Below are 63,269 nucleotides of genomic sequence, written 5' to 3' on the forward strand. Positions count from 1 at the left end.
TAAAGACAAGAATACTTAAAGTTTCAATTAAGAGATAAAGATGGTCAGACCATAAAAATCCCCAGCTCTGTTGCTTTTGACACAGTTTAATTATAAAGACATTATAGATCAAAGCTAAAAGGATGGGCTAAGACTATGATGAAATCATAATCAAAAAGTATTGGTAGAGTCCCTTGAGGGTCCAAAGGGGGGGGGAAAAAATATATATATATATATATATATGAATCTATTAAGCTTTCCCATCTAGGAAATACCAGGTACCCTCTCAGCCATCAGGCCTATTAGAAAATAGGCCAAACCCTTGATTTTAAGGCTTTCCCTTATGAAACTTATTTCTATAGTGGAGAAGCTAAGGCTACCTATAATGACGCCAAAGAGTTGCTTCCGGGAAACCTCTTCTGTTGCTCAGATGTGGCCTCTCTCTCTCTCTAAGCCCAACCTGCAAGGAAAATCATTACCCTCCTTACATGGGATGTGACATTTGGAGTAAAACTCTTCCTGATGGTATGGGGCATGACTCCCTGGAATGAGCTTGGCCCTGGCACCATGGGATCTGGGATTGACAACACCTTCCTGACCAAAATGGAGAAAAGAAGTGTAATAAACTAAGGCATCAGTGGCCAAGAGAAACCAAATGGAGTCAAGAGACTATTCTGGAGGCTACTCGTTTGCAAGCTTCAGTTAGACAGTGCTAATTGCCATGGTTTGCCAACCCCCAACCGACATCACTCTAGTTGACTCTTAAGAACACTTAGGCTCAAACTGAAACTCTGTAAAGGTTTTATCCACTAGGTTTGCCTTCCTGGAACGTGTAATTCCCACAGGGCGCCTAGGTCGGACAAATCCTGGATCCCAGAAGGACCAGCCTCTCCAGGATTATCAATGAATTACATTCCCCTCTCCTTTAGTGTGGACACCCCTCCTCAACATGAAAAGTCACAACAGGCATTCCCCAAAGATCCCCATAGATTGGGAGAAGGATCAAAGGAGAAGGAAGAGATATAACAGAGAAAATAAGATTTAACAAATGAGCATGACTGTTGAATCCCTTTATCAATATTCCTTTATCAATATCAGAAATCCCTTTATCAATATCAGAAAAATCTGAGACTGTGGAATGGTAGCCCATGACAAATTCTGAGATCTGTTCTGTAACTACTTGTTGAAGTGTACCTTGAAAAGATTGCTTTTTCTGTCTTCGCTTTATATATATGTTACATTTTACAATTTAAAAGCTTTTAAAAAACGTAACCTGATTTACATATAAGAGCGCTCTACCCAACACCTGCAGAAAACACCTTCATTTCAAGTGCACTCAGAAAATCAACCAAAATTAACCATACTCTGGGCAGAAAGGAGGGCTCAACAAATGTCAGAGGAGATTTCACCATCACACTCACGCTGTGCATGGTCAACACTGGTCACAGTGGAATTAAGCTAGAAATTGATTAAAGAAAGATAACTGAGATGCAGGAAAACTCATGATAAAAAGAATTCTCGGAAAACGAGGAAAGAAGGGCACCACCTTAAAATGATAAGGAGCATTCTGCGGAAAGCCTAGAGAAATTCTAGTACTTAATAGTGGAACATTGAAAGGCTTCCCCACAAGTTCAAGAACGAGACAATTCTCCCCCGCATCTGTGGAGCCTCACACTAGCAGTCCTAGCCAGTGTGATAACGTAAGAAAAAAAAATTAAAGGCATACGAGAGAAAAGGAATAAAATTTCTATGATTTACAGCCAATATGACTTTTTATTTTAAAAGATATAAAGGAATCTACAGATAAACCATTAGAATGATTAAGTAAATCCAGTATGGTCACTGGATACGGGTTAATATATAAAAAACGACGTATGTACTGGTGTTTTCGCTGCCCTATGTAGACAGCACGGGCCACCTCTCCCAACCGCAATCTAGAAGGCAGCGCCGATGCCCACTTGTAACACCAAGCGAGTGCGACGAAGCCCATTACTCACACAGTGGGGCTTTCTGGGGAGGGCAGGGCTGGCTCCCAAGCTGGTTCTAAAATGGCGTGAGAGAGCTGGAAAGGGCGGCTGGCTCAGGTTTTGCAGTGGTTTGGGGTGGGCCTGGGATGTGGGCTCCTGTGTACAGGCCATGGGTGTGAACGTCCTGCCAGCCACGAAGGAGGGACAACCCGCCTTCACGTCCACTTGCCCCAACGTGGGGGCAGAAGCGGAAGAGGCTTGGAAGCTGTCAGCGGTCAAATGTCAAAAGCAGGGCCAGATGTTTTGAGACAGTGGGAAATAAACAATTAGGATATGAAACAACCACAAAGTGAAATGATATCACTGTCAGTAACATAAAATATGCAAATACCTAAGAATAGATGAAAAATGTATAAGACCTCTCACAAAAAAAAGTAAAACATTATCTTCTAAAAATAATGAAGCGCCTAAATTAATGGAGGACCTTAGACCACCCCATGTCCATGCATTGGAGATGCAATTTTGGGAATATGTCAGTAATCTCCAAATGGACACATAGATTCAAGATTAATTTTAAAATCCCTGCTGGGTTTTTTAATATGAATTTAGGGGGGACGGTGCATGGACAAGCCTTCTGCTGGTTTTTACTGGTGTAAGTTGGCAAGCCAGTTCTTAAGTGGTTATGAAAATGCAAAAGGTCAGGAATAGACAAGACAAACTTTCAGAACAAAGTAGGAGGCACAATATGACCAGGTCCCAAGGCTTGTTATGAAGCCTCATAAGTAAGAAATTGGGGTATCTGTGCAAGGATGGGCAAATAGAGCAGTGAGGCCACGTGACCAGCCATCTGTTAAAGGTCAAAGGTGACAGTGCCAGAGGATGGGGGCCGGGGGAGCTTTTCAACAAATCCTCTGGGTCCCTTGGATATCAGTATGGAGAAAATTGTCTTGGCCTCTATAACACACTATTCGTCAATATCCATCCCTGGGACGCTGGAAATCCTAAATGTGAAGATAAAACAATAACACTTCTAGAAGATAACAGGAGAAAATCCCCACGACTCTGAGGAACCAAAGATTTCTTAACTGGAATATGCAAAACCTGAGCATTGGTCACTCTTGTGACCTATTATTAAAGACACCATTAATAGGTAGAAAGGAGAACCACAGACTGGGGAAAAACGTCTGTAACAAATACATCTGGTAAAGGGTTCATCTCCAGATCATATACATATTGAACTTCTACAAATCGGTAGGGAAAAAAAGACAGCTCAGGGCGGGCCATGGTGGCTCGGTGGCAGAGTCCTCGCCTGCCAGGCTGGAGACCTGGGTTCGACTGCCAGTGCCTGCCCATGCAAAACAAAAAATGACAACTCAACAAATTTGCAAAAGGAATGCACAGCTCTGTGATATCCTGGGAGCCATCGGCTGTCTACTTTGGATGGATTGAATTGTGTGTGAATCCTTCAGTGTGCAGTGCACAATGCCTGTGCGTGCTTCCCCGCCTGTGCACCAGCCCCCGCAGCCTTCCCAGCAGTGCACCCCAACAACAACCCCCAGTGGCCACACCCTGAGCCCAGGCTTCTGCAGAGTATGGCCAGTGTCCTCGCGGGGCCTGGGCCACCTCCCTCCCCGCCAGGCCTGCCCAGCGACCCAGCTGCTGCAGCCTCCCCGGCTTCGTGGCATCCGGGCCTGTGACGTTCTCGGCGGCAGCAGACAGACGGCGTGCACGCAACATCAAGTGTGGTTCTGATCTCTTCTCAACACTTAGCAGCCAAACTCTTCCACTTAAACGTGAAAAGCATTTTTCAGTTGTTCTCGGGAAAAGAAAAAAAAGCTATTGCTTTCACCCAGATGTCCCTGTGCGTTTTTGTAAAAGATGCAAAAACTCCAAGGGCTCCGCGCTATATTTGACAAAGTTCCATGACAGATAGCACCCGGGGGTGGGGGGTCTGCGCCCTGCACGCCGCTCGGCCCCATGCAACCTTCAGGAGAAAATGATGATTATTTGCATAATGGAGCTTCTGTGGAAATCATAATTAATCTTAAATTTCATATTAGGGAATGTATGTGCAGCAAATTGTTCCACCACTTCTTCATACGAAACCCCCACGCTGCCTAATGAGCCCTCGAAATGCAGCTCGGGCCCCGGTGGTCCACGGGTGTCCGTCAATAAGCGAGTGTGAGACCGGGAAGGGGCGAGGCTGGGGCAGGGCGGGGTACAGGCCGGTGGGGAGGGCTGTGGCTGCCGGGGAGCACAGGGTGCGGGCCAGCAGGCAGGGGTACAGTCACCAGGGAGCACAGGGTGCGGGCCAGCAGGGAGGGCTGTGGCTGCCGGGGAGCACAGGGTGCGGGCCAGCAGGCAGGGGTACAGCCGCCAGGGAGCACGGGGTGCAGGCCGGCAGGCAGGGGTACAGCCGCCAGGGAGCACGGGGTGCAGGCCGGCAGGGAGGGCTGTGGCTGCCGGGGAGCACAGGGTGCGGGCCAGCAGGCAGGGGTACAGCCGCCAGGGAGCACGGGGTGCAGGCCGGCAGGGAGGGCTGTGGCTGTCGGGGAGCACAGGGTGCGGGCCAGCAGGCAGGGGTACAGCCGCCAGGGAGCACGGGGTGCAGGCCGGCAGGGAGGGCTGTGGCTGTCGGGGAGCACAGGGTGCGGGCCAGCAGGCAGGGGTACAGCCGCCAGGGAGCACGGGGTGCAGGCCGGCAGGCAGGGGTACAGCCGCCAGGGAGCACGGGGTGCAGGCTGGCAGGGAGGGCTGTGGCTGCCGGGGAGCACAGGGTGCGGGCCAGCAGGCAGGGGTACAGTCACCAGGGAGCACGGGGTGCAGGCCTGCAGGCAGGGGTACAGTCACCAGGGAGCACGGGGTGCAGGCCTGCAGGCAGGGGTACAGTCACCAGGGAGCACGGGGTGCAGGCCTGCAGGCAGGGGTACAGTCACCAGGGAGCACGGGGTGCAGGCCGGCAGGGAGGGCTGTGGCTGTCGGGGAGCACAGGGTGCGGGCCAGCAGGCAGGGGTACAGTCGCCAGGGAGCACGGGGTGCAGGCCGGCAGGGAGGGCTGTGGCTGTCGGGGAGCACGGGGTGCAGGCCTGCAGGCAGGGGTACAGTCACCAGGGAGCACGGGGTGCAGGCCGGCAGGGAGGGGTATGGGCTCCGGCTACAGGCTCTTGCATGCGGGGACCCGGGGGCAGAAGTGGGGGTGTGGGGTGCCCGGTAGTCCCGGCTGGGAGGAGCGCCACAAGGCCTCTTGTGAAAAACCATCCAGAGCCACGGCCCAGCTGGTGTGTTGGGTCCTGGGGGGGTTCAGGAAGTGTCCGCCCAAAAAGCTCCAGATCCTCTCCCAGACCTCTCGGGGGCTCCGCCTTGGAGCTCTCCCCCCACCGCCAACTTCACCCAGGCCAGGTCATGACCTTGCAACCTGGGCCTGGCAGGAAGGGGACAAGCTCTGGGATGCGCCCGATGCTGGGACACGGGTGGCTGGTGGATGGGGCCGAGGGCGGCGCACAAAGCGCCTTTCTCCTCCCGCCGCCCTTCGGGGACCGAGCGCCGCTTCCAAGCTTTCCCAGCCGCCCAGCGCCCTCCTGCAGGCTCGCTTTGTCCCCGGCTCCCTGCGGGGCCTCCTGCCCCTCCCCAGACCTGCTCCCCATAAACACCTCGGCCACAAGGCGGGCATCTCGGGTGCTGCCTCCCTCCCGTTGGCTCTCAGCACCCCCAAACCGCCCTCCCACACCCCGGGGCCGGCTCCGGGAGAAGCAAAGAGGACCCAGGCTCAGGCCTGCCCGGAATGGCCATGACAGGGCCACCCACAGAAAGGGACTCAGCCTTCTGTGCATCCTTATCTGTAAAGAGGTCATCGATGCCCACCTCGGGCTGCAGGGGGGACCCTCCAGGGTGGTTCCCAAAAGGCGGCTGGGGCGAGGCAGGTGTTGAATAAAAGCATCCATAGGCTGGAGGGGGAGCAGGGCGAGCCCCTACCCACAAGGAGGCCTTGGCTTGGGGACCTGTCCTTCTGCCTAGTGCCGTGATGCCCAGAGGACTGGTCAAGCGCTTATCATAGCTGTGGGGAAGTAATTTCTATTTCTTCAAATATTGCATTAAAAGACTGCTGATCTTGATAACGGAGCTTTCTACGCTTGAGCCTGGCTGGAGCCTCCTGCCTCCCTGCTCTGCTCACTCTGTTCCCTGCACTTGGCACACTGTTCCCGCTGTGCACCTCCCTCAGCAGAGCCGGCTGCACCGTCCTCCAAGGCCCCCTTCGGGCCCAGTACTCCCAGCGGGGGACGGCCACACTCAGCACCCCACGCCCTGCCCATGCACACCTGCGCACATGTGCATGCCCCCACCCCACACCCTTGTGTACACGCACACACCCCATGCACACATTCTCCTGCACACGTGTGCACACCCTGGCCACGGGCTCAGACACGCACAGCCTCTGTGTGCAGCACAGGGAGAGCACGTCTGAGGCTCACCACGCAGGCGTCCATGACCCACTGTTCACCAAGCCCCCAAGGGGCCACTAGAGGCCACCGTGTCCTCCCAGGGGCCCGGAGAGTGAGGCAGATCCGTGAATGAAAATCTACTTGACTTGCCGTGCCTTCCTCACAGCAGCCCCCACGCCAGCTTCTTCGTCCTCCCCAGCTGTCCTCCTTCTCTTCTCCCTCCTAAGTTCTTTCTGCCCTCGTTCCGAGTGACCCCATCTCTCTGCGCTCGCCTCCCCAACCTAGGTCCCCAAGCGCCGTCTCTCTTCCTGGGGATGAAGGAACAGCATGAGGAAAGGGGCTCCGCCCAGGACCTCCGTCTGCGCCTGGAAGGAGAGTCCCCTGGGGCCACAGCGGGGTTGGGGAGGTGCCGGGGGGTCTCTAAAGACAGGGTTTGCTCATCCCTGGGTGCTCTGAGCTGAGCTGTGTCCCCAAAAATGACGTTCCCCAGTCTCACCCCAGCTCTGTGAATGGGACCTTATTTGTCCCAAAGACAGGGTCTTTGGAGAAGGGGTTAGTCCAGACGAAGCCAAACGGGGCAGGGGTGGGTCCTGGCCTGATATGACTGGGAGGAGATGTGGACACAGGGGCAGACAGACAGGCGGACAGCAGAGGGACGGAGGCTGTGTGGAGACAGAGCGGGCTGGGCCCTGCAGCCTCCAGAGCTGCCCGACGGTTCCACTCTCTGGCTGGAAGCCACCCAGTCAGGGTGCTTTGCCGCCCGGGGACCCTGAGGCACTGGGCGCCACCGTCCCCCCGAGGGCCGCACACCGGGGCTCCACCGCGGCAGCCCAGAGTCCAGCCGCAGCAGGCAAAAGTCCCAGGTGGGCAGGAAGCCGGCCAGAGGGGAACTGGGGGCCTGTGGGGGGCTGTGGGCGGGGCCTGTGGGCGGGGGCGCGGTGCAGCTGGGAGCACCCTGGGTGATAAGGGCTCACCGGGCACCCACCCTGTGCCAGCCACTGCCCTAAGAGGTTTGGGGTGCAAGTCGTCTCCCTGAAAAATGTCAAAGCCCACGAGGGCGTGGGGAACCCGGAGCACCCCCAGGCCAGGGTGCGGGAGGGGCAGCCGTGGTGGGAAAGGGTCAGCCCTGGAGCCCCCGCCCGGCCCGCAAGCCCAGCCCCGGCAGGCACCCCAAAGGATCAAAAGTGGGGCGCGGGTCCGGTACTGCGTGCTGGCGGCAGCCTTATTCACGATGGGTGGGGGATGGGAAGAGCCCAGGGGTTCATGGACAGACGAATGGAGGGCGGACGTGAGGACGACCGCTCAGGGGGAATTGTCCTGTCGTAGAAAGGAACCAAGTTGTGACAGCGTCAGGCTGCGCACAGGACGCCAGCCAGGGAAGGTCCCGCCTCGCCGGGTTCCGCTTCCAGGAAACGTCGGCAGCAGGCACGTCTGACGGCAGCAGGGCAGGGCCGGGGCTGCTGGGTGCCGGGGCGGCTGCCCGAGTGCCGGGGTGTCCCAGAACCAGCGGTGACGGGGGCCCAGCCTTGTCGATACACTAAAACCACTCAATTGTATGCCTTAAATGGGCAAATGCTATGGTCTGTGGATCATGGCTCATTAACAAATGAAATTTAATAAAACAAAATATAAATTAAAAATAAAGAAGGAAAGAACACCAAGCAAAAAAATAAAATAATAAAATAAATTAAACGATGCCTGGTTTGGGAGAAACAAAACTTCGCCAACAGCAGGAGCGCCATTCCTGCCGGCAGAGGCCAGCGCAGCCCAGACTCTGGTGCCCCCAGATCCTGGGGAGGCAGGCGGGAGCCGCCCACGGGCTGTCCTGACACCAGCGGGCGTGTGTTCAGGCCCCAGGGGGCAGTGGCATTGACTCGGGGCCTGGGGACGTTGCTTCAGGGCAGGACGTGGTCAAGAAGGTCAAGGATGGGCTCCCTGGAGCCGGGGGTGAGAGGGGCAGGTGTGGTGCGTGGCTTCTCCAAGGGGAGCCCAGGGCCCCCGAGTCATGCCCCTCTCACTCCCGAAGTGTCCCAGCTGGGGCAGCTTCTGAAGAGGAGCCGCCACCGGGCACGGACCCACGCGCCAGGGCCTCGGGCGCCGGGGGCGGGAGGCGGGACGGGGCCTTTCGAAGGGAGATGGGCTTTTCCCAAATCACAGACCACCTCTCCTTCCCCACCCGGGCGACCCCCGCAGCCCCCCACCCACCTTTCGAGGGACCCCACATTGTCTGTAAACCACAGTCCCCAAGCACCCCTGCCAGAAGGCTGGGAAAGTGGGGTGCTGCCAGCAGAGAGAGGATGTCAGGGGACATACACACCGGCCCCCGGCCTCTGCGCAGCCCCCTCCCCAGCGCCCAGCCCAGCAGGGACAGCATTCAGGATAATCAGGAGGGGCTGGCTTCCGTCTCCCTAAGGCGGTGCGCTCCAGCCTCGCCAGCTCTATTAGGGAGTGTATGTTTTATTAATATTGGATATTAAAGTTTAATACTGTGATTACAGGGGAAAAATGGGACTTCACATTTGAGGAGTATTAGGGGATTCCGAAGAGCGCCTGCGGGGAAGAGGACATTTGTCACGGCCGGGCAGGATGGTCTGCCCCCATCCATCACGGCGCAGGACGAGCCCCTGCACAGCCGCCTCAGCCATGCACCCTCACTGCCCCTGTGGCACCGCCGCCCTGCCATGCCAGCCTCCACCCCTGGGGGCTGGGCTGGGGCAGGGGCGTGGGGGCAGCCAAGCTGGGCACCTCTCTCACCTCAGGCTGGCCCTGGTCACCCCCAGAGGTGAAGGCAAAGGTCAGAGCTTGGCGTCCTTCTCCTGAAGGGAACCCCCCGTGGCATCACCCCCCTGGGTGGCCAAGGGGCCAACCTAACCCTTCTCGCACCACTCAGGGGTGAGAGCTCAGGGCGGGGCCACAACACCCCCCTTGGCAGCGGGCCCAGGAGTGGGGAGCTGGGGGCACCACAAGCTGTGGCCACCCCCACCCAGGCCCCACGGCTCCCAGCTGACACCTGCCAGCCATGTGCACCCTGTGCCCTCCCACACCTGGCAGTGCCACAAGCGTCCCCACCTGGCAGACACCGGCCTGTGCAGGGCCTGCCCCTCCCCTTGGCACTGAGCTCCCCCTGGCCTCAGGCCCCTCCCTCACCCATCCCCACACATCAAGTTCCCCTTTGCACATACAGCTGATTGGTACCAGCTCCAAGATTAAGAAAATCCATCAATTTTGGGGAAAGCAAAAAATATTTGCTGTTAACAATGTAAAGTACTGGGGACCAAGTGGCCTGGGAGGGGAACCCCACAGTACCCTCATTCAGTGCCTCAAAGATGAGGGCCTCAGAGGTCATTCCATCCAGGCGGCAGGTACCTGGTGTCCTTTCCTCCTATTCCTGCCTGCACCTGTGGCAGACATCACCAACTGATCCCAGACCCTACATCCAGGCAGACATCATCCACAGATCGCAGAGCTTCAATCCATGGCAGATGTCACCAACCAATCCAGGAGCGCATACACCATGGCAGACATCACCAACTGATTCTGGGGCCCATACCTGGTAGACATCACGAATCAATCACCTCACTTCTGCCCCCAGAAGCTGCAAGAACTGTCCCCACTATGGCCAGGCTGCGGGCCGGTGGGCCTGGTGGGCACGCAGCTCAGCCAGATTCTGCCTCTGCGGGTTGGAAACTGAAGATCCTGGAGTGCTGCCTGCGGTTTCTCAGAGCAGGGTGCAGATTCCACAGCAGCCGTTCCAGGCCGTGTTCACAGCAACCATTACCAGGCCCCAGGTCAGGCCAGGGTCAGCCGCGATGGCCGTGCGTGAGGGGCCTGCCTGCCAGGAAGGGACCCATGCCAGCCCGTGCCGGAGCCAGGCGGGCGAGGACACTCCAGCTGCAGGGCGGGTCCCCCAGATCTCTTGGGTCCCAGGGCCCATGGGGAAGCAAGGACAAATGCCCGAGCCGGGACGGCCGTGCCAGGCCCCTGGAGCTCCATGGATAGGGATTTTCTCTGAGGCCACCAGGCTCTCCAGGAAGTCAATACTGTGGGAAAGAACAAGAGCCCCGAGTGGAAAAGACCTTCCCGACGAAGCGGCCCGCAGGGCCTGGGGTCCTGCCCCACTCGGGCCTGTCCACTTGGAGCCCCCAGCCCACCCAGCCCACCTGGCAGAGCTGGAGAGGGCCCTGGACAGACCAGACCCCAAGGCCAGGGCAAAGACGGGACAGGTGGAAGGGGAGCCGGGGTGCCCAAAGGGGAGCTCTGAGCCCAAGCAGGGACACCTAACCGGAAATCCTAGAGAAGCAAGCGTAAAGCCCTGGGGTGGGGGGTACCCGTGTGTCCTGGGTGCTCGAGCAGCCCCGATTCAAGCAGCATGCGGCAGGAGGCATCCCGGCTCTGCGGTCAGACGGGAGGTGGACAGGCCTGGGCATTGCTCTGGCACCCCTCACCTAGAAAGGTGGCACCCCAGGCAGCCCCTGGCTGGAGAGAGGAGGGCTGGCGTTACTTGTGCTTGGCAGTGGAATGCAGAGGCCGCCGTCCCCTCTGACCTGTGCACTTTCACTCCTGTTTGGTGGCCGGAGGGAAGAGGGGACCAGCAGGTAGCTGAGGTGCCACCCCACACAGGGGTGGGAGCGAGGCTGGCATTCCACCGGAGACCCTGTCGCAATGCTGAATTTTGTATTACGTTAAGAAAAAAACAATTCGATTAAAAATAAATAGCCTTATGCCTGTCCAAGCACATATATCTGCCGCTCGAGCAAACGGTAGATTTGCTGTCAAAACTGCCCGGGGCGGCTGGGGCATCTGCGTGACGGAGAAACCAGAGTCTCCTGCCCTGGGCGGAATCTCCTTCTGCATCTGATGCATGAGGAAGTCGCTGGAATTTCAAAGACGACCTGCCCTGCACAGTACAGGAGCCACTGCTTACATTTCAATGAATTAAAATTAAATAAGGCACATCGGGTCCCTCGGTCGTACCCGCCACATTTAGACTGCTCAGAGGCCACACGCGGCCAGTGCTGGCCGTGTCGGGCAGAGCAGACACCGAGCACTTCCAATCCCGGCGGAAAGTTCTGTTGGGCGGCACTGGGGGCTCCAGGAACAAAGGCAGGCTCTACAGCAGCCCCTAGCCCAGCCACCCGGGCGCTGCTGGTACCAAATCGGGACTCAGTAAAATTTGTGGGTTTGACTCCGTCTTCATAAGCCTCGGCTCTGTGTTCAACTTCATGGAAGGGGCGGGACGGGCGTGGCTGAGCCTCAGAGGCCCTGGGAGAACCACACGGGCCCAGCTCCCACTCCTGCCTGTGGCTTGGTGCCCGGGCCAGCAAGGCCCACTGATCCACCCAGAGCCGGGCGTGGAGGAGCAGCTGGTCAGGGAGGGCTGCCTGGAAGAAGTGGCACCCCAGCCACTTGGAGGGTAGTTGATGAGAGGGGACCCTTCGAGGTGAGTCAGAGCCCCCGGGGAACACCCCTACAAGCTGTCTTGGGGGCTGCCAGCCTCTGGGTGATTCAGACAAGCAGATATCTTGGGGTGGGGGACCCCCAGACCCCACGGAAGCAGGAGAGGGGCACAGAGCAAACATGGAGGGCTGTGCTTCGTGGGTCGTGGGCAGGGCCGGGGAGGGGAGCTGTGTCCCCCAGAGCCCGGGGTCTCTGTCCTGCTGCTGCTGCATTTCCTTGTCCACTGGGGGCCCCCAGGCGGCGTCCGCGGCCCGAGCTCCCCCTCGCACCCGTGCCTGGTGGCCATGACTTCAAGCTCGAAGGGGGAAGTAATGCACCAAAGGAAAGTCCTTTCCTTGTGTTGTGTTTTTTATTTAATTTTCCAACGAACACACTCTTTTATCATCCAAAACCGTGAAAGTAAATTAAGAAGAAATGGGTTTCTTTCAATTAGGCTCAGCGTTGCTTTGAGTAACTGCCTATAATTCTATTTAATGAAAAAATAAAATCATTATTCCACTTTTCCCCAGCCCTGTCACAGACCCACAGACGGCCTCCATTAGCGTGCGCCGTAGATATATTTAATTAGAAAAATATTTTGTTTTCTCTGATTTTTGGGGGGGTAGAGTGGGGGGTGAAGAAAGAAAGAAAGAAAAAAACCTCCAGGCACAAAATTAATCAAATTCTGTTACCTGGTAGTTAGCGGTTTCTAAACTCGGCATCCCTCCATCCGTCCGGTGTCCCTGCGTTTAGATTTCGCCCCAAATTTGGATCACCCCCCCACAGCCGCCGCCCCCCAGGCCGCGCCCAGCAAACCCAGATGCCAGGACCCTGGCCGCCGGGCTGGGACCCCCACCGCGGGCACACCGGGGAAAGGGGCCAGATTCTCCCGCCGCCAGGAAAACGCCAGTGCTGCGGGCGGGAGCTCCGGTCTGCGGGGGACGCACGTGCTGCTCGTTAGACGCCCTCCGAGGCCCCACCTGGCCCCCACGGACCCCAGGGGAAGGGGCTGAGCCGGGATGGGGGCCCAAGACGGCCTCGGGGAGCACCGCTCCCTGCGGGGGACACGTCCCCTGCGCCCCCCACCCAGGGCCAGGCTTGGGGACCCGCAGGGAGGCCTGGGTGGCAGCACCGCCAGGTGCAACTCTGCACGTTCAGTTCCCGGCTCTGAGCCCCGCTGGGTGCTGCGTGGGGTGCTCCGGGGGGGCACAGCACGGACCCCCAGAGGGCTCGGGGCGCTGCCGGAGATGAGATGTCGCCGGGGTCCGAGGTAAGGGCAGCAGAGCCCGGGCTCTCCCCTCCTTCCTGCCTGGGCAGCAGCTGGAAGAACTCCAGTCAGACTGAAGGGAGAACTTCCACGGGGCAAGGCTGAGGCCCAGTTCCCCAGCAGGTGTGAGGAGGGAGCCTTCCCGGGGAGCTTCCCTTCCTTTGTCCTCAGTTTTCTGTTTCCTTCGGGTCCTGGGGAATCTCCAGTGAGAGAAGGAAGTGGCTGCTCTCTTCTCCTTCTCCCAGAGGAATGGAACCCGCCAGGGAGAGGCGGGGAGGCCCCAGGGTGTTCCTTGGACGTCACCACTGTGCGGTCGTCCCCGACAGAAGCCAGCGTGGGGTCCTGAGGCCGGCAGACCACAGGACGTCCAGCCAGATTTGAATTTCTGATCAACAAAGAGCTTCTTTAGACAACTATATCCCAAGTAGCCCATGGGACGCACTCACACGAAAGAGGCTCTCCTCGTTTACCCGAAACCCTCTTATGTCTCTGCACACGCCAGTCACCCCGGCTGCGATCGTGGCTCCCGCAGGGCCCCTGCCGTGCCCCCCCCGCCCCGAGGAGGCCGGGGCAGCCCCCAGAGCAGGCCGCAGCCCCCACGGCCCACAACATAGACACCACAGGTGCGCCATTGCCAGTCGCGAACTCGGGTGTCACCTGCTCCCCAGAGGGGCCGTGGCAGGAACTGGGGCTTTCATGTCGCTTTGCCTGATGGAGCTGAGCACGCGGTGGACGGCGTAGGGGTGCGGGGGTGGGGGATGCACGTGCCTCCCGGGGACCCGAGGAGAACCACCTGTCTGCGATGAGAGAAAGTCTGACGCCTCTGCCAGGGCTCCCTCTGCACCCTTGGGGGCCAGGCTCGCGTCCCAGCCCTGAGCGAGCCTGGGCGCTGGCCGTGGGGGCTCTGGGGCCCACATAGCTGCGCGGTCCTGGGGGCAGCTCGTGGGAGGGAACCTGACAGGCCCCAGGAGAGCTGGAGCCTCTGCCCACCCTGCCAGGACCCAGGAGGCAGGGCCCCTCACACGTGGCCACGCTTTGCCCCCAGGGACCCCCAAGCACGCGGGAGGGCTGGGGAGTGGGGCTTCTGTGCACTCACCCCTTCAGGGAGCCGGCTCAGCAGCACAAGGGCGGGACCAGGCTGCCAGCTGTCCTGCCCCATGTCTGAAGCTGGACCACCCTGTAGGGTGGGCCCTGCACCCCTGGAGCCCCGCAGGGTGGTTCCTGCACCCCTGGAGCCCCACAGCGTGAGCCCTCCACCCCTGGAGCCCCGCAGGGTGGTTCCTGCACCCCTGGAGCCCCGCAGGTTGAGCCCTGCATCCCTGGAGCCCCGCAGGGTGGTTCCTGCACCCCTGGAGCCCCGCAGCGTGAGCCCCGCACCCCTGGAGCCCCGCAGGGTGGACCCCGCACCCCTGGAGCCCCGCAGGGTGAATCCTGCACCCCTGGAGCCCCGCAGGGTAGGCCCTCCACCCCTGGAGCCCCGCAGGGTGAATCCTGCACCCCGGAACCCCAAAGGGTGGGGTCCCCAGGCAAGGCTCTTTGCACATGACCACTGTGCCGCACCCCCACACCACTGGGGTACCTCTCCCTCTTGCAGGGGAACCCCCGGGGTAGGTCAGCTGCCTTAGGGCTGAGGGTCCCACTGTACGGGAGCGAGTGCCTTCTGGGCAGGGGGCCAGGCAGGAGCCAGAGAGGGTCCCAGGGCCGCGTCCCCATGTAGGGTGTGGCAGGGAGTGTGCAGCCCCCACTTCCTCACCCAAGGCCTGGGGTGCACGTCCACGCCCCGGGTGGTGGCCCTCCACGGTCCTGAATCCTCCTCTCTCCGGCCACCACGGCAAGGCTGGGACCTCCGCGAGAGAGCCCTGGGAAGTCCCCATTTAAGATGACGACCAACAGCCCCATGGCAAAGAGTCAGGCCCAGCCAAGTTCAGGAGCCGCCCGGGCGTCCCCCAAGCCCGGCCCCTGCACCGGGGTCCCCTGGAGCCGCAAGCTCTCAGCCCCCCAGAGGGCAGTCCCCAGAGGCCAGAGGGGGTCAGGTGACCTGTCAGCACCCCGGGCCAGGACAGACACACCTGTGCGGAACTGCTGGGGCCTGGCAGGGAGACCACAGCACACGATCCCCAGAGGGGGCCTCTCGTGCCTGCACCTACCACGCCTGCCCCTCGCCTTAACCTGCAGCCCCTTCCACAGAGCAGAGCGCCCGCAGGGTACTGCGCCCTGGGTGGGCCCCGCCCCTCGCCCCTCGCCCCTCGCCAGGTGGCCGCTCACCTCTGGCCCCTCCCGGGGACAGACTGTGGCCGCCCGCTCCAGACCGTGGCCGCCCGCTCCAGACCGGCTCCCGTCCCGCCCCCGGGCAGCTTCTCGCGCGGGGGGCGCGGGGTGTGTCCCGCGTGCGCCTTGGACTCGAGAGCGCAGGGTCTGCTACGTGACGGCCGCTCTGCAGTCGTACGCGGCTCTCAGCCATTCTCCGAAGAGGCCGCGGCATCCCGCTGGCTGGGGCCTTCCAGGGCAGCGGCCGCCCGAGACCTCCGCCCCTGCCTAACCCACCCTCCTGGGCGGCCTGTTTCAGCCCGCGTGACACGGGGCCCGGGCAGGGACCCCAGAGGATGGCTTGGCCCCACGGGGTCCCTTCTTTCTACAACTGCTCCCCACCGCCCCCCACGACCCCCACAACCCCCACGACCCCCACCACCCTGAGCAGGAGATGCGGCTGTGGGAAGGTCCCGGCTGGGGATGGAGCGCGGCCGCCCTCTGCTGGCAACCACATGCAATGACATGGGAGGAGATGCGTAGCTGCCAGGGGGTTCGGACCCTGGACCACCGACTTTGCCCTCAGTCCATGGCCAGCCTGCCCCACCCTGGGGCTGGGTACACGTCTGCCCCACGTGGTCACTTCTCTCCCTGGACATGATCAAGGTCATTTCACCCACTGCCCATATGGCCTGGGGGCAGCCCTAGCTGAGGTCACTGTGCAGGGAGGGCAGCAAGGAGGCATTGACATCATGTGGGACCTTGGCTGGGGGGCCTGGACGCTGCCCTCTGCACCCACACAGGGCCTCCTTCTGCTCAAACCCCCCAGGCCTGGGCTGCCAACCCTCTAGCACCACCAGCCCAGCTGCGGGGCCTCCTGCAGGCACCTGGCTGCACCCCCTCCCTGAGACCCCCTCCCCACCCACCGCCCACTTTTCAACCAGTCCTCTCAGACGAGGTTCCTCTGCAGGCCAATGGGCTTGGCTCAAGGCCAAATCCATCACCCAGCAGCTGCCCCTCACCCCCACCTCTACTACCCCCACCCCAGCCCAACCCCCTCCCCACCACCCCCACCCCCACCCCCACACTCCCAGACTTCTTTCTCCCACCAGACCCCACCCCTCCCTCCGGCTTCTGGTCCCACCCCAACACCACCTGCAGCTGCCGCCACCCAGTCGCAGTATCCACAGCCTGACCTGCAGAGGGGCCGTTTCCCTCTGTGCCCCGTCTCAGGCTCACCCCAGCTCCCAGAAAGGAGCTGGCAGTCCCGGGGGTCTCGGCGGTCCCAGCGAGAGCCAACAACACCTGACCCAAGGCTGGGCTGTCTCTGCCAGCTGGGAGTCCCCAGGAGGGCTCTGTCAGCTGCAGCCTGGCAGAACAGCACGTGCCACCCTCACCCCACGCTGGACTTGCGGGCATGTTTTGCTGGCCCCCTGACCCCTGATATCCTGGGTCTGTGGCCCCCTGGAAACCCCAGACCCTGGCACCCTAGACACTGGATCCCTGGTCCGGTGTTTCCATCCCATCTGTGGTCCAAGCACAGCCAGATGAGGAAGGACAGTGCCCGCCACTGCCCGCTGCCCGCTGTCCTACCAGAGAGCCCCCGCCTTGCTGCCCCTCATGCCTCCCCACTGCCCGCTGGTCTGGTGTGGCTGCCGCAGGAGGGGAGCCGCGGCCCGGAGGTGCAGGGGTCACAGGGCTGGTGCAGCAAATGCGCGAAGGGGGCTCATCCTGAACAGAGACGTGAGCTTGTGGTGACAGGGAGCAGGCTGGACCCCCCAGGCTTTGCAGAGTGTCCCGAGGAGGCAGCCGGGCTGTGGCCCCAGACCTGCCAGGTCCCCCAGGCCCGAGAGCGGGGTCAGGAGCAGCTCAGGACAAGCGTGCAGTGCACAGGCGACTCCACACCTCCCACACCCCTCCACACCCTGCTCCAGAGGGGCCGACGCAGCTCCCTCAACCCACAGAGGAGAGCCGTCAGGGACCCCCTTTAATTCCAGACTGACCAATGGGACACATGGGGGCGATGGCGAGTTCAGAGTCCAGCCCCAAGTGGCCCCATGTTTCTCTCTCTGTGAACCTGCTTCAACCCCAAGAATGAGCCGGCCTGCTGGACCAAGGCCAGGGGAGACGAGCGGAGACTGAGGCCGGGGGAGCGGAGCTGTCCCAACCTCCCCCCAGCCCCCCTGCACGTGAAGAGCCCACGCCCCCACTGCCGCCACTGCCACCACACATCCGCCGCTGGCCAAGGACACCAGAGCAAACCATCGCGGCGGTCGGTGTGGCAGCCGTCCCACCCTGGTGCAGCCCAGGCCCGCTGGGGCCTCGGGAAGGCCCGAGTCCGACAGGTGTATTCGGAGCCAAAAGAACCGCCCTGCTCTTTTCCAAGTGCTGAGAGCCAGAAGGAGCTTTTCTTGTATTCTGTGGTGTTTGCAAATACCTTATTTTGGATAATAGCATGTGTTTGGTGTAAAATTTATGACATAAATTTACACGTTTGTTTCATGTGTATAACATAGGTAAGCATTTTTATATTTCAAGTGTGGCAACTATTTAGTTTCTTTGGACTGTAAAATAAGATTTGGGAACATTTTAAAGATTATCGCGGCCACTCTTGTCACAGTCCGGAACCTGCTCATGAAGGAGGGCACATCGCCGGCTGCCGGGCCCCAGCTTCTGCCCTGCCCCCCACCCCCAGCAGCCCAGACGCCCACCTGGGCCTGGCTTAGGCGCTCATGTAACACACAGAAAACCTATTGTCCTCTCTCTAATTTCAGAAAATTGTAGCCATCATTTTTAAGGGCCTCACAATTTAATTAAATGCCTTTGAACAATTTAGATCACACTTATGAATGCAATACATTTTATTTTCTTCTTTAAGTGATCTAATAAACAACTCTTCCCAAGTGCTTATAAACAAACTCTTGTGATTGTCATGAGTTAAACTGATAAATGTAGGAAAGCTTTCCAGGAGTGTCTGCAAACCTCATCAAGTCATTGTATGTCGTTCAACGTAAAATGACAAAGCTGAATCGATTGCTTTATTTAAATTGTTAAGCTAGAGTTACGAGGCTGATTTGTTGGACAATCTAATAGGCTAAACCCCTCGATATTACAGGTACATAAAATGCCAAACATATGCCGACTACCTCTAAATTTAATGATAAAACATGAACAGGACAGGGGGGCTTTGCACGTCTTTTCTGCCTTTATCCCCATTCTCTGGGAACAGTGGCCAGGGAAAGTGGGGACCGTGGACAGATGAGCCAGGACATGGGCCCCTGAATGGCTTCTCTCAGGCATGGCCAAGTTTTTTATACCACCTGGAGCAGACTCCACGCTGGAAAGGATTAGATGTCTGGATTTCAATCAGGTCCTCATTCTGTCCACCCAGGGAAGTCTGACACCCTTATTCCAACTGGGCTGGCCAGTCCCTGCTTTTTGGATGTTGTGCCGGTTTGAAACTTTCATCCACCCCAGAAAAGCCATGCCCTTCAATCCTCATTCAATATTGTTGGGTGGGGGCAGGCCACAGCGGCTCAGCAGGCAGAGTTCTCGCCTGCCATGCTGGAGACCTGGGTTCAATTCCTGATGCCTGCCCATGTAGAAAAAAAAAAGATATATTTAAAAATATATATATATTGTTGGGTGGGATCTCCTTGATTAAGGTGTTTCCATGGAGCTATGTCCCGCCCAATTGTGGGTGGGACTGTTGATTAGATGGTTTCCATGGAGATGTGTCTCCACCCATTCAAGGTGGGGTCGCTTACTGGAGCCCTTTAAGAGGGAACCATTTGAAAAAGAGTTTCAGAGCCCACATAGACAGAGACATTTGTAGATGCAGAAAGAAAACACCCCCAGGGGAGCCTCATGAAATGAGAGGCCTGGAGAGAAAGCTAGCAGACGTCGCCACGTTCCTTCCCAGCTGACATGGGTGCTCCAGAGAACAGCAGCCTTTCTTGGAGTGAAGGTAGCCTTTCTCGTGGGTGCCTTAGTTTGGAAATTTTCACAGCCTTAGAACTGTAAACTTGCAAGTTAATAAATTCCGTTTTTTAAAAGCCACTTCATTTCTGGTATATTGCATTCCAGCAGCTTTAGCAAACCAAAACAGATTTCCTCTTCATTTTTTCTTTGAAAACATTCAAACGCCATCTCAGCTAGTTTTAAGGATGCTTGAACACCATCCACTTGCACCCTTCACTCCTACTTAAGTCTCACCTAACTGCTTTGAACTTGGATTCTTTTCGTTCTTTGGGTAGAACCACCAGTGTTTCAGGTAACAGGCACCCAGTCAAATTCACCCTGTTTCCTACAGCTTTGACTCATTCTAAACACGGTTACACAAAATATGTATGCATAATTCTGTTCCTTACTAGATAATTCCAAAAATGTACATGAAAATAGCATCTCCCCAAATGGGTTCTAGAACATGTTAGTAAATTCTCTGGAGCAGGTGAGTGTTTTCTGATTTAAGATATGTGGGGGCAGTGTGACGGTGGCCCAGTGGCAGAGTTCTCGCCTGCCATGCCGAGACCCGGGTTCAAATCCCAGTGCCTGCCCATGCCAAAAAAAAAAAAAAAGATATGTCTTTCCAGCATTCCCTTCAGAAAAGCCACAACACATTAGCCTAGTAAAGACTCCCAGAAGGCCTGCAGGGAAGAAATGTCTTTAATCTTTCTTAACTTTGAGTTTTCCAAAACATGTTTAAGTGCAGAACTGTTGTCACATAACTCCTGTTGGAGATTGTATTTTTTGTTCACAATTATCCGTACCCTCCCCACTCTTTCCAAGCTTCACTTTGGGCAGAGGTCCCCACCCAACCCTGACTTTGGTTTTGGTCAAGTAGTTTGGGAGCCAACATGAAGTGGACTGTTCTCCAGTGCGAGCGGGCTCTGCCCCCACCCACTTACCTGCAGCATCCAGGGCTTAGCCCCGCCCACTACTTCCACATCCAGGCTTGGTCCCGCCCACTTATGCCTCATCCAGGGTTGGCCCCGCCCGCTTACTGCTTCATCCGGGGCTTGGCCCTGCCCACTTACAGCCTCATCCGGGTTTGGCCCCGCCCGCTTACTGCCTCACCCAGGGCTTGGCCCCGCCCACTTACTGCCTCATCAGGGCTTGGCCCCGCCCACTACCGCTACATCCGGGCTTGGCCCCGCCCACTTACCTGCCACACCTAGGGCTTGTTCCCACCCCTTTTATACCGACGATGGGGCCCTGATACCCTCAGACCCATGCATGACCCTCCTCCAAAATCCCACCCTAAAGATTGACTTTTCAGAAAGCAGAGTCTAAAAGGGAGTTTAGGGGCTCTAGTCTTATTGGGGGACACAGCCCTGGGGAGGGCTGATGAGGGCCAAGGGGGCCACCCAGAAGCAAGTCATGCCTCCTGCTCAGCCCTACCAGGGAAGCTGGCCCTGCCCAGAGGGACGGTCAGTGCCCAGAGAGACCATCCTTTGCGTGGCGGGAAAGGGGAGAAAGTACTCACCAGCTCTCGGCTCCCGCAGGCCCGCGGCGTGCCCGCAGCGGGCTGACAGCAGGCGCTTGGCATGGTCTGGCCGCGCCACCGATAAGAAAGCCCCAGGCAGGAGGCGGGAGGCATGTTCTGGGGGCGCAGGGGTGCCCGTCGGAGGCTACCAGGGCCCCCAAGGACCAGGAAAGAGGGCAGGGGAGAGAGTCTGAAGTGGAGCACGGCAGGTGAAGTCCAACGCAAACCCAAGATGCGAAGGGGGGACTCGCTGGGGACCCCTCCAGACCGTCAGGGCAGGAAACCATTATTCTAGGGTCCAAGCTGTCGCCCTTAAAGAGGAGGGGAAATGGAAGGGAGGGGAGTGGGAGGGGAGGTGGGTCACCTGCTCACAGGGGGTGTCGCTCCGTCCTGGGAAAAGCAACGGAAAGGCTACGATAGGAACCGGAAAAACGGACAATGTGACGGGACAGAGAGAAATCAGTCACTGTCATATGTGCCAACGGCAGCAAATCGGAAGACACATGGAGGAGAATGTTCTGTTTAGAACAGCGACGGACAAGGGTAAAACAGGAAGGGGTGACTCCCACACATTGTGGACGGAACTAACAGCACTGAAAGGCATATTTGAATGTGGTTAAAAGGGGAAATTTTAGGTTGTGCATATGCCACTAGGATCAAAATTAAAAATAAAAAACACAGGACTAAGGCAGTGCGACCGTAGCTCAGTGGCAGAGTTCTCACCTGCCATGCCGGAGACCCGGGTTCGACTCCTGGTGCCTGCCATGAAAAAAAAAAAAAGAAAGAAACAAAAAACCCACAGGACTGCCCAGCACAGTGACATCTGATGTAAATGACAGACTATCATGAATGGTACAATTATAGAAATGTTCTTTACTGAATTATAACAAATGTGCCACACTAATGCAAGGACTCTGCATCTTACGATTTTTCTGTAAACCTACAACTTCTCTAAAAAAAAAGAAACGTATAAAGCTATATGAAAATGGAATTTCTTCCCAAATCAGTCAATACATTTAAAAAATCTCCCTAAAATATACCATGCAGCTTGTCATTGGAGCCCATAAAATTTCAAGTTCCCACGGAAAAGTGGAAACGACAGACAGCTGCTGATTTCATGTGGCCCATGAGCTGAGAATGGCTGCCACCTTCATAAATGGTGGAGAAGGTCAAGAGAGTTGTAATATTTCGTGACGTGAAAATGACACGAAACTCAATGTACAGCATCCATACGTGCAGTTTGGGGGAACACAGCCACGCCCCCTCATTGGGGGATTGTCATGGCCTCCTTTTCCGGCGGTGGCTGAGTGGGACAGGCAACTCTCGGCTACCGGCCGCTACTCGGGGGAAACTTCCAGTCCCATTTAAGCCCAAGGAGCTGCGCCCGCACCCCATGCCTGCCACGTGCCAGGCTGTCCTGGGCACTGGGGACAGGGGCAACATCTGGGCTGGGAGGCAGCGGTGCACTCCATAAAGCCAGGCAACAACCAGGAGCAAAGGGGCAGCAGGCAAGGAGGGCGGGTGGCGTTTGGGTGGGGCGACCCAGGTCCCTGCAGGACAAAAGCTTTTGGGAGTGACCTGGGGAGGGCAAGACCCCCGGGGGTCTGGGTGGAAGGCGCCTCTGGGAGCGGAGGTGGCAGGTGCAAAGAGCAATAAGCGGCCCGCACAGCGCAAGGGGGCGGGAGCCGGATTCTCCCTCTGTGCCTCAGTTTCCTTGTTGCTGGAACGAGGTGGTCGTGGGTGCTTCAGAGCCCTCCAGCAGACAGGTGTGGAGGGCCCTGGCCAAGCTCAACACATGCCCCCTCTCTCACGGTGACCGAGTCGGGGGCCTGGCTGCAGAGCTCACGCTCCACAAGAGGTGACTGGAGCGAAACTGAGGATTTTGAACCTGAGACCGCTTCCTCCCAACCCACGCCAGACTCTCCACGCCCCACCCCCACCCTGCACGTCCAAGACCCAGCTCCAGGGTGGGAGAGGGGCTCATGCCCCAGACCCCTCGCCAGGCGCCCCCCACCCCACCCCGCCCACCTACATGGGCATCATCTCTTACCGGGACAGGCCACCCCCAGCCGCCACGGCCCCAGCATTGAGGGCCCCCCACCCCCACCAAAGGCAGGGGGGGCAGCTCCACCCAACTTCATTAATCTCACTCTCACGTGTCAAAGTGTGCGTGATTTCTTGTAAAAATGATTTGGCTGCTAATTAGGCTGTTTATAACTTGTTTCCCTGGTTGCTAATGATAATTAACATGCAAATTAGCTCCGGGAGGGGAGGCACTGGGGTCCTCGGTTCATTACCAAGTTAATTACTGTTTGCATACTTAAACATCACAGATACAAATGGCGGCACTTAGTGTAATGGGCAGAGCGATAATTACACCGACGACATTTTGAAAAGTCATTTTGCGGTGCTATTTTTCTGCGTGATTAATGGCTCGGCGCCTGGTTCACAAACTTAGTTCAAACCGGCCGAGGCTCTGCACACAGGCGGCCGCCCGCCCCCCCAGGAATCCCTCCCCAGCCCATGCGGCTGCAAAGTTTCTGAGGAAGGAAAAGGCAAGGTGGAAGCTGCACATGGGGGGCCGCGAGCCCCTTACTCCTCAGGGAGCTGGCCCGGGGTCCACACTTGGGGGCTCTGTGGTCCCCAGGCAGCAGCTGGCCTCCGCCACCCAGCCCTGCCCTCCTGGGGCCGCCGATCCAACGAGGACCCCAGAAATGCACCAGTACGGGGCTAAGGCCGGGGTGGGGCCAGGGGAAGGGGGGGCTCAAGAGGCCGAAGCACCCAGGCCTGGGGGGTAGGGAGGTAGGGTGACACATGCTGCAGTTGGAGCTGCCGCTGGCAGGTGACCCACAAAGAAGCCAGCGTGCTGGCCTGAGCATCTGGGGCCTCAGAGAACTGCCCCGGCACTCGGACAAGCACCCCCTTTCCTGGGGCCCGGGGTACCCCTGGGCACCACTGGGTACCCCAGCCTTGGAGTGCCACGGCCACCTCTCCCCATGGCCCAGGGCCTGGCCACAGCTGAGCGTCAGCCCCGGGGACCCCTGGAGCCCCTGTGGTCACCACAGCAGCTTCTCCCCACAGCAATCAGGCCGGCTCGGCAGCTCCTCCCACAGCCCCCAGCAAACTGCGACTGTAATTGAGATGAAAGCTGGGGATGGGGTGGGGGGCTGCAGGGAAGCAGTGGGGGGAGGGGGGTGCAGGGAAGCAGTGGGGGCGGGGGGAAGCACAGGGAAGCAGTGGGGGGGGGGTGCAGGGAAGAAGTGGGGGTGGGGGGAGGCACAGGGAAGCAGTGAGGGTGGAGGGAAGCTGTGGGGCGGGGGCTAAGATCCTCCTGCTCTGCATTATTGATCAGGGGGTAGAGCTGGAACAAGAGAGGAGGCAGCTCAGTGACAGGTGTGCCCCCGCCCCGCCCGCCGGCTGCCAGGTGTGCAGGAGGCTCAGGGTGAAGCTGGTGGGAGCAGTCAGTGGCCTGCAGGGTGCCCTGGGGGGAGAAGCCAACTCCTGCCCTGAGGCGCCACAGGGCTGTGCCCGTCCCTGGAGCTGCCCACCCAGCAGCAGGGGCAAGAGTCTGAAATTGCCTCTGGTGTCAGCCAGGCCCCCTGCCCCGACTGGGTCCCTTGGATTCAACCGCAGGTAAGCCTCGGGGGGTCCCAGGCGGGGGCTGAGCTCTGGCAAACAGGGAGCGACCTGGGTGCCCATGGCTGGCAGGGGTTGGAGATGAACCAGAGTTGCCCCACTCTGGGGTGGGGTGGGGGTGCTCCGAGATGCCCCAAAGTCCCTCTTTTGGGGGAACAGTCATGGGCCGTGGCCAAGTGTTCCCCTTTCCAATTGAGGTCAGTTTAGACAAAATGGGTCTGCTTCCTGGGTGAGAGCCGCAGGGGATGGGGAGGCGTGGGAGGCAGGCTTGGGGGTAGTTGGCAAAGGGCATCCAGGGCAGCCCAAAGCAGAGCCAGTCACAGCACTCAGTGGCCTGCCTCCAGCCGCAGCTCAGTGGCCATGTGGCCTCTCCCCTCCCTCATGTGTTGGGGGGCACAGGTGCCCCTCGGGAGCCCCCGCCCTGTGTCCTGGCAGTGATGCCCCACACAAGGGGCAGGAGAGCCTTGCATGCCCTGGGTCCGGGCTGCCACCTGCTGCAGAGGTGTAGCCCCCAGGGTGCTGGTCTCGAGGGGACCCCAGGGCAGGGGGCCCTATGCGCAATGGGCTTGCAGAGGGAGATGGGCACGGGAACCCACTTTCCTGGTTTCGGGGCCCAGAGCTGGGACCAGACCTGACCTTCAGGGCACTTAGGTTTCGGGCAGTCAGAGAGCAGGCAGAGGGTGGACGCCGGGCCCAGGTGATCACAATGCACCTGCCTCTAAAAGATGGTGCGTAAACTGGGTTTCCCTCACCCCCTCACCTTCCAAGCCATCTCGGGAGAGCACTCTGAGTTTGAAAGATTCTTTTATAGAACAGTCACACACATGCACACACGCCTGCTCAGATGGGGCCACGCCGAGGGGAGAGGGGTCTGAGACACCCTCACCTGTGCAGCTACTGGAGGCAGCTCCCCTGCAGGTGGAGCGAGTGCCCGCCACCTGGGAGGAAAGCATGAGGGCTGCTGGGAAAGAGCCTCACAAATGCACGATCAATCTCAAGGCCATCACCAATCTTTCACTTTCTGAAATGACGTGTATTTTCAACTTCTCTGATGTTGTCCTGCTCACGCCCAAGAAAACCCTGGTCCTGGGAGCTGGGAGCTCTTTTTCCAGGCAGCAGGGTCTTTCCCCCAGAGTCAGGGACGTGGCAAAAACAGGCCCTGCCCGGCCCCAAAGTCCTCCCTGCGACCACCTCAAGCAGGGACCAGGCGCTCAGACCCCGAGAAGGGAGTGCACCCCACCGCACCTGTGCCCGCCAGGTGTGAGCTGGGCACGTGTGAGCCAGCAGGTCCTCACAGGGGCGACGGCACAGCCCCGTCCTTCTCTGCACCCGCCGCCTCTGACCATACAAACCGAGGTAGCCAGAGGGGGAGAGCAGAGCCCCGGGCCCAGCTGTCCTGAGCGGGCATTCGGGACAGGAGGAGGTGTGGTTTCTGCGGGTTCACCCCAGGCATACCCAGGTCCTGACACAGGGAGTCAGTGGCCATGTGGACAGTCGAGGCCTCGTGCTTCCATCGCCGGGGCCCCACCCCAACTTGAACCTGCGGACAAGCCGCAAACCCCCCACCAGGTTGCACCCATCCTGGTCAGGCGTGTGACTGGCCGGGGGACCCGACCGGAGCAGCCCCCAGTCAGACACGGTCAGGAGCGGTACAAAAAGCGTCCATTGGAATTCGGTCGCCACACCCAGGGCGTGAGGCCGGGACATCTGGGGGCGAGACCCCCACTCACGGATCGCGAATTCTGATACCCCACGCGCGCCCCTGCCAGGGCTCCTCTGCGGCAGAGTCGGAATGAGAGGGGCGCACGTGATGGCCGAGAACAGGGGTGTGGGGGGCTGGGCGGACCTGCAGGCACCGCCCCTGAGCACTGCCCACACCCCCACATGGAGAGGCCCAGGACCTGGAACTTGGGGTGCTTCTCGCTTGGCCCCAGGCACCGGGAACGGCGGAGCTGGGGACCACGCAGCTCAGGGTGCTCCGGGTCGGCCGGGCTCTGCGCAGCGCCTGGGGGCCCACCGGCCCCATGTGCGAGGAAGCGGTGCCGGGGGTCGGCTGAGCTAATGTCACGGTGAATGCCACGCAGCCCCCCGCCGCCAGGCCCCCGGCCATTCCTGCAGCCCCGGACAGCTCTGCTCCATTACGGCTCCACGCCTAATTAGGGTCATTAAAATGGAAGTAATCAGAGTAATAGGAAAGCTCTTAATAAACTGTCACCACTGCATTAATTGTGCCGGGTTGTGCCTTTGTGGATGTCCCGGAGCCAAGTGGAAGAACAGGGACAGAGGCCAGACAAGGACACTGGGCCTGCTGACCACACTGGCCCTGCCCAGGCTCAGCTGCCGCCACGAGCTCCAGGGCCGCAAGCTGGCGGCCCTGTCCCAGGAGGCAGGCTGAGGACGTGCAGCACCCACTCCCCCCGCTCAGCCCCTTGAGCCCCACGGACGAACTGAGCGGACCTGGCTTTGCCCAGAGCTGGCCCCCTCCCCAGAGCCATGGCCACCGCCCACTACCCATCCCCCAGCCACGGCCTGCAGGAGTCAGCACCCCTGAGTGCCCCCGCCGGCGCAACTGCCTCGCCACCCCCTGCTCTGGGGGCGGTCCCCAAATCAGCACTGCCCACTGCACCCCTTGCCTCTGCATCAGGGCCCCTGAGAAGGCCGCGGAAACAGGGTGGGAGTGTGTCAAAGGGTCCCGGCCCACCGCCCCAATGGGAGAGCCCTGTGGGGTGGGAGGGGAGCAAAGCCAGGTGGAAAGGGCCCCAGGGCACAGGTGGAGGGGGACCTGCGGGTTTCCTGGGGGAGCAGCCAGGAGAAAGGGGAGGGGGCTTCAGGCCAGGGCAGAGCTGGGGAGGGCAGCGAGGAGGAGGAGGCCCCCAGGCCCCCAGCCCCCGCGGCACACCCGAGCCTCTCTGCAGGGGTGCCCCCACCCTCAAGCCTTCCCGCGATTCCGGGGCGAGAAGGGAGGAGGGTAACCAGGCCAAGGCGCTCCCGCCACCGGAGTCGCCCCCGAGCGCGGCGGCGGGTGTTGACGCTCTCCCAGGAAACGGCGCCGCGACCCGCCCCGGCGCCGCCCCTCCGGCCGCGCCGGCGAGTGTGTCCGCGGTGCGGGGACTGCGGGGCACGTAGGGTGGGCAAAGCTGCTGCGGGAAGGGCAGGGGACACTGGGAGACGGCGGACCTGTCCTGGGAACGCCCGCCTCGGCCGGGGCAGCTCCGACCCGGCGCAGGAGCAGGGCAGGTGTGCCCAGGTGTGAGCAGGTGGGCGGGGGGCCCTGGGGTGGGCGCGGCCCTTACTGAGAGGGCTGCCCGGGGCGGGCCGGTGGGCGTTGGGACGCCCCCAGCCTCCCTGAGGCGTGCTTGCGGGAAGGGGCAGGTGGGGCCGGGGAGCTGGGGGAGGCCTGCGTGGTTCCGCTCAGTGCCCCACCCCTCGCCCTGCCCCCTCCCCTGGGAGCTCAGGCAGGGCTGGGGGTGATGGGGTGTCCACACCGCAGCCAGAGCTAAACCAGGCAGCTGTGTACCCCCAATCTAAGGCGAGGACCCCGGGGCGCCAGAGGACCCCACCCCAGGCAGGCCGCCTGCTGGGGGAGCCCCACAAGGCCCAGAACGAGGGAATTCACCCCGTTTTCATTCAGGGGACTCTGAGCCGGCCCTGGCGCTGCAGTGGGGCGCGGGGTGGGGGTTACAAAACTGCCGACCTGGCCGCCCCCCCCCCATGCTAACCACGCCCCCTCCTGCCCCAGGTGCCATGAGGACCCCAGGAGGGGGCAAGCCGGACACCGGCGTGACATCCGCCCAGGAGCTTGTGGCCAGCCTCTGCCTGGAGGGGGACCGGCACCTGGCCCTGGGGGCGCACCCGCTGGCCACCGCCTTCTACCTGGCCGCCTTCAGCTGCCACGCCGCCTCGGCTGTGCGGAGCGTCCGGGCAGCCCTGGCCGAGGCTCGGGGCGCACCCGTGGTGGCCACCCTGGAGGCCTGGTGCCGCGGCGTCAGCCAGATCCCGGCCATCCACTGGGACGGTATGGCCGTGGTGTCCCTGACGGGGACGCTGGCCTCCGCCTTCCTGGCTGCCCTCTGCCCAGACCACCCCGCCGCGGCCCTCCACTCGCTGGCCGGACTGCTGGCCCAGGGCTGCCACAGGGAGGTGGTCCGCCGTTGCGACGCTCTGCTGGCCGCCCCGTCCCAGCAGGCCCTGGAGCTGCAGCTCACGCGCGCCCTGGCCTGGCTGCTGTCCGGGCCGCGAGCCAGCCAGGGTGTGGCCACCTACCTCCAGGCCTTCGCCAGCAGCCCCGACCGGACAGTGGCCTTTGTCCGCGCCCACCAGCAGCCCTACCTCCCCTGGCTAGTCAGCGCCCTCCAGGACCACCTCGCAGAGCGCCAGGAGGCAGGAGGCAGCACCAGCCGGCACGACACCAGCTGCCAGGGGCTCCTGGCCGCCCTGGACCCCGGGGGCAGCCGGAGCCAGCCTCTGTCGCCCGCTGCTCTGCTCCGCCACTGCCGGTATGGGGACTGCCTGGCAGCAAGTAGCCGGGCGCTGGAGCCCACCTCTGCGGGCAGCAGACCCCAAGGTAGGGTCCCGGTTCTTGCCCTCCTCTGGGGCTGCGCCCAGGTGGCTCCAGCTCTCCTTGCCAGCACGGTGACGTCCTGGATTGACTGGTGACACGTGCCCGCCCAAGGGTGGGCATGGGGGTGGCACGTGGCCCTGAGTCTGCAGGACACCTGTTGGGCCTGGTTCAATGGGTGCTTCCAGCTTTCCTGAGGGGTCCTGTGCAGGGAGGGGTGACGCAATGCGCACTGGCCTTGGGGGAAGAGGCTTGTCCTGGGGCTGGGGACAGTGCAGTGACGAGACAGATAGGCCTCCTGCCCTTACAGAGTGCCCAAGAAAACAAGCAAACAAAACAAAACCTGGCTGAGTGCTTTGAAAGCATGGAATATGCAAGGTATTGCTCTAGAGCTGGTGATCAGGGCAGGCTGCTCGGAGGAGGTGTCATTTGAGCTGCAGCTGAAGGATTCTACTCCATAGAGAAGGGGAGCTTGTCCTCCCACTGACTGCAGCCGGGTGCCTGTTGGAGGGAATGGGGAGAGGGGAGAGGCTGGAGATGGCAGCCGTGGCTAGGCCCTGCTGGCCTCTCAAAGACTTGGGATCTCAGCCTCAAAGCAAGGACTCATTGAAGGACTTTCCACCATGAGCGAGGTGCCCCAAGCTGCATCTTTTAAGAATCCTCTGGCTGCTGTGTGCAGAACACACAGAGCCAGGGTAGGGGTGGGGGGAGGGAGGGAGGGAGCGGGAGGGGGGTTGGGCAGGGTCTGAGGGGTCAGCGAGGTGGAAACAGTGGGCTTACAGGTGGGATAAAGGTGGAGAGAGAGGCTGAAGGAGGGGGGCCAAGAATGACGTTAAGAGCCAAGCAACTGGACTGGGGAGGGCCAGGGGAGGGGGCAGGTAGGGGGGCAAGGAGCCACCATAACAAAGCACCACAAACTGGGGGGCTTAAAATAACAGACAGTTCTTCTCTCACTGATCTGGAGGCCAGAGCCCGTGTCCAGTGCTGGTAGGGCTGTGCCCCTCCCGAGTCTCGGGGGGGGACACTTCCTGCCTCTTCCGGTTTCTGGGGGCTCCTGACATTACTTGGCTTGTGGCCAATCTTTGCCTCCCTCTATCTGTCTGTGTTGTCCAGTTGTCCCCTTACTGAAGGACACTGGTCACACCGGTTTGGGGACCCCCTACTCCAGTGTGGCCTCATCTTAACCCACCGAATCTTCACAGACCCTATTTCCAAATAAGGCCACAGCCATGGGGGCGGGACTTCAGACCTGAACACATCTTTTGGGGGCACGCAGGGTACCTCACAGCAAGAGGTGTCAGGAGCGTTAGATGTGTCCAGTTTGGGGTGCTGCTCCTCCCCAGCCACCCCACTGGCCCCTCCGTCTCGGGAGGCATGTGATGGGCCACAGTGCACCCTGGGGGCCAGACTCCAGGTCTCAGTGAAATGCATAGCAACCTGTCACACGGTGTCCGCCCACGATGAGGACTCAGGGAGTGTCACCTGAGCCGTTTAAGCGGACATCAGGCAGCTGGACACACAAGCCTTGGGATGAGAAGGACCCCTGATTGGAGAAATGGGTCTCAGAACCATCAGCGCGGAGACGTATTTAAAGCCAGAGTCGAGATGCCCCCGAGGGGAGAGCCCAGAGAGGGCAGAGCAGAAGCTCACAAAGCCGTTCTGAAGGACAGTAAGGAATACCCCATGAAAGGAGGGACAGTCGTGTCCACTGTTAGGAGACGCCATACAACAGCAGAAGAGCTCAGGGCCCCTAAGTCGAAGCACTCCAGAAGACAAAGGCAGAGGAGGGGGGGAGGCTCTCACGATGACATGAGCTGGCATTTATGGGGTGTTACTGGGGCAGGAATCGTCTTGATGGTTCCACATGTTTTGATTTGGTCCACACGGCAGCCCTGGGACGGGGTGTGAGGTGGAGAGCTGCTCAGAGAGGCAACGTGGAGACAGAGGCCCAGCCGATGGCCCTGGACACGTAAATGAGGCCCCTGAGCCCCTCCAGCCCAGCTGAGCCACCAGGTGGCTGCAGCCACGTGAGTCTCACCCAAGTGAGACCAACAGAAGAGCTTCCCAACTGAACTTAACCCAATTTGAATACTCATGGAGAAACACATGGTTATTGTTTCAAGCCACCATGTTTTCTGCCAGTTTGTTACACAGCAATCGTTAACTGATACGACTGCTCCTGGGTTGAAGAATCGGTTTTTATCACGTGTTTTAGCCACAACTGAATTAAATAAGATAGCACTTATAATTTATAGGTTTTCATAGTAACATGACTCACTACGTTCACTGATAGAATAAAGGTGAATATATTATCATCACAATAGATTCAGAAAAAGTATTTTATAGTATTTAAAGGAATAAAAGGAAAATAGTCTATCTAAACCCAGTATAAACCTCATACTTAATGTTGAGAATTTAGAAGCCTTCCATTTAAAATCAAGAATGAGATGGCTGCCTACTCTCCCATTTACTCTTTTTACTTTATTTTTATGGATTTGGCTGTCTGTGTCCTATGAGTACTCTGAGAAGAGCAAGCCAGAATGGAATGGAAAAGAAAAAGAAAAGAGTGAGATGAATGCCTACCTTCTCATTTACCATTTACTCTTCATTATACTAGAGATTCTCGCCAATGCAATAAGATATGAAAATGAAGCAAAACATGTAAAACTGAAAAGGTAATAATGAAAGTATCAGTATTTTCAGACAATGTGATTATCTATGTAAAAACTCCAAAAGAAACAAGAGAAAAGTATTAGAAATAGTAAGAAAATGTAACAGGATATAAAGAAATCATTTACATTTATAGATGCCAGCAACAAATAGAAATTTTTATGGTTTTAAAATATAACATTTACCATAGCAACAGAAAATGAGTTATTTAAAAGCTTTTTATGACTTTATGGAGAAAATTATAAATTTTTATTGAAAGACAAAAAAATGATCATTAACGGAGAAATATTAAACTTCTGTTGCTAGAAAGATTTGATATTACAATTGAAGAGCAAAGGGCCAGTAATAGACAAGACACTACAGAAAAACAGGAAAGAAGAGGAGGAGAAAGTAGAGAAGGTGTGAGAAGACGCCTTGCTTTACAGTTATTACAAAGCTATACTAGTCAATTCAGAAGGTTATTGACTTAAGGAATAGACCAAGGGAACAAATCAGAGAGGCTGGAAATAAACCTACATATATCCAGAAGTTAATATGTGACGAAGCCAGCATTACAGAGCTCTAGGGAAGGAAGAGGACTTTCTCCCTCAGACTGTGCCAAAGAGTCAACTCCAGGTGCACTAAAGACTAGGGTGTAAATGGGAAAATTACGAAATTTTTACAAGAATATGTGACTATCATTAAGACTTCTTTGTAGAGTTGAACATCTAAAGATATAAAAGATGGAAACTATAAAATAAAAATTGATACATTTCATTAAATTAAAATCTTAACGTTCCATTTTGCCTATAATTACAGAAAATGAATGGAAGATCCACAGAGAGAAAATATTTGCAAACTATACAACGGGCAAAAGATTAGTATCCAGAGCAGCTGAGTAATTCCTACAGATTAATAAGGAAAAAAAAAATTAGAAATGCTGGCAAAAACATTTCCCAGAAGATACAACACAGATGGCTAATTAAAGTGAAAAATGCTTAATATCATTAGTAATGAGGGAAATGTAAATTAAAACAATGAGATGCCGTTTTCTACTCACCAGACTGGCAAAAAAAGAAAAAGATTGATGAATGAAGTTCACTAGTAATAAGAAAAATAAAAATTAAAACAATGGGGTAACATTCTATGTCCCCCACCCCCCACCCCAAATGTCAACATTTTTCCATCTAGCAATAGAAGATTCTGGCTTCCCGTAAAGATGGAGTCAATTAACGTGACTAAAGGTCCCACAGGTAACAATTATAAAGTTGTTTTGTTCTAATTATAAAGTTAGGACAAAATATAGAAAACAGCTACTTGAAGGTACTGGATAGTGGCCAAAAGCAGGCAGAACTTAGAGGGAAGTCAGCCCTTGCAAGTTGGGAACTGCCTCAGGCGACGCTGCAGCTATTTGCCGGAGGGAGCTCCCGAACCCATACGCCATGGTACAGTGGAAGGCTGCAAAAGTATCTGGAAAGTTAAAGGGGAAATCTTGGAATGGAAGTTGCCACAGAGGGGACAGAATCCAAAATCTGTGTACTGAATCCACGTAAATCCTTGGCTGCCCACCAAACTATTCATACATGGGAGAGAGCAGTGGCTGAAAACGCAGCAGCCGGAAGCTACAAGAACGAAAAGCAGATTTCTTACTGTGACTGTCATTAAGGCTTCTGTGCAGAGTTGAACTTCTAAAGATACGAAAGTCGGAAACTATCAAATGAATGCTGCCCGCCACAGGAGAGACAGAAGTTGAAGTTTGAGCCTAGGCAGCTTCACCACCTGCTAGAACAAAAACCAGTCCTCTTCAGGGGAATATAACTGAATCCAGGGCCCTACAATGCCTAATTCACAATATCTAACATACATTAGACATTCTAGATATACAAAGAAAGAGGAACATAAAATGTGACCTACATTTTGGTCATTTAGACATTTCATCAAGAGAAAAAGAAGTCGTAGAAACCTCGAGATGACCCTGATGCTGGCCTAGCAGACCGTGACTTCAGAGGAACAACTATAAATTGGTTAAAGCGCTGTGCTGGTCCCCTAGAAAACCCATGTGTTAATCCTAATCCCATTTTGTAAACACAGCCATTTCTTCTAATCCCTATTCAGCATTGTATGTTGGAAACTGCAATCAGACCATCTCCCTGGAGCCGTGATGTAATCGAGAGTGGTTGTTAAACTGGATTAGGGGACGACATGTCTCCACCCATTCGGGTGGGTCTTGATCAGTTTCTGAAGTCCTATAAAAGAGGAAACATTTTGGAGAACAGGAAATTCAGAGAGAGCAGAGAAGAACGACATAGCCACGAGAATCAGAGAGCCCAGGAGCCAGTGACCTTTGGAGATGAAGAGGGAAAACGCCTCCTGGGGAGCTTCATGAAACAGAAGCCAGGAGAAGAAGCTAGCAGATGACGCCGTGTTCACCATGTGCCCTTCCAGATGAGAGAGGAACCGTGACTGTGTTCACCGTGTGCCTTCTCACTTGAGAGAGAAACCCTGAACTTCATCAGCCTTCTTGAACCAAGGTATCTTTCCCTGGATGCCTTAGATTGGACATTTCTATAGACTCATTTAATTGGGACATTTTCTCAGCCTTAGAACTGTAAGCTAGCAACTTATTAAATTCCCCTTGTAAAAGCCTTCCTGTTTCTGGTATATTGCTTCCTGGCAGCTAGCAGACTAGAACAAGCACTAAAGGAAAATACAGTCCTGATGAATGCCCAGTTGTAGAATCTCAGCAGATAAAGGAAATTATAAAAAAGATCCAAGTGGGAATTCTAGAACTGTGAAGGGCAATAACTGAAATGAGAAGTTCAAAGCAAGCTAGAGTCAGTGAGCTGGAAGGCGGGTCGGTAGAAACCATCCAGTATGAAGCACAGAAGACAAATGAACAGGGCCTCAGTGTCCTGTGAGAAATGTAAGTCTGCGTGTAATTGCACGTTCAGAAGGAGAGAAAACACGTTTCTATGTGGGTAAAGAATCACTTCTCTAGGTCCCAAGAACTCACTTCCACTGCAATCCCCCAGGATCCGGGAACTCCGACAGAAGTCAAGGAGACACTTAATTCTGCCCAGGAGTAGGAACCGACAGGACAGGCTCGAGGCGTCCTTTAGTTCGGCCACCAGAACTAGAAAGGGCCACCTGTGGTCGGTTGGTTGATCTCAGGGTGCAGGATGCTTTTTTCACTCGATTCTGGGCTGTGTTGTAATATTTATCCATGTGGGAAGGTGTTTTGCCTTCTACAAAGTCCAGTCTGAATGTCAAGCTGCTTTTAAAATTAGATTATAAGTATAAAAGTTCCTTGAAAATTCTGAAGGACTCAGTGCAGAAAGCACCAGGTAAAGGTCCAGAGACCTGGGGTCAGGACTTCCTGGAATAATCCCTCACCCCAGCGCCGCCTCCTGCGGCCTCAGGCTGCTCCCGGCACTGGCATTTCCGCGCTTCCCTCCATTCTGTGCACCTTTTAGGACAGGGCTTAGCTTTCTTTATCCATCCGAAAGCCCCTGTTTGCATATGCTCATTTGCGTTCCTCAGACATAAAATATGAGGATGGTGGAAAGGACACTACTGCGGCTGCCAGGCCGGAGTTACACCAGACAGCAGGCCTTGCACCTGGCACCAGAACACTGGTCTGTCGGACCCCTCAGCTCCATGGGAAAGCACAGACCATTAACCCTTTATAATGCAGGAAGGAAACTGAGGCACAGTGAACATCAGCAAATCATCTATACACGCCCACCTAAGTGGCACTGGAGGCATCACCCCTTGTATTAGTATGCAGGCGGCCAGAATACAATATACCAGAACTGGAATGGCATTTAAAGGGGGGCATTTAATAAGTTACAAATGTACAGTTCTAAGGAAGTGAAAGTGTCCAAATTAAGGCACCAACAAAAGGTCACCTTCACTCAAGGAAGGCCAATGGGTCAGGATCCCCTCTGTCACCTGGGTAGTCGCATGGTTGGCATCTGCTGGTCCCTTGCTCCTGGGCTCCGTGCTTTCAGCCTCTGTTCCTGCGGGGGCTCCTCACTTTGCTTCTCCAGGGCTGGCTTTCATCTCTGGGCTTCCCTTGGATCCCTCCAGGTTCTGGCTTGCCTAACATCTCATGGTGACGTTTGCTGGGCTCCAAGCATCTCCAGACATCCATGTCTCTGTTCTCCACATGTCTACGTCTGTGTCAGCTCTGGGTTCTGTCGGCTCTAAGGCTTCTGTCATTTCTGTCTAGGTGCTGTCGCTTCTCTAGGCTTTGTCATTTCTGAGGTTTCTCCAAAATGTTTCTTCTTTTAACGGACTCCAGTAAACTAATCAAGTTCCATCTGGAATGGGTGGGGTCACATCGCCACCCAATCAAAAGGTCACACCCACAATTGGGTGTGTCACATGTCCATGGAAATAATCTAACCAAACCATTCCAACCTAAATTATTAAATCAAGATTTAAAAAAACAGCTGCCTCCACAAGAAGGAATCAGGATTAAAACATTTTAATTAGTTCTCTGGGGTACATAATACTTTCAAACCAGCACACCCCCTCTTTCCTAGGCCTGGCAGGGGGATCTCAGTTTCAAAGAGGGAAGTGTTGTGACACACATAGCTCAAAAAAGGCAGGACACCAAGATGCGGCAGGACAGATGGCTCCTGCAATGATGGCGCTCAGAGCTTCAGCTCTGACCTGGGAGCCGATTCCCAGCAGAGGGAACTTAGTCCAAAGATGTGGGCCTCTTTGGCGTGAAGCAAGGCTGATGTTGACCCCAAGCTGCCAGAAGTGTCCGCGTGTCCAGCCTGGCTCCATCCAGCAAAGCTGCTACTCCAGGTTAGGTGGGGCCCAACCAAATCCGACTGCACTTTAATCCGGATTGCCAGAGCCCTTATAAGCAGACTGAAATTCAGACCACGAGAAAGCCAGGGAGAAGCCAGCAGTCCACAGAACCCAGAGGAGAAAGGAGAGGCCACAGGTACACCGCCAGGTGCCAGAGAAGCCAAGGACCACAGATGGCTGGCAGGAATGCCACATTCTTTGGGGAGAAAGTATTACCTTGCTGACGCCTCAATTTTGGACTTCTTTGGCCTCAAAACCATGAGCCAATAAACTTCCACCAGTAACATGACCCACTGCACAGTAGGTGTGTTAGCAGCCTGGAAACTAAGTTTTTGATAGCAGTAGTGGGGTTCTGACACGAATGGGCCATGTGACCTCTGGCTGGCACTTGCCCTGGCAAAGGTGGTGTCACAGTGCTTTGAAGGGTCCCAGGTGCTGGCGCACCTGGGGTGGGTGGGTAGCATTCCAGAAAATCCTGCGCAAACAGGACCCACACCTCCGTTTCTCTCCCCAGGTGAGCGCTTGGCAGCCCTGCTGGTCACCCGCGCAGCTGCAGCCTTCTTCCTGGACGGCCGGGCCCAGGACGTGCTTGGGGACCTGCAGGAGGCCTTCAGGGAGAGCCCCTCCGGGGCGCGCCGGCAGTTCGAGGCACTGCTTTCCACCCGGGACCAGGCGCGCATCCGGGCCCAGGCGCACGAGGCCGCGGACCTGGGCTTTGCCCGCTTCCAGGAGGCCGTGCGAAGCCGCGCGGAGCTCCGCGAGGACGCGGGCCGCGAGCTGCTGGTCCCGGTGACCCTCGCGCTCCGCTTCCTGCTGCGCGTGGCGCCGCCCAGGGAGCGGCCGGCGCTGGGCGCCCGCCTGGCCGAGTGCCTGCTGCTCACCGGGGACGCGGCGGACGCCCGGGTGCTGTGCGAGCGCCTCCTGCGGCCTGCGCGCCCGGGAGACCCCCCCGGCGGCCGCCCCGACGAGCGGGCTCCCCTGCTGGCGCTGCGCGGCTTCTGCGCGCTGCATACCGGCGACGCGCGGCGCGCCCGGGAGGACTTCCAGGCGGTGGTGGAGCAGGGCGCGCCGCACCCGGGCGGCTGCGTGCGGGCGCTGTGCGGGCGCGGGCTGCTGCGGGTGCTGGCGGGCAGCGCGTTCCTGGGCGCGCTGGACTATGTCACCGCCTGTCGGCTGCGGCCCGAGGAGACGCTGCTCATGGCCAAGGCGTGGGTGCCCTGGAACCATCGGGGGCTGCTGCTGACTGTGCTGCGGGAGGAGGGCCGCAAGATGCTGCAGCGGACGCCGGTCCGCGACTCCAGGAGCGCGCCAGGACCCGGGACGAGCGCGCCTGGGACGGGTGGCCCCGCGTCTCAGGAAGGGTAAAAACTGGGCGGTGCTGGGGGGGCTGCTAATTCCATCCTGGTCTCCGGGGAAGTAGGGAGGGCAGGGGTGTGTTTCTCCCGATTTTACAAATGAGTAAACTGAGGCACAGAGCACTCCCTGATTCCCCTAAAGCAGTGGCGGCATGTTGAGACCCACAGGCTATAATGAAATTAGGAAATTAGAAGCATACAAAAATGGAAAAGAAAAAAACTTCCCCAGTAACCCATATTAGTGTTTCCTTCCAATGGTTTCTAGTTGCACGTATAAAATACATGTGAAAAAATGAGTTTGAACTGCACAGTTTATACCCTACTTTTTTCACTCAATACATCACAAACCCCTGCTGTTAAACCTGTTTCCAGGCCAGCACAATTTCCCACCCTGCAAATGTGCCATTATCTTTTTGGACTTTTCCACATGGGCCCTTAGCTATAACACTGACGCAATAACTTCCCGTTGCCACAAGGTCCTGCCTGCAGGTGGAGAGCTGGGGCAGGGAGCCGGCCCGCCTGGAAGGTCTCTGACCGCAGGAGCTGCCCGCACGCCCCGCAGGCCGCGCTTTGTACACTTTGCCAACCTGAGGAGTGGGCTGGGGACTGCTTTAATTGACACTCCTCTGGCTGCCCGGGAGGCGCCTGGAATGTCAGTGGAAAGTCTAGCGTCCTTGCCTGGGGGTGTCGGATGCCCCTCCCACTTCCTCTTCCTCTCATTAACTCATTTATGCAATTTAGGGCTGTTTCAATTTGTTCCCTCTGGGCCTGCTCCTTTGCTCATGGGGGTTCACTAGTGGTCCCACTGAAGCACCCTAACACTGCAAACCGGCCCTGTGTGTCCCCTCCCTCGGCCTGCAGCACACCAGTCAGAGCCTGGCAGGGTCAACATTACTATCCCCCTTTTGCAGAAAAGGAAACTGAGGCAGGGAGGTTAAGGGTCTGTGCCACTGCTGACCAGCTATGAAGCCTCGATTCTGCCACCTGTGAAATACCTCCCTCAAGGGTGGCACGAGGAGCGAGCGAGGGGCGGAGGGCAGAGGGAAGGGAGCATGGGGCCCTGGGTGGGGGGGCGTGCCGTAAGGGCCCCTCCAGTCCCCACTCTGCAGCCGGTGGAAGGAGCTGCCAAGGGACAAGGTGAATCTGTGGTTCCAACACCTGGGCGGGTGGAAGGGGCTTGGAAAAGGGAATGACCCTGCCCCAGCTGCTCTCTCCGCAGGGACGCCCACGGTGTGTACCGCCTGGCCATGCTGCTCACGGAGTTGGACACGGAGGACGAGGCCGCGCGCCTGCTGGTGGCCGACGCCCTATACCGCCTGGGCCGCGAGGGTGACGCCCACAAGGTGCTGCTGGTGGCCCTCTCCCAGAGGCCTCAGGCGGCCCCCGTGCTGGCACGGCTGGCCCTGCTGCAGCTGCGGAGGGGATTCTTCTACGACGCCAGCCAGGTAGGGAGGCAGGTTGTGGGGGAGGGTGGGGACAGCAGGGCAGAGCCCAGGGCTGGTGGAAACGGGGCTCAGCTCTGTGGAGAGGGCCAGGCTCCTGCAGCCCCTCGTTCTGGGCCCCCCAGCTGGACTTTGGGGTCAGGCAGACCTTGTTCCAGCCCTGGCTTTGCCACCTTGGGTAGATCCCTCACCTCTCTGACCTTCGGTCTCTTCATCTGTGCACTAGTATTCTGAGAATTAGCCAGGAGGAGATCCTGCACGTAATAGGCGCCCTTGTTTGCTTTGCGATGGTTAAGAAGAGAAAGGGCCAAGAGCCAGTTATCGGCCAAACTTCATCCCAAGTTTCCCAAGTAAACTCGGTTGGTCTTGGCCTGCCAGGGAGGTCAAGACAGGGGTCCCCAAGTCCTTGGACCCCTGCCTGCTGCTAGCCTCCCTCCAAGACGGCTCTGCCCCAGGGAAGGCAGAAGCCCGGACTCACCTGGGTGTTAAGGAGGGACCCCAGGTCCGTTTGCGCCCCAATCTGAGGTTATGTTCCAGGAGGTGGTTTCACGCCATGGGGCGGGGGCTGGGGACCTGCCCTCTCCCCGTGCTCAGGTCCTGCTTCCCGACCCTGCCTGTCCTGTGCCCGGACTGGCGTCCAGCGAGCCGGCCGGCAGGGGGCAGCACCGGGCCTCGGCTTGCAGCTGGCTGGGCTCCCCGGAAGAGCTGCAGGCTTGTGCCCTGTGATCTCAGCGCCCACTGCCCAGGAGGCCTGGGAAGCGGGTCTCCGTTTCGCGGAAGAGAAGGCCGAGGTCCAGGGGTGCCCCCCGCCTCCGCTGACAGGAGCCCCCACGTCAGCCCCGCCACCTGCCCAGGCTCTGAGTGGGGCGCACAGCCCCTGCCCCCCCAGCTCCCATTCTAGGGGGGACGAAAAGTGCCCCCCGAAGGCCACAGCCGCCCAGGAGGCGGTGGACGGGCAAATCTTCCATGCTGTGTCCACTGAAAGCTCGTGGGGCCGCAGAGAAAGAGCGAGGCGGGGGCGTTGGGAGAGTGAGGGCGGGTCGCTGGGCTGGGGGCAAGGGGGGCAGGAGGAGGACAGGGGGGCGGGGCTGGGGGCGGGGAGGGCAGGAAGAGGTCGGGGGGCCAGGCTGGGGGCAGAGGGGAGCCTGGCCGGGGGCTGGGGGTGCCGGAGGAGGGAGGGCAGGAGGAGGACGGCGGTGGCCACTCAGCCCTGCGCCCGCAGCTGGTGGAGAGGCTGGTACGGGCTGGGGACACGGCCTGCCTGCCACCCGCCCTGGACGTCTTCCGTGACGAGGACCGGCAGCTGCTGCACGGCCACTGCCACGCGCGCGCCCTGGCCATCCTGCGGACCGACAGTGGGACCCGTGCCCGGGAGGCCATCGCCTACCTCTCCTTGGCCATCTTTGCCGCAGGTAGGAGCCGCGCAGCCATGCCGGACTTGGGGACGCAGGGAGCACCGGGGCCAAGGTCCCACGTGGGTCACGGCTGGGGCGCTCGGGGCCACTCACTGAGGGCGCTGCACCCAGGGTGGCCAGGCCACGGGACAGCCCTTTCCCAGCTCAGCCCCTCCCTCGGCCCTGAGTGCTCAGAGCCAGGCCTGGAGAAGGGCGCCTCCCCAGGGGAAACGGCATGGTACTGGGGTCCCCAGGCCGGCCCCTCCCGCCACCCGTACCTCACTTTGCTCTTCAAGCAAGGGTGGAAGTGAGAGCACAGGTGCACCCTCGCCTGCTGGGCCCCATCTCCTTGTGTGGCGGTTGGGGCCCAGGAGACTACGGTGACGGTGCATGGGACACCAGGGGATGCGGGATCGTCGGTTCTGTCCCCAGGGAGCTGTCCCCTGGCCTGGGCCAGTTTGGCCCCAGACACTGTGTGTCCAAGGAGGGCCACTCGCCTTCTCTGGGCGGGTTCCACAGCTGTGACAAGGACCCTCTGCATCCCACAGCACCAGAGGCCCCGGCCCGCCCCCCGTGATGCTCAGTGTAGTTTGGCCCTGAGCCCCGGCCTCCTCGTGTGAGGACCACCCCCTCCAGGGCTGGGGTCCCAGGTGTGGAGGGCCAGCACCGCAACCCGCCTTGGGAAGCCCTGATCCCTGGTCTTCCAGGTTCCCCAGGGAAGTGGTATTTCCTTCCCAGGGCAGAGGCTGGGACCAAGAGCAGCGGCCTCCACCCAGGGGCAGGGAGGGGACGAGGCCGTGGAGAAGGGGAGTTCCTGCCGCGTTTCCAGAGGGAGGAAAGGCCCCTCGTCCTGGGGACACGTCTAGCTGGGGGGCTCCTGCGGCACAGCCCGGACAGAGCCACCGAGGGGGCACACAGCTGCCCACACCCCACCCTGGCCCAAGGAGCCTCGGGGGCCTGGGAGAGTGACAAGGGGAGCGCCTGCAGCTGCAGACCCACCGCAGTTCGCCTCTGCCTGGGTGGGGGCATCACGGGTGGGCAGCATGTCAGCATGTCTGAGAGCGTCTGCCCAGATGTCCCGTGGCCACGCAGGTAGCCAGGGGCCAGGCGGGCCGCACCCTCCCTGGGGCCAGGCGGGGGCTTGGCGCTGGCAGAACCCTGCAGGGGCACAGGTGGTTCTGGGGAGCTGCTCCCCAGGCCGCTGACACAGGAGGCAGGTCCCCCCAGGTGTGCCAGGTCCAGGGGCCTCCAGGGGCGGCGCTGGCCATGCAGGCGCAGGGGTGTGGCCACAAGTCCCGGCTTCAGCGTCCAGCCTGCATCCTGCCCCCGCCTCCCGGGAAGGCTGCCGGCACCCCCTTACCCTGAACCCCTGAAGATTTGGGATGAAATGCGCTGTTCTGTTACGCCAACAAGTGGCTGACTGCGCAGGGCCCCGGCGCCCTCCCGGGAGGCCCAGGAGCCCTGCACCCTCCGCACTGACTCGCAGACCCCTGGTGCGGCGCGAGGGCAGGCAGGGCCTGCTGGTGACCACGGTCCACGCTCCGCCTGCCGGCCATTCTCTCCGACCCCTCCCAGGACAGCAACCCCGCGGCCGCTGACCCTCCAGGGAGGTCCGAGCATCTGCCCGCTGGGCTCTATGGACCCCGAGCTCCCCTGGGATAGGGATGGAGGGGACAGAAGCCCCTCCGACCTAGGGGCCCGTCGGGGCAGCCTGCTGGCCTCTCCCAGCTCTGGTGGGAGCCGCCATTCTTGGTGTCCCCTGGCTGGTGGCCGCATGACCCACGTGTGGCCAGCCCTGTGTCTGTGTCAGCGCCCACCCCACCCAGTGCGGCCTCATCTTAACTAATCCCGTCTTCAAAGACCCTATTTCTGCCAGGGGCTCGGACTTGAACACGGCTCTTGGGGAGCCTGGGGAGGGGCTGTGGGGTCCCCTCTGCCGGGAGGGCCCCTCCCTGCCCACGGGGCCCTCCACCTTCCCACCTATGTCCCTCCATCCCCTGCCCAGGCAGCCCGCTGTCCCCTGTGCCTCGCTGACCGCCCAGCAGCCCTCCCCGCTGCACCCCTCCTGCTCAGGCACCCCTGTGCTGTGGCTGGTGCCCCGGATCACCCCTGCCCGTCTCCTCCCGGGAGCCCGGGGTTCTGAGCTCCCCGAGGTGGGACTGGGGCTGGGTCAGCCCCGCGCCCCTCCCAGGCTGGCACGGGGTGGGAAGGGCGCAGTAGATGCAGGGGAGGCGGGCACACGGCGGCCCCTCAAGCGGCTGAGCCCGCGCCCTGACACGCTGCCCGCCCCCAGGGCACCAGGCCGGCGACGCCCTCCTCACCCGCGCCCGCTGCTACGGGGGCCTGGGCCGGAGGAAGGTCGCCCTGCTCGACCTGGACGCGGCGCTGCGGGCCCAGCCGGGGAGCGTGCGGGCGCTGTGCGGGCGCGCCCTCCTGCTCCTGGCCCTGCGCCAGCCAAAGGTAGCGGTCCCAGGGCTGGGGGGGTCGGGGGGGCTGGGGCAACCGGAGGAGAGGGGGCTGGGAGGTGGGGGGCGGTGGGGGGGGACAGCAGGGGGCCCGGGGGACCCGGAGGAGAGGGGCCGGGTTCCATCAGAGACCCCACGTTCCATCAGAGACCCCGCCTCCCACACCCTGCCTGCACCGAGCGCTCCCTGAGCCATCATTCCCCCTCGCCCCCCATTTCGGGGCCCTGCCCTTGCCCCAGAGGAGACGGAGGTCCTTATGGCCACGGCCAGGCAATGTCACCCTGGCCATACTGGGGTCGCCTGGACAGGACGCAGGCAGCAGGCAGAGAACACGCCCTGCAGGTGGGGGACGGCGTGCTAATTGGGCCCTTTGTCCTGTCGGGTCTTTAAGGGCCTTGTCGCTTGCAGCTGCCCTGCCCACCTTACACTCGGACCCTGGGGTCCCAGGTCGGGTGCAGGCAAGGTCAGCACGGCAGCCGCGGACCAGGGAGGCAAACTCAGGTTGGCATCTTCCCCTCCCGGTGCCTTGGTGCCCCACCCCATAAAAAGAAACCTGGTGCGGGATGTGCCCCCTCCAACCTTGGCATGAGGCTAGGGCAAGGGGCAGCTGAGATGTAGACCCCCCACCCCACCCAAGCAGCCAGGGTCCAAGCCAAGTGGAGAGCCAGCAGAAGGGAGGGCCGAATCTGCATCAGTGGGGGCTCGTTTCCAGTGGCCTGGAAGGTCACCTCCATGACCTTCAGGCCATCCTCTGGAGGTACCAAGGGCCCAGGAAGCCATCCTGTGGATTTGGGTTCATCAGGAGGCAGGGGCAGGGGGCCCGCCCCGGCGACAGGGCAGGGCTCTCACGGAGCAGGCCTCCTGGACAACCCCTGCAAGCCCTCCTGCTAGCAGCTGCAGGGGACATGGCACTGGCCAGTGACAGAGACCAGCGGTCTGCCCTGATGCTCTGCTGGACAAAGCCACAGCTCGGACATGACCGGCCTGGCCAGGCCTCTCTACTTGCCCCTAGGCTGGAATCTGGAAAGGCAAAAAAAAAAAGAAACCCAGGACCCATTCAGAGAGGAGTGCCGCAGGAAGGCCCCTGCCCCGCCATCCTTGGCTCGTGTGTCTGTGGGGTCCCCCAGGAGCTCGAGGTGGGGGTCTGACTTCCGTCCAGCCTGGCCTGTGTGGGGGCGAAGCCCGGCTCTCTGCAGTTCCTCCCTCTCCGGACCAGCATTTGCAGCCTTGGGGACCAGTGAGTCAGGTAGGGGAGGAAACCACCTGCCATCACCTCTCATGGAAACAGATGGGGAAACCATCAGCAGAGCACCAGCCAGCGCAACCCAGCCGTGCACAGAAGTAATCCCACAGCACAGCCACGTGGGGTTACTTAGGTTTAACATTTAGGAATCAATTCATGTAATCTACCACATCGGCGGGCTAAAGAAGAAAAGTCATTTGATCATGTCACTAGATGCAGAAAAGACATCTGACAAAATTGAATACATTCATGGGGTGCACGGGGAGTTCATGGTTAGGGTGACCCATGGGGTGCATGGGGAGTTCATGGTTAGGGTGACCGCCTTTCACGTGGGACACCAGGTCCGACTCCTGGACCATGCACCCAAAAAAAAATCCAACACGTTCATGACAAAAACTTTCAGCAAACTAGGAATAGCGGAACCTCCTCAATTTGATCAAGAACCTGCGGCTAATGTCATAATTAGTGGTGAGACTGGGAACAAGGCAGAGATGCCCCTCTCACCGCTCCTAGTCAATGCTGTACTGGCAGTCCTAGCCAACCCAATAAGACAAGAAAAGGAAATACAATGTGTACAGGCTGGGAAGGAGGAAATGAAACTGTCCTTGCAAATGATATGAATGTCTATGTAAAAAAAAAAATCCCAAAGAATCAATGAAAAATTTCCTGAAACTAATGCGTTACCCTGGCAGGGTTCCAGGATCCAAGGTGTTCTAGTTTGCTAGCTGCCAGAATGCAATATACCAGAAACGGAATGGCTTTTAAAAGGGGAAATTTAATGAGTTGCTAGTTTACAGATCTAAGGCCAAGAAAATGTCCCAATTAAAGCAAGTCTATAGAAATGTCCAATCAAAGGCATCCTGGGAAAAGATACCTTGGTTCAAGAAGGCCGATGAAGTTCAGGGTTTCTCTCTCATCTGGAAAGGCACATGGCAAACGCAGTCAGGGCTTCTCTCTCGGCTGGAAGGGCACATGGCAGACACGGCGTCATCTGCTAGCTTACTCTCCTGGCTTCTGGTTTCATGAAGCTCCCCGGGAGGCGTTTCCCTTCTTCATCTCCAAAGGTCGCTGGCTGGTGGACTCTCTGCTTTGTAGTGTTGCAGCATTCTCTGCCCTCTCTGAGTCTCTCTGAATCTCCAAAATATTTCCTCTTTTATAGGACTCCAGTAAACCAATCAAGACCCACTCAAATGGGTGGAGACATGTCATCCCCTAATCCGTTTAACAACCGTTCTTAACTAAATCACATCAACTAGGGAGATGATCTCATTACAGTTTCAAATATACAGTACTGAGTAGGGATTATTCTACCTTTAAGTAATGAGATTTATATTAAAACATGGCTTTCTTAGGGGGCATATATCCTTTCAAACCAGCACATTCCACCCTCTGGCCCCTAAAAAAGACATGTTTTTCCCATATACAAAATACATTAATTTCATAACAATATCAGATATCCTTAAACCTTTCAGTAGCAATACAAACAAAGTACAAAATTGGAGACAGTATAAAATCTCATCAAGTCAGTTACAGGCATGGTCTGTCCTAAGGCAAAATTCTCTCCATTTACTCTGGACCTTTGAAAACTCATAACAAATTATTTGCTGCCAACATATAAAGGAGGAACATTCATAGGATACATGTACACATTTCCATAGGGAGGAAGGAACACAGGGGTCACTGGACCCATACAGTTTCGAAAACCTGCAGGGCAAAGTCCATTAGATTTCAAAGTCTGAGACTCATTTATCCTCAGGGCTTTAGAAAGTGGCAGTCCCACCCTTTCCAAATGCCTACGCCTGCCTCTCTCTGAAGGTAACCTTGGGGGATATTGGGGAGACCACCTTTCTCTCGGCTCCACCCTCTCCAAGCATTGGGGCCGCACCCAGGCTCTCTGCCATCTCCGGGGCACACGCTCAACCCCTCCATGTGGTGGCAGCCAGGCTCTCCCCAAACCCCAAGGAACGTGCTTCACTCTCTCCAAGACCTGAGGCGGCATGACTCTCCCACTGCAATGAGGTGGAAGGCCCATTCTCTGCCTTTGGGGCAAACTCACCCTCTCCACGGGCTTGGGTGGGTCCACTCTCCTGGCCCGAGGCTTCTTGACTTCAGACCTCAGCCTCCACGGTTTTGCCTCTGAAGTTATTTTTCCTCCAATGTGTCCCTTCTCTGAACCCCTCAGTCCAGACTGGCAGCGGCTCTGTTTATACAGGTCCCACAGCACTCTCGTTGGCTTTCTATGCAGTAGCCTTGGATCATGCCCATCAGACATAAGGAGTTTCCACAAATCTTTCCTGGATAACTCCATGTCCGATCCTGACTTTCTCTGAAATGGCTGGCTGGTTCCACATTTGGTTAAATCCACACTCAGGGCACTATACTCTGGAGTCTCCCTTTCTGTAGGCCCAGAATTTTCCAGGACCTCAATTTCTAGTTTCTTTTTACTCAAGAGTTCAGTTCTCAGCTTATCTCTTTCCTTTCGCATTTCACTATAAGCTGTGAGGAGAAACCAGGCTGCACTTTCAACATTTAATTTGGAGATCTCTTCTGCTAAATATACAAGTTCATGGCTTTTACAATCTGCCTTCCAGCCAAAGCCATGAGTCAATTTTGCCAGATTATCTGCCATTTTAAAACAAGGCTCACTTTCCTTCCAGTCTACAATAACACGTGCCTCATTTCTGTCTAGGACCTCATCAGAGGTATCTTTAGAGTCCACATTTCTCCCAACAGTCTCTCCAAAGCATTCTAGGCCTTCTCTATCAAGCTTCTCACAACTCCTCCAGAATCTTCCCCTTATCCAATTAAAAAGCCGTTCCAACATGTTTGGTATTTGCAAACTGCAGCAGCAGCACCCCACTCTCCGGTACCAAAATCTGTTCTAGTTTGCTAGCTGCCAGAATGCAATATACCAGAAACGGAATGGCTTTTAAAAGGGGAAATTTAATGAGTTGCTAGTTTACAGATCTAAGGCCAAGAAAATGTCCCAATTAAAGCAAGTCTATAGAAATGTCCAATCAAAGGCATCCTGGGAAAAGATACCTTGGTTCAAGAAGGCCGATGAAGTTCAGGGTTTCTCTCTCATCTGGAAAGGCACATGGCAAACGCAGTCAGGGCTTCTCTCTCGGCTGGAAGGGCACATGGCAGACACGGCGTCATCTGCTAGCTTACTCTCCTGGCTTCTGGTTTCATGAAGCTCCCCGGGAGGCGTTTCCCTTCTTCATCTCCAAAGGTCGCTGGCTGGTGGACTCTCTGCTTTGTAGTGTTGCAGCATTCTCTGCCCTCTCTGAGTCTCTCTGAATCTCCAAAATATTTCCTCTTTTATAGGACTCCAGTAAACCAATCAAGACCCACTCAAATGGGTGGAGACATGTCATCCCCTAATCCGTTTAACAACCGTTCTTAACTAAATCACATCAACTAGGGAGATGATCTCATTACAGTTTCAAATATACAGTACTGAGTAGGGATTATTCTACCTTTAAGTAATGAGATTTATATTAAAACATGGCTTTCTTAGGGGGCATATATCCTTTCAAACCAGCACACAAGGTTAACAGACCACTCATCATTTCCCATGTGCCAGCAATGAGCAATCACAATTTGAAATTAAAAGTACAATGCCATTTACATTAGCACCAAAAATAAATTAATTAATCAAAGACTTAAGTATAAACCTAACAAAGTATGTACCAGATTTGTATGATGAAAACTACAAACCTCTTATGAAAGAAGAAAAGTTAAAATGATGGAGAGAGATTCCACATTGATGGGTAGGATAAACATGTGATTAAGATGACGATTCTTTCCAACTTTCCCAGGATTCAACACAATCCCAATCCGAATCCCAGCAAACTATTTTGTAGCTATCAACGAGTAGATGCTAAAATTCATAAGGAAACACAAGTGGCCAGTACAACACTGAAGAAAAGAAAGTTGGACAACTAAGCCTCCCCATGTTCAAGGTGTACTATAAACCTCAGGATCCAAACAGGTAGTTCTGGCAAAACAAGAGAAAAACAGATCAATGGAGCCAAACAGAGAACCAGAAATAGATCCGGACAAACGTGGGTCAGCTGACCCTTGACAAAGGAGCAGAGGCCAATCAGTGCAGAGAATCTTATCAATAAATGATCCTCAATTAGCCATTAACATGGGGAAAAATGAATCTAGAACCAGACCTTACACCTTCACCAAAAGGTACTCAAAAGTGGGGTCACAAGAGTGCACGGGAGGCTCAGTGGTAGAATGCTCGCCTTCCATGCAGGAGACCCGGGTTCGATTCCTGGACCATGCTCCTGAGAAAAAGGAGGGGGGGGTGTCAAAGACCTAAATGTAAAATGCAAAACTGTACAATTTCTAGATGATAATATAGGAGGAAGTCCAGGTGACTGCATTTTGCAGTGAGTTCTCTGATACAACACCAAAAGCATGATCTGATCCATGAAAGAAAAAATTTGATAAGGTGGACTTTTAATTAAAATTAAAAACTGCCATTCTGCAAAAGATACAGTTAAGAGAATGAAAACACAAGCCACAGACTAGGAGAAGAGATTTTCAAAACACATATCTAATAAAGGACTTGTATCTAAAATATACAAAGAACCCTTAAAGCTCAACAATATGAAAGCAAACAACCCAATTTTAAAAATGGGAAGAATACCTGAATAGGCATGCACCAAACAACATACACAGATGTCAAATAAAGAGTCTCAATATCATATGTCATTAAGGAACTACAAGTTAAAACAAAAATTAGACACCACTACCCAGCTATTAGAATGACTAAAATCCAAAATATTAATAGCATCAAATACTGGCAAGGATGTGGGGCAGCAAGAATCTCATTCCCTACGGGTGGGAAGGCAAAATGGTCCAGGCATGCTGGACTGTCTGGGAGTTCCTTAGAAAGCTAAACAGAGGGTTACTGTATGATCTACTCTTCACTCGTAGGCATTTACCCAAAGGATCTAAAAACGTATGTCCACACCAAATCTACCCATGAGTGTTAATGGCATCTTTATTCATAAAATTGGAAGCAGCCAAGATGCCCTGCAGTAGGTGAATGGATAAACAAGTGCATCCCCACAATTCAGCAATGGAAAGAAAAGAGCTATCAGGCTATGAAAAGGCAGGGTGGAGATGTAAATGCAAACTGCTCAGTGAAGAGGCCCATCTGCAAAGGCTGCTACTGTATGAGTCCACTATTAGGCTTTCTAGAAAAACAAAACCATAGGAACAGTGAAAAGATCAGTGACTGCCAAGACCTGGGGGGAAGGGGAGGATGAACGGGGGAGAACCTGGGGTCTCGGCAGTGACCCGCTCCTATCTGACAGTGTGAAGGTGTGTGTTAAGCAGGGTTCTCTACAGAAACAGGACCAACAGGAGAGCTCTGTGAATATGAGGTTTATAAAGGTGTCTCTTGCAACCGTGGGGATGGAAGAGTCCAAAATCCGCAGGGCAGGCTGTGAAGCTGGCAGCTCTGATGAGGGGTCTGGATGAGCTCCACAGGAGAGGCTTGCTGGCTGGAGAAGCAGTGGAAGGGTCTCTCTTCTTCCTTAAAAGCCTTCAGCTGATTGGATTCTCTCATGTGGGAGACACGCCGTAGTTGATCACAGATGTCATCAGCCATCCACTGACTGACTATTTAATACGCCAGCCTTTGGTTTAATCAACCAGCCATGGACCATCCTTGCAGCAGCACTCAGGCCAGTGCTTGCCTGACCAGACAATTGGGCATCATCACTTGGCCAAGGGGACACCAGAACGTAACCATCACACAGTAGATCCATGCCACGAGGCAACTGTCAAAACCCACAGAACAGGTGGGCCACGGTGGCTCAGTGGCAGAGTTCTCGCCTGCCACGCCAGAGACCCAGGTTCAATTCCCGGTGCCTGCACATGCAAAAAAAAAATTAATTAATTAAAAAGAAAAAGCCTACAGAGCTATGCAACACAGAGAGTGAACTCTGGTTTACACACGGGCTCCAGTTAACAGTGCTGCATCTAACAACTGTGCCACACAAATGCAAGATGTCAATAACAGGAAAAACTGTGGGGGAAGAATATGGACACTCTGTATTTTCTGGGCAAGTTCACTGTAAAACACAAAGCCCTTCTAAAAAATAAGGCCTATTTAAAAACAAACAAAAAACCAAATCTGGTACAACTGATATGACCTAATAACTCGATACCTACTAGACAAAACTCAACACCCTTTATCAGAGGGCACATCATCCTGACTCAACATATCACCCACAAAACCAGGACAAAATTTTTTTAAATGCTGGGCATGCACAGAACGAGGGAACTGTGACCAATAATCAAGAAAACGAGCACTCAGTGGAAGCAGACCCTGAGATGACTGGTTTTAGCAGACAAAGGTTTTAAAGGAGCTATTCAAAAATGTGAAAGGTTTAAAGGAAACTTTTGTCAGATGGGGAATTCTAGCAGAGAAATGGGGACCATAAAAGTACCAAATGGAAAGTCTAAAGCATCTACAATTAAAAACTTATTGGGTGCTTCTAACAGCAGGTTGGAAACTGTGGAACGCAGGGTTAGCAAACATGAGGATAGAGACTAATATAAATTATCTGATCTGAAAAGGAGAGGGGGGAAACAAAGATTGGATAAAAGAAGAGAGCTTCACTGACCTGTGGGGCAATTCCAAGGTGTCTGATATATGTAATTAGAGTCCCCAGTGAAAAGGAAAAGGGGCAGGCAGGTAGACAGGCTTGAAGAAATCATAGCAGAAAATTTCCCAAGAAGCTCAGCAAACCCTAAGATGATGAGCACAGAGACCCACAGCTAGGCACATCTTGGTCAAATTGCTGAAAGCAAAAGATAAAGAACATCTTAAAAAGAGTCAGAGAAAAACGTTACATACAGTAGGTCAAAAAATATGAATAATGACTAACTTGTTATCAGAAACAAGGGAGGCCAGAAGACAATACAATGATATTTTTAAAGTGCTAAAAAAAAAAAAAGTATAAACCAGAATTCTATATCCAGTCAAAATAATCTTCAAAAATGAGGATGAAAATAAAATGAGGGTGAGGAGGTGCAAGGGTAGTTCAGTGGTAGTGTTCTCACCTGCCATGCTGGAGACTGGGGTCGATTCCCAGCTCATGTAATTCCCAAACAAACAAGCAGACAAACAAAAATTCAACAAATGGTTCTGCAATACGGGGATACTCACATGGAAAAAGAATGAAATGTGACCCCTGCCATTCAGCATACAAAAAAAAAAAAAAAGAGAAGAAAATGGGGGTAAAATATTTTCAGATAAATAAAAATTGAGAGAATTCGTAGCTAGCAGACTTGTACTACAAGAAATGCTAAAGGAAGTTCATGAGGTTGAAGAAATTGACACCAGATGGAAATTCTCTGCTGGAAGAAATGAAAAGCACATTTAAATACAAAAGAATATATTTATTTCTTTTCTTAACTTCTTTGAACAAAGCTATTTAAAGCAAAAATACCATTGAACTATGAGATTTATTGCTTAGTATATGACACCAACAGCACAAAAGTGGTAGGGGAGGCAAATGAAATTTACCGTTGCATAGTTCCTACATTTTCTATGAAGTTAAACCATACTAACTCTACATAGAGTGTGTAAGGATACGTACTGCAGCCTCTAAAGCAAATGCCAAAATAATACAAAGGGTCATAGCTAAAAGGTCAATAGACGAGTCAGAATGAAATACTAAAAATATTCAATTAACCCAAAAGTAGGCAGGAAAGGAGGAACAAAGACACGTGTGCATGCATGCACAAGCCTACACACATATGCACACGTGCACATGCACAAATATACACAAACCACCAGGGTGTATTAGTTACCCAGGGTGCCATAATAGAGTAGCACAAACTGGATGACAAACCTGGAGGTCAGAACTCAGAAACCAAGTGTGGGGAAGACTGCAACTGATTCTGGAGGTTCTAGTGGAGGACCAAAGGCTCTGGGGGAGGACCACGCTCCCCCGAAGGCTCTGGGGGAGGACCACGCTCCCCCGAAGGCTCTGGGGGAGGACCACGCTCCCCCGAAGGCTCTGGGGGAGGACCACGCTCCCCCGAAGGCTCTGGGGGAGGACCACGCTCCCCCGAAGGCTCTAGGGGAGGCCCTTTCCCGGCCATCCTTGGCATGTGGCTGCGTCCCTCCACTCTCTCTTCGTCACCTGGGCTCGCCCGTGTGTGTGTCTGTGTATTCTCTCAGAAGGGCACCATTCCTGTTGGATGGAGGGTCCACCCTGCTCCAAAACCTCATCTTAACTAATTTCCTCTGCAATAACCTTATTTCCAAATAAGCTCACATTCTGTGATCCTGAGTTTGGTTTCACATATCTTTTCAGGAGATAATTCAAACCCATAAAAGGACAATTAGAAAATAGCAGATAGACTTGAAATGAAGATGCTCCAATGGCCCTGTGCCGTCAGCGACGTAAAATGCAAACCACTCTCTTGGCTGCTGAGGCTCTCGTAAAGAAGGCCGCCCACTGCCCTGATGTGCCTCCCCTGGCAGTCGGGGCCTCCGGAAATCTCCGCTCCCTTCTCCGCTCCACACACCGCGCTCAGGGCCTGGCCCTCCGGCCCAGGTGGCCTGCCTGGGTCTGCGCCAGCCTGTCCAATGGTGGCTCTTCTATCGATGCAATCTTGTGCCTTTCCCATCTGATTCCTCCCTGTCCAGAACTCTAATGCTTGACTTCACTTTGACTGGACCTCAGGTGCTGGGAGGGCAGGAGCTGTGCTTTCTGTGGTCCCCAGTTCCCTACACTGGGGAGAACTCTTGGCAGATTTCTGTTGAGCTGAAACCAGTGAGATGCAATGCGTGGATGTGGGGAGTGACCTCAGGAAGTGGGTTCTGTGCCCAGAGATGCTCTAGAATAGAGGTCAGTGATTAGAGACCCTCCATTAGCGTGGGCCAGGAAAAGGTTGGAAGGCAGATGGGCTGCCACCGTGGGGGTTGGGGAGATCATTGGAGGAAGGCGGAAAGCTGGGCAGCACAGGCCCCCAGGGCCCCAAGGTGCAGAATCTGAGAAAGGTGGGACAGTGGGCCCAGCCCGCGCAGCCCTGGCCGTCTCCCCAGGGAGGGGTCTGCTACCTCCCCGCCCCTCCCCTGGCAGGAGGCTGTGGCCGACGTCATCTCTGCCCTGAAGCTGGACCTGGGCACCACAGTCTCCGAGATCCGCTCCCTGAAGCTGGAAGCCCAGGGCCCGGTCACCCAGGGCCTCTACTCCCACTGCCGGGCCCTCCTGAACCAGCCGGGCACCGGGAACCCCGTCACCGAGGAGGACACCCAGGGCCTCCTTGCCGCAGGGGAAGCACTCATCAGAATCGATGCCCAGCAGCCCAGGTGGCACATCCTCCTCGCAGACATTCTCATGGCAGTGGGTAGGTGCCGGCCCCCCAGGGAGCTGTGCGGACCTGTCTCCAGGTCCCTCTGACCTTCTGTATTCGTTTCTGTTATTTGGGAGAAAGGACGCTGGACCCTCCAGCGTCCTGTCCAATCCCAGGTCCCATGACCCTCGACCCTGCTTCCTGGAGGCCTTGCGTGGCTCTTGGCTGGCAGGGAGGAAAGACAAAGAAGTGATCTGGGGTTTCACACAAGACGCACAAGCTCAGGTCTCCTGGGTTCATGTATCTGTTCAACGGAGATGCACTAGGCATCTGTAGGAGGCTAGGACCTCTTCAGGTGGAACCGCCATAGGTTCACAGGTGCCGAGAACTAAATCTGCCCTGCACACCTGAGACACACCTGAGGAGTGTTCATTCCCTGATGACCTGATGACCCAAGACCCCCAGCACCCAGAGGTGGCCCCAGCAGGGGCTCCAGGGATCTCCAGGGGCTGTAACCTGTTGGCTTCTATACCATGATGCCCCAGCAGGCCCTGCCTTCCTCCAGGCATTTGGGGAGAGGAAGCAGCCCCTCATGCTGACCATGGCAAGGGAGCTCCAAGCTGTGCAGTTTGGCCCAGGGGTTGAGGGGGTTGAAACACCCCCACCCACGCAGGAGGGCAGGTCCTGAGTCAGCAAGTGGACTCCTGTGCCCCACAGGGCATGCCCCTGCACTCCACGCCTTTCTCTCACCAGCCTGTCGCTCCCAGAGCCAGCGCCGAGCAGCAAAGGCTCTGGTGGGCTTCCTGCGGCCAGCGTGCCCCGCCTCTCTTGGACATCCTGCCCTGCCGCCACTCCTCTGACCATCCCAACCCGCAACAGGCAGCTATGAGGAGGCTGGCGCCCGTCTGCAAGAAACCTTCCATCCAGACCCACGGCCAGAGGCAGCCCAGGCCCGGCTCGGCCTGCTCCGGCTCAAGAGTGGAGACCCACTGGCCGCTGCCCAGAAGCTGCAGTGCCTGGCGGAGAAGGACCCTGAGGACCTCAGCTTCCTGCTACGACTTCTGGGGGCCTCGGAGCGGCACAGCCTCACCCAGGTGCACTGCAGATGGAGCCCCCACCCCAACACCACAGGGAGGCCGAGGCCTGCTGCCCAGGGCAGCTCTTCCCTCCCTGCTGTCCATTGCAGAAGGGTCCACCTGATGGGGGCACTTTGGGGTGGTGTGGGGATGGGGGTGGGAGGCAGCAGGACTGACCCAAGATGGTCTCTGGCCATCTTAACCCCCAACAACCCCAATGGCCTCTCAGCTTCTTGCACAGGACGTCTAAACCACAGGTGGCTTGGGGTGGGGGCCGCCCTCAGAGCTGGGCTGAGGCAGCCGGGAGCTCCTAGCCCTCACAGGAAGCCCACCCCAACTCCAGGTCAGCTCAGGAAAGGGAGAGTCCCCTCCCCAGGGCCCAGCAGCCAACAAGGGTGGGGCGAGGTGGGGCCCTGCAGGGGTGACCTAAGAGCCACCCTGAGGCCCTGCTGAGGGCAGAGCCCTGCAGAGGGGACCAGGGACTTGCCCAGCTCACGTGGGAGGAGGGGGGCAGACAGGAATGGCCACACAGCAGGACAGTGGGGTAGTGAGGGGACGGTGAGGGCAGAGCCAAGGCCCCGAGGGAGGAAAGCGCTTGGGATGTTTAAGAAGTGGGAGCAGTCCATGCACGTGAAGGGGGGTGGGTAAGGGGGCTGGGAGAGAGGGCGGCTGCTGAGCTCAGAGCGAGAGGCTGGCCAGGGGTCCCTGGGCCCCAAGGAGGAGACGGGAGGGGGGGACTCTCTACGTCCGCTGAAGGGGTCAGTGTGGGGGTCTCGGAGCCCAGAGGAGGGGGCTGAGCGGTGCGGAGGGGGATGGGGGCGGTCCCGGAGCTGGGGGAGAGGTCCGGCTTGGGGGAAGGTCTCTGGGCTCAGAAGGGGCCGGCTGGCGGGGGAGGGGTCGCCGTTCACACCCTGGACCGCCCGGAGGCTGGCTCTGGCTGTGACGAGTACCTGCGCGACGCCGAGCCGTTGCCGAGCGACGCGGGCGACCCGAAAGTGAACCGGAAGTGGTGGCGCCTGTTTCCCGCCCTCGGGGCGGCACTGCGGCTGCGCAGCTGGCGGCTCCGCCCAGCGAGCCCGGAAGGGGCCGTCCGGGTCCCGCGCATGCGCCCTGCAGTTAGCTCCCAGGACCCCGGAGGGCGGAGGCGCTGCCAGTAAGGCGGTTCCAAAGTGTGCGCTTTAAAAACTTCCGACCCTATGCCGCCGTGGGGACCCGGAACGTCGGCAGGAGCCAAACGCTCATTCGCCCCCTCCCTCGGCGGTGGGCTCAGCTGGTGCCGGTGCAGCCGGGCGCGAGACCCCACGGTTTCGTTCGCGAGGCCTCGCTAGAGCCCAGGAGAGGCAGCCGGAACAGAGAGGTTAAGCGGCGCCGTCGGGGTCACACAGCAAGGAAGGGGGCCGGGGCTGGAATTCAAACCAGGCCTGGCTGGCCCCAGCCCCAACCGCCCCACAGCCTGTCGGGAAGGGAGACTACCACGGTGCCCGCAGGGGACCCCTGGCCGCTACGCTGAGGCGCTGACCCGGGGCCGGCGTGCACCCCGCAGAGCCCTGGGCCGGGCAGTGGGGGTGCGGGATGTGGCTGGTCTAGTGAGGAGGTGCCCCAAGGTGACTGCCCGAGACAGGGAGCGTGGGAATGGAGGGAGCGCAGTGGGCGGCAGGGAGGGGGCCTCTGCTTGCCCCCATCCCTTGCCCATGGACAGCCCTCCTGGGGAAGCCAGCACACCTGCAGGGACGAGCCCGCTGCGGGGAGCCAGCAGAGGCAGGCTGTCAAGGGCTGGGATGGGGGGAAGCAATCGCTCTCTGGACTCACACTCCTTTTCTCGGTGCAGGTCGCGGCCCAGGAAGCTGACGTCCTCCTGGGCAAGGGGCTCCCAGGACAGGCCCTGGGCTACTGCTCGCTGGCGGTGCTGGCCGATGGGGGCAGCGCCCGGTCCCTGCGCCTGCGGGCCACCTGCCTGACCGAGCTGCGGGAATTTGGCCGTGCCCTTGGGGACCTGGACCGCGTGCTCCAGGTGCATACAGGAGACGGCGGCACCCCCGCGCAGGCAGAGGACTTGTGCTCCCGGGGCCGCCTGCTGCTGAGCCTGGGTGACGAGGCGGGGGCCGCTGGGGCCTTCTCCCAGGCCCTGGAGCTGGCGCCCACCCGAGCCCTGAGCAGCCTGCGGGAGCAGCCAGGCCAGGCCCCCACCGCCCACGTGTTCCAGCGCCAAGGGCTGCGCTGCCTGCAGGAGCGCCGCTACGCTGAGGCACGGGCCGCAGCCGAGAGGGGCCTGCTTGTGGACCCCAACCAAGGCGGCCTGAAGAAGCTGAGGGCAAGAACCCGGCGGGAGGCAGCCTTGGGCTGCCGGCTCCACTGAACGCTTGGCAGCCCACCATAGGCCCCTGTCATTCATGGAACATACAGCTTCCCCAGCTTGCACCCAGCCTCCCCAAAGTAGGGAGATGCTCACCCACCCTTCTGCCTTTCCCAGCCCTTGGGTGAGAGGGTGCTGGATAAGCTGCTATTCGTCTAGCCTCAAGAAGTGAAGGGTAAGCCATCCCCTGCGTAGCAGGTCCATCCTGGGTGGCTGGCCCGGAGCCCCTTGCAGAGATGGTAACCTTATCCCTGCAGTTGGGTGCCCTGGCGTGAGCCTCGGGCTCTGCAGGACCTAGGCCTGCCCCAAGATACAATTCCCAGCAGGGCACGCTGGCCTTGCTGACCCGACCGATGCATCTACCGAGTTCTCTCCCCTGGGGAGCCCGGCACCCAAGCTCTTCACCCACAGCCTTCAGATCTCATGCCGGAGGGACCATGAGCTAAACAGAGGCCTGATAAGAAAATGCGCCAGGTGCCCCCCTGGCTGGCCTGGTGAAGCTGAGCAAATGCAAACGGTACGTCCACAATGCCTGAAATGGCCGAGTGTTTGTGGATTAAACTCCTGTGCGTGGTCTTGCTTCTCTGGGATTTGCTTGGGAAACCTCTCCGGCCTGGCGGGGGTCCAGTCACTGGGTCTCAGACTTGAGGTGGGAATCAAGCAGGGTTCTCTCATTCTCGTGATGAGCATCGCCAGCCTGGCCGGGGGTCCACTGTGGCGTGGTGATCCCCCACCTCTGCCCCTGCTCCACATTTTCGTTTGCCTCCCGCCATGGCTGTACCCCCCTCTGCCCTTTCCCTCCCTGTGCTGAGCCTGCACACAGATCCGCCCCCTGCCCCCCACCTCCTTGGAACTGAGGTGGGACCGGGGCCCATGGCTGAGGCAGGGAGGGGCCGCAGTCCTCTCACCCCTTCACAGAGGTGACCACCCCGCGGCTCCCATCCCTGCCCAATCCCGAGCAGCAGGCGGGATGGTGGAAGGGACAGGCAGTCCCCCTTGCCCCTCAGGCCACCTCCTCTTCCCATCCCCACCCAGTGGGGGAACCCTGTGCCCCCCACACTGTCTTTATCCAGGTGGTACCACATGGGACCTCCTGGGCTCCAGCCTCCACCACAAGGACTCGGGGAGATAGGGGGCACCAAGAGTGGGGAAGGGGCTCCAGTGAGGGGCTACTTCACCCTGGCTTTCTCCTCCTTGCTTTCTCCACTCTGGAAATCAAATAGTTCCAGATTTTCCAAGACGCCCCAATGCATAGTCATCCAGTCACACCACCCATCGGTCCATCTGTCCATCTCTCTATCCATGCGCTGAGTCAACACTTCCTTGCCCACAAGCTCCAGGAGCCACGTGTGGGCCCAGGGCAGGGGCCTGTGCCGGGATCTGGGCTCTGACCCAAAGGGAGGGCATGGAGGGCAGCGGACAGTGCCCCTGCCGTCCTCCCCCTGGGCTGTCCTGCCATGCAAGGCCACACCACAGCCTCTTACACGGAGGGTGCAGGCGCCCGGGACCTGGCTTGCATCTGCCCCCTGTGCGACACTTCCACCTCAAGCCTGACTGGAAGCCCCTTGAGGCCAAGGGTGGGTCTTGGCACCCAGCCCCCCAGCCCCCCAGCCCCTGCCGGTGCCAGGCATCAGCTTTGCATGTTGGAGCCGCCTGGCCTGCGGGGGAAACCCCAAGACTAAGGCAGGGCCAGTGAGCAGCCCCTCCTGACACGGCACAGCAGGGTTCCCCAAGTGGCCGAGGCCCCGAGGGCCTGGCAGCGCCGCCTGGAGGGCACATCATAGGACCACCCATCTCCAGATGTTCCCAGAGCTGATGCTCTGCAGGTCTGCCTGCATCCCGGGGCTCCTGCACTCTCACCCTGCTGCAGGCTGAGAACCCAGGCCCCTTGCTGCCGGCTGCCTGGGGCCCCGTCACTCCTGGGTGCGGGGTGCTGGGCCCTGCCCGCACTGCCTGCCTCTGGGGAGAGGACGCAGCTGCAGGTGGCCCCGCTTAACCTATTAGTGAGGACTTCGAGTCTGCCCTCGCCATCTCCCTGGTGGCCTGGAAGATGGGCCACATCGTCCCGTCACCGAAGCTGGGCAGCTGCAGCTAGGGGGGCCCAAAACGCACCCATGGCCGCAGAGCAAGTGAAAGTGGGGCGCCCGGAGCTACACCCAACTCCCGGCCCCCAGGCAGGCTGGAGCCCAGGAGACCCATCAGAGGGGCGCCCCCACCCCCATCCTCTGCGGACAGCACCCAGCTCTGCCCCCGCCCAGAAGGCACGTGGTGTGCAGGACAGGTGACCCGCCCCACGGGACAGCAGAGCAGCGTGGCAGCACTCGCCCCTGGGAGTTGGGGTACCCCAGAGGGGGGGCTTCACCTGCCTCACAAATCTGCCATGCATCAGGTCCCCTGGAGAACACCGGTTGCTGAGCAGAGGCGGACAGGACACAGCCCGGAGCACCTGGTCTCCAAGCACCGATGCTCTAAGTTAATTTTTCAGAAGTGCCTCAGTGCAAAACCACTCTTAGGTCTGAGAGGAGTCAAATCTGGAATTGCAGAATCTCAAATAAAAAAATAGTAACAAAAACAGTACATGGAGGCATCTGTGGGACATAGCGGAAGCGTGTCCAGAGGGAAATTCAGAGCCTCAGGTATCTGTCACTAAGCCATAAAAATGAAAATAAAGACGTCCGTGTTCAACAACGTAGGGGAAAAAACAGAATGAAAGCAGAAGGTGAAAATTAGTAAACATAAAAGCAGAAAGTAATGAATTTGGAACAGAAAAATGGAGGAAATATTAAATCCAAAATAGGATTCTTTAAAACATGAAATAAGTGAACCAATAGCTAACTTAAGAAAGATGGAAAAAGCACAAAGATTCAAAATAAGAAATCAAAGATCAAAATAATACGGAGGAAATTTTTTTAAATCATGAAGCTACTTTTCTCAACTCTCTGCAGATAATTTATTTCCTATGGGGATATTTAACTGTCTCCAGAATAGATGCAACTTAGAAGAGTTACCATGGGAGGTTGCCAAGAGCTGCCCCCAAACAGGCCCGGTTCCCAATAGTGTCATGGGAAAACCCCCCAAGCATTTAAAGAACAGCCAATTTTAAAATGCTTTAAGCTGCTGCATCACCAAGTAAAAGTTTCTGTGTTCTTTTGGAGGCACGCTTACTGTAAATTTAAAAAGCACAAACGAATTCCATTTAGAAAGAGCAGTTCAAAACCCTTAAGTGAAACACCAGCCAGGCTAAATCCTGCAGCACATCAAAAGACTGACACGCTGATGACGAGGATGACGCGCAGTTAGGAAATGCAGGCAGGCAGTTTGTCATCATAACAGAATAAAGGAGAAAATAAATCAGTTCCCTCTGAGTGGGCGTGGCGGGGCTGTGGTGGCTCAGGTGTCACCACAGGTGAGACTGGCCAGGTGAGACCTTGTTCTGAGGCTGTGCACGTGAGTCAGTAGCATGGGGGACTCATCCGTGGTCCCCAGTCGCTGAGGGGCGTGCCTCCCGCGATGAGTGAGGTTTAATTATCTGGAGGCGTCAAAGACAGAGGTCAGAAGAGAGCTCACCTCATCTCAGCACTCGCAGCCCAGCCCAGGCGTTTGGAGGTGCAGAAAGGAATCGCCCCAGGGAAAGCCGTGGGAACCCAGAAGCCGGGAGAGACTTCCCCATGTGCCTTCCCAGAAACACAAATGAAAGCCGGCCGTCTATCCTCGGACGAACTATAAATCTGAAACTAAATAAATCCCCTTATTAAACGCCGGTCCATCCCTGGTGTGTTGCATTCTGGCAGCTTCAGTGAACTAAACCAGGCATGCCAGTTTCATAGGATAAATCCACCCCACATTTCTGAGCCTTTGGATTCCTCCCTCTACACCACACCGGGGAAGTGCTGGCATCTCGGCCCGTGAACTGTAGGCCATGGAGCCCAGAGCTCGTGCATCCAAGTAAACTGCTGGAGTCACTTTTCTAGGGGTGACCAGAAACGGCATCTCATTATCTCCAGCAGTGCACCAGTATCAGTAGATCCAACCCAGTCCAGCTTTTTATTCCATTTCCTGGGTCTAGTACTCTGAATCCATTCCCACAACTATGTCTCATGTTTCTGCCTAGGAATTAACAAAATCTTGCAATTCTTCTGATGGATAAGCCTGTTGCTCCTGGGTCGAGCCTTTGAACCTGCCACTCGAGAGCCTGCGGGGACCGAACCCCGAGTTTGGGTCTAAAGGGCCTGGCGGAGGCTGAGAGCAGGGCATGCACTCAGGGCACACGGCCCAGGTGAGCTTTTCACAGTTTCCAAACTAAAGGAGGGTGTCCCGGACACCAGAGGCCGAGCTGCTGCCGGCAAGAGGTTCGGAGTGACTCGAGTACAAAATCCTCAGTTTCATCAGGTCCAACCTGAGGACCCTTCCCAGTCAGCGCCCCCCTTCCCAGTCAGCGCCCCCCTTCCCAGTCAGTGCCCCCCTTCCCAGTCAGCGCCCCCCTTCCCAGTCAGCGCCCCCCCTTCCCAGTCAGCGCCCCCCCTTCCCAGTCAGCGCCCCCCTTCCCAGTCAGCGCCCCCCTTTCTCACAGGTACTTTGCCAAGGCCGTGAGTCCACCTCCCATCACCATCGCTCAGCTCGGGGCTGATGTGAATTAGTCGTGGGCAGGGTCGGCCTGGTCTAGGCAGGGTAACAGGCCTTTCAGGGCTGCCAGGGCAGCTCTGATTGTCTGGCTGTCACTTGCGCCAAAAGTTTAGCGGCTCATCATTTTCTGTCTGTGAAAGCTCCAGTGCCTTTGGAAAACCCCCTCCCACGTCGCGGACCCCGTTAGCGCCGTGACAGCCGGGCTGGACGGCCGGACACACCCCGACTGGACAGGCACGTGGCCAGCACCCAGGGGTGTGAAGCCGCGGTCAGTCGGCTCTCTGGGTTAAAGTGCTCGGTTAGTTAAACTGAATCGACTTGGACTCCGTCCCGTACTGAAGCCCTTCATGAGAAGGAGAAACTGAGAGAGAGAGAGAGAGAGAGGGAGAGAGAGAGAGAGAGGGACAGCAGCGGGGGGGGGAGGGGAAGCTGGAGCAGGGTGGGGGGGCCCGCCAGGCCCGGGAAAGCCGGGACCCCACCTCTGGGGGAGCGGCAGCTGTGGCTTCTGCTGTGGAAGCCGAAACCCGACTGCAGCGCTGGGGTCTGCAGCCGGAAAACCGAGGGGGTGACCAGGCCATGGTCTGCAGCCCCTGGCTCCATTCGGCCCTCTCCCAGCCCAGGGACCTGACTGACACATCCTCAAGTCCTCGGAGGGGCTGCTGAGTGGGGCGCCCCTAGCCCCAGATCTCCAGGGGGCCCAAAACGCAGCAGCTATTTCAACAGAGAGAATTATCGATTAGGTGTAAAGTTGCTAACTACGGAACTTGAATAAAGAGGACCCTCGAGAATCTGGGAGGGCAGGGGCCGAGTTAAGGGACGAAGGAGACTGGCCTCTCTGAAAGGGCTGGCAGGGGCAGTGACAGCTGTCAGTAGGTGGGCCCAATGCTCAGCGCCCTCCCGCGGGGGCAGCCGTGCACCGCACCCTCTCCCCAGAGCACCCCCGGGCCTGTGCCAGTTGGCGAGACCTTCCAGTGGGCGGGGGACTGGGCCTCGGGGAGGCTAAGGGACTGCCCGGAAACTCACAACTGGCCCCGGAGGAGTCCACGCGAGTGTCCATGGGAGCCCTCGCGTGGCCCCTGACCTGCTGCACCCCTGGCCCCTCGCCCCCCTGCAATGGCCACCACAGCAGATGCCCCACCTTCCCAGGGGGTCCTGCGGGCCCCTGGCCCCAGGGGCGCTGGGCAGTGAGGAAGGGAAAGCCCGCCCCTGACCACCGGGGGGAGCGTGCCAGTCCACACGCCGCCACGGCTGCACTGTGACCCACGGATGCAAAAGCAAGACCATTTCGTGGCCGGGTCTGACCTCAGAGACAAATGGGCTTCGTCCAAGCCACAAAACCAAGCCGTCACAGCCGGTCCTGGCTGCTGCTGTAACCTAGCACGGCCGCCCTCCCGCACCACTCCTCTCACCTTCCAGGTAACACGTACTAAGATGCCCTGTCACAGAATCACTCCCGCCTCCCGACAGCACCCCCAGAGCACACATCTTCCCC

At 57.4% G+C, this 63,269-nt stretch overlaps 1 protein-coding gene and 1 long non-coding RNA gene across 2 annotated transcripts; one reads left to right on the forward strand and one right to left on the reverse strand.

The window, feature by feature from the left end:
* Positions 1–26,949: 26,949 nt before the first annotated feature.
* Positions 26,950–60,290, forward strand: TTC34 (tetratricopeptide repeat domain 34). The gene is made up of 10 exons (XM_077130954.1): positions 26,950–27,558; positions 27,947–28,127; positions 28,196–29,020; positions 37,002–37,848; positions 39,062–39,287; positions 40,507–40,696; positions 42,972–43,138; positions 53,512–53,779; positions 54,605–54,819; positions 56,630–60,290. Exons 1-10 carry the CDS (start codon positions 26,950–26,952, stop codon positions 57,155–57,157), a joined length of 4,056 nt encoding a protein of 1,351 aa, XP_076987069.1. The 3' UTR covers positions 57,158–60,290.
* LOC143675022 (uncharacterized) lies at positions 49,389–51,581 on the reverse strand. Its single transcript, XR_013171333.1, has 3 exons — positions 51,479–51,581; positions 51,040–51,216; positions 49,389–50,281 (listed from the first exon to the last, which is right to left on the reverse strand). It is a non-coding gene; the product is annotated as an uncharacterized LOC143675022 (long non-coding RNA).
* Positions 60,291–63,269: the final 2,979 nt, after the last annotated feature.

Source organism: Tamandua tetradactyla, chromosome 2 (genome assembly GCF_023851605.1).
Source record: "Tamandua tetradactyla isolate mTamTet1 chromosome 2, mTamTet1.pri, whole genome shotgun sequence".
Classification (NCBI taxonomy): domain Eukaryota; kingdom Metazoa; phylum Chordata; class Mammalia; order Pilosa; family Myrmecophagidae; genus Tamandua; species Tamandua tetradactyla.

Bases quoted from the DNA above. Each gene is read 5' to 3' on its own strand.
- TTC34 (XM_077130954.1), top strand. From the start codon at position 26,950: ATGGCCACCGCCCACTACCCATCCCCCAGCCACGGCCTGCAGGAGTCA. The intron at 43,139-53,511 runs GTAGCGGTCCCA...CTCCCCTGGCAG, and splicing joins TGGCCCTGCGCCAGCCAAAG to GAGGCTGTGGCCGACGTCAT. The intron at 53,780-54,604 runs GTAGGTGCCGGC...AACCCGCAACAG, and splicing joins AGACATTCTCATGGCAGTGG to GCAGCTATGAGGAGGCTGGC.